This window comes from Manacus candei, unplaced genomic scaffold (genome assembly GCF_025592945.1).
Source record: "Manacus candei isolate 608988 ecotype Guabito, Panama unplaced genomic scaffold, ASM2559294v1 h1tg000076l, whole genome shotgun sequence".
NCBI lineage: Eukaryota > Metazoa > Chordata > Aves > Passeriformes > Pipridae > Manacus > Manacus candei.
The window spans coordinates 2259216-2320163 of record NW_026138124.1 but is presented as its reverse complement, the minus strand read 5'-3'; the positions used below and the strand labels follow the sequence as shown (position 1 = coordinate 2320163).

The following is a 60948-nucleotide window of genomic DNA, read 5'->3' as shown; positions in this document are numbered from 1 at the left end:
AGCCAGACACTTTCTAGTGACTGAGGTCACATGAAGACCCAAAAATAAAGGGAAAAATGAGAAAAGCATGTGAAAATATAAGTGAAAGGTTGAGAATTGCAGTTCTGGATCCTTCTCAGTCCTTCTCACCTGCTCCTCCTGGCCCTGTGTGTGGCACCTTTCTCCAGAGAATGGTCCTGTTACTGATGAACAGTCTCGGGGTGCTCAGAGTCTGCAGCTTCCTGGGCAGGGGCAGAGGAGGGGCAGGGACTGAGCTCTGCTCTGGGGGGACCAGGGACAGCAGCCAGGGAATGGCTGGAGCTGTGTCAGGGCAGGCTCAGGTTGGATCTCAGGCAAAGGTTCTTCCCCCAGAGGCTGGTTGGGCACTGCCCAGGCTCCCCAGGGCAGTGGGCACAGCCCAAGGCTGCCAGAGCTCAGGGAGGGTTTGGCTGATCCTCTGGGGCACAGGGGGTGACTCTTGGGGCTGGGCCTGTGCAGGGCTCAGGGTTGGACTGATGATCCTTGGGGGTCCCTTCCAACTTGACTGATTCTGGGGTTCTGGGACTCCCCAGGCCCGAGGGGCAGCTCTGTCTCACCCCCTGCTCCAGCCCAGACCTTCCTCACTCGGAGTCTCTCCTGAGAGTTCCTGGGAAGCAGCCAGTGCCTCAGTACATGGGATTCATGGACTCCAAGATGCCCTTGTGCAGAGATGAGTGTCACTGAGGTGTGCTCACCAAACTCCCCAGCTCCTTTGGGAGCCCTCCCTCAGCACCAACACCAGCCTGTCCCTCCAGAGGTCCAGAGGCCTCTCTCTGGCCCCTCACACAGGCCCCACTTCCCTCTCCTTTCCAGATCCAAGACCTTTGGCAGTCCAGTAGTCCCAGTCCAGAGCCAGTAGCCAATGTGGAGACAAGTATGGCCAATGCAAGCCCTGATGTCCCAGGAGCCCTCTCTGTCCTGACAAAGGTCTCTCTGATGAGCAGTGCCAGGCAAGACACCATCATATAAAATCACACCTATGATTTATATATTATCACATAAAGTAAGAAAGGCAGATTTATTACATTAAATTTATTAAATCCTTCATTCATCACCCACTTGTTAAATATTAGTTGCCCTTACAACCAGTCTATATTTTTGCCCTCCAATTTTTCCCAGGTTTCCCCTGTATTCCTGTACTTCTGTACCACATCATTACCCAGAGTGGCCACTTGCTGTTAAACAGATGCTGCTGTTTCCACCTGCAGGAGAACTGACCTCTAGATGTGGGTGTGCTTTGTTTTTAAAGCATTTCTTTCCTTTTGAACGAAAATCACCAAAGTAAAGCAAGGCATTTCTTACAACCCCTTTTCAGAGTATAATAGAACACAAAAACATAAATCAAAATATGTTTAAACACCTTTTCCAAATGAAGTAAAAACCCATCTATCTTACCAGCAACTGAGAGCTCTTCCTACACACTATGAACACAGCAGATGTTAAAAAGCTGTTTAATCTTCTTTAGAGCACTTTGGGTAAAAAGCTGTGGCTTTCAAATATGTACAAAGAGGGTCAGAAAACTAAAATGCCTTGAAAGAGTTTTGCTCAGGGCCAATGGGATCTGAAGTGACCTGTGTAATTTCTCAAGTTCCCAAACTTCATTATCATCAAGGCCTCTTTCCTTTTTGATGTTTTAACTACGCAGAAGGTGGGTGTTGCCTTCAGTGTCTCTAAAGCCTTTAAGCAGTTTGGATTTATCCTTGCAAGGTGAGTGTACCTGGGGCTGGAGTTCCTGACTGCAGATCCACTGCACTGCAGATTTCCCAGAAGCACTTTTCCAGCCCCATCACAAAGATGGTTTTACAGTTTCTCCCGGATGTTCAAGAAATGCTGCAACAAGTCAAACCACACAACTGTTTCAGAAAAGTTACTGTCCTTACAAAGTTTCCTCTTGCTTTGCAAAAGGATCTTGCACCTTTCCACTGGAGTGTTCCCGTGGACACTGCCAGGGGGCTGCACCAAGTCCTCCAGGAACTGATCCCTTTGGAAAGCAACACCGTTCTGCTGCTGCTCCTCAGGGGTCTCACAAACCCCAAAGGAGGTTTATAGCAGGGCCTACAAACCACAGCTGTTCTTTTCACAGGCCTGTCATCTCTCCCAGCAGGATGCAGGGCTTTCAGGATTTATTACTCTCATCCTGAATAACACTAGAACCATTTGCCATAAGCACATACACGATTTACTTCTAATTTATGGCACAGATGCATTCTTTGATGCAATTTAGTGCATCTCTGCCACACCAAAAAAAAAAAAATAAATAAAAATCAATGTTTCATCCAATTTCAATTCAGTCATTGATCCAAAGAAATGCAAACTTCCTGTGTTTATTCCTGCACTTACACTTCAAAACCACCATGACTTTTTCTGGGGTTTTTTTGAAAGGGAGGATTAACTCCCTGTCTGATCCTCTCTTACCTGATATTGTTGCTTCACTTGCAAGAATCAGATCAGAAAAATATTCTGCATAAGAGGTGAAACAAAGTAGTGGAGGATGACTGAGGTGTAGGAAGAGTTACTGGCAGTGGAGATGAGAGGCAGGGCTGCATTTCAACACCAGAGTGGCAGACAGTGCTTGGGAGGTGAACACCACCTTTAATTAGAGATTTATCAGCCCCCACTGCTGCAGTCTGGAGGCATTATTATTATTATCATTATTAGCTCTCACACTTTCTTCAATCAGCCCTTCACTGGCTGCCTCACTCAAGCCAAGTATCAGTGCCCTGCTCTCCCCAAAGTTACAATTCATTATTTTTAGCATTGAAAAGGGGAATCATGTGGTGCACTTGACAGCTTACTCATTTATGTCAGTTTAAATGATTTACTAGAACCAGGCCCAAAAGCTAAGTTTTGTGAAAAAACGTATTTGTTTCCCTACATCTGCTCAGGAAAGCACTAACACGGGGATTGTTGTTGCTGTCAGCTCCTGGAAGGAATATTTCAGGAGACATGAAAGCAGCTGCCTTTCAGGACCCATCTCCTATTCAGCTGGCTCCTCCTTGGGATCTGTCAGCACCTCACTAAAATTAATTCCAAAGAGTGCACAGAGATCCATTGCACTAATTGGCAATTAAACAGAGAAATAGGGTAGATTCTGCCAGACTATCAATTCCAGACCCACTCCAAAGCCAAGGCAGGTTAATAATGGCTCTTATTTCCAGCTCTTCCTTATGGTCTCCAGTTTGCAAGTTGAACAGGAAAACACTTCTCCCCACATCTTTACAATAAAAGAAACAATCCAGTCAATCTTTTATCCTCGCTTCTGCCCCAACTTCCAAAATCCACCAGGCAGCTCTGGGATTGTAGGGCAGTGCTCAGCAGCTGATGTCACACACCCAAAATAGCTCAACTCAAATTAAGAGAGCACAGAATGCTTTGAGCTGAAAAAGGCAGTCCATGTATAGCAGCGAGGGCTCTCCAGTGAAACCATGACAAACTGTACCTTTATTTACATTAAAAGGTGCCCCAGTGGTGCTCAGGTGATGCTTATTGGCACTGCTGGAGCTTTTTGAGCAGCAGAGCCCTCCCCAAGGCCGAGGAGGTAAAGAGGTTATTCCTGTAGTGCTGCACCATCTGCTTTGATGTGGGTTTGCACTGGCACTGAGAGCAGAGTTAAAAGTGTTGAACATTTCATAAATGTAACCAATGATGGGCTGCAGTGTCCTGGAGTTGGAGTATCCATGACAACTCTCCACCGTGCCAAGGGACTTTTAGTCAAATCCTGGGAAAGCCACTAAAAGCCTGCTTTTGTAAGATGCAGCAGGATCCTGGGGGGATTTTTCTCTCAGCCCCCTGAGACTTCACTGCCTCCAGATATAGTGGGAGACAACACCCACAGCTCTGGGGTTCCTCAGTCTCAGCTGCCCCCAAGAGTAGTTACAGCTTAAAGAAGATCTACCTGGGAAATTGTTCCCAGAAAGAAGCCCAAATAACCCACTTGGTTTCAAAAACAAACAAACAAACAAAGCAAAAAAAAACAAACCCAAAGCCACTTTGATCTGTTTCCGTTGTAACTAAAGAGTTCAACCAGAACAGAGCCCCAGGGAACATAAAAACTTGGATTATCCCCTGGCACATCCCACCTACGCCCACCCATCCACACCCCCCCAGTGCCTTTAGAAACCCTTATTGTCCCCGGCAGTGTGAGCCGAGGGGAGTGGCAGAGCTGCTGGTTTTCACTCCTCCTCTCCCTGAAGGATTCCTCTTCATTCTGTCTCATTAGAGGATGAGCATTTAGAGGCACATTTGAAAGCACTTCCCTTGCAAACGCTCGGTGACACAACCACAGGTCAGATCACAACTCCACAACTTTGATCCATTAATCCATTACTAATTCTGTTTTCCAGAGTGATCTCACAGCACAAGCCTCTGCCCCAGCCAGCTCCAGCTGCTGTTGCTGCTTGTTCCTCTCGAAGAAAGAAGTGGCCTCTTCCCCTCCTATTTCCCGAGAGGGAAGATGAAAGTGGAGCACACACAGCCCGATTCTCTTTCTGTGATTAACTGATTTGACCACATACATTATTCATGAGTGTTTCACTTTCTAATTGTACAAAAACAACCCTTCTGGGGTTTGGGATTGTCAGCTGTCTTGGGGGCTGTCTTGCTGTTCAAGATTCCCAGTTTCCAAGCCCCTAACTCATCACTGAAGTTCTAAATCCAACACCTACAAGTGCTGGTGAAGCCTGTGGGTGGAACCAAGTACTCATATCCCTAAATTTAGACATTGCTCAGGTGCTCTGAGACTGGGGCAGGCTATTCAGTGCATTAGAAATCCAGGTTTTCAAGGGTGTTTTTAAAAGGCAGCTCCAGGTGCCACTGGCCCAGCCCTCACTATGTGCCTTGCCCACAAAAGGCCACCCAGCTCTGAAGAGGGGACAGTTGGGAGAGTGTCCCAAGGGCAGGGACTGATCTCCAGATGATTTATTGCCTCTTTCATGTTTATTTTGCCAGTGAAGTTATCAGATTTGCAGTGTCCATGGCCAGTACAAAATCCAACCCAACCAACCCAAATCCATCCAACAAAGAAGTTTCCCAAAAGCTCCACAGTTGCCATTATTTGCAGTCCTGATGTTCTGCAGTTCAGCAACAGCTTTTGACAACAACAGAAATGCATTAGAGAATCTGGTTCACAGCTAGACAGCGCAGGAAAAAACCTGTATTCTTACCAGACATCATTTAATTAGCAGTTATATAAAGAGCTCTCAATATTTTGGACAAAATACTGCAAAAAATAAGTTGATAGGCTTTTCCCTGACTAAAAACCAAACTATAGGCTTGGGAATGTTTGAAAAGTTCTCTTTATTGAGAAAGAAGCTTTCCATACTTCTCAAGTTACAGATTCATAAAAAAGCAAACAAAAATTAATGAAGAACAGAAGCAAAAGTACTTTTAAAAACATTAATTCCTTCTGTGAAGTTGAAGATTATCTTGGAACAGTTTTTAACTAATAAGCTCTTAGAGCCCAAATGATATTTTTAAATAAACCTCCTAATTTGAAATTGTTACGACTTCAGGGAATTTTCTAACTGGGATCCAGGTGTTTTTAAACTGAAGTAAAGAGGCAAGGAAAACGATTGCAGAAATTAATTAATGGAATTAAACAGAGTCAATTGATTGCTTTCATGTTCAAAGTAATGCAAAGTCTGCATTCAACAAATGGGAAAGTAAATCAGAAAATTTCCTTTATGTACACTCCTTAAATCTGTACCTAATTGATTTCAGGCATTTTGCATCTTTATTAGCTTACAGTTAACAACATGTTAATATAAATAAAAGACATGACTCCAGTAATGGCTTCACTAGAAGTCAAATACAATGAGAGCACTGTGATTCTTTGTTGCTGACAATATTGAATTTATACTAAATCCTGGAGACAGTTCTATAGATCTACTGGGATGTGCTCCTGCCGAGGATTTTGGACAACTGAGAATCATTATAACATAAAGACACACCACATAGACATGAGTTTCTCCATTTCCATTTGACTGCACGGAATTAGCTCCGAGGAAGTGGCTGAAGGAGGGAAGAGCAGAGCTGTGGCTCTCCAGGAGCCTGGCTGGCTGGAGACCTTCCCCACCCAGGAGTGGAGAAGCCTGAAGAGAAGTTACACACTGCCAGGTAACTGTTGCAATCCTCCTGGTTTGCAGGTTGAGGTGCTTTGAGTGGCTTTAGGAAGGTGTTTTCCATTAAGTGTGCTGAGCAGTCAGCAAGTGGTTGTCAGTCCTACCCTGAGACCCACGAGCACAGGGTTCCTCCTACAACGTGGTTTGGGGACTTCTCACACACCTCTGACAGCCACAGCACTGTGAGCAACTGGGACAGTTCTGACACACACTCACAGCTAACACACAATTCCAAATCCATTTCATGTCACAAAAGCACATTTTTTAAATTCAAGATGAAATCAGCAGCTGTACTTTTCCCGAAATCTCAGGATTGGCAGTGTCCAGCTGTTCCCTTCCACAGGTTCTAAACTGCTCAACTCTCCTGTTCCCATTTGCACACCCACCTGATGCCTCAACTTCAGAACAGCAAAGCCATGTTATCAGTGCTGCATCCTGCCAGGAATGGCTAAGTCACTCCTCATCTCTTGCCTCCCCACAAAGGGTTGCCTGCTGGAGGTGTCACTCCTTGTCCCCTTGGTTCAGTTTTAAGATGTGCCACTGGCCAGGTGTCCCTCTGAGGTGCTGCACACACAGCCTGAAACATCTCACTGTCAGGAACCTGCCTCCTCCTTGCATTTATTTCATACATCTCTCTTTCACTTTGCTTCTGTCTTGAGTATTGTTCTTCAAATATTTATAGTGGATTATATTCCATCTCTCCCTCCATCACTCTCTGCACCTTCTAGTGATTTTCCTTATTAATCAAATCCTCCAAGTTCCTGAAAATTTCCTACCTGCCCTTCTCTGACCATCTTCTCAATTGCAATAACTTGAAGTGATCAGAATGTAATTTATTTTGAGTGAACTTCTGTAAATACTTTCTAGAGGAGCACAGCCAAGTGGAGCAAGTTGTGTTCAGGTCTGACACTCAGACACCTCCCACCAGGCACTAGAGGTTTGCACGTGATTTACCAACCAGCCACAGGGAAGCTTCTCTGGACAGAAGGTGATGGGGGTGGTTGTCTGATGAGCTCAACAACACAACCAGCTGACCCCTCCAGTTTGGGTTTGAACCCCATCACTCCCCTCTGGGTAACAAACACCCAGTGCAGGGTTTGCTTTGGCTGTCAGGTGACATCAGCTGCACGTGCAGGAGCTCCTGGAGACTTCAGGCATCGAGAGAAGAGAAAGGGTGAGTCAACAGGAAAGAAGTGAATTATGGGATCACAGAATATCCTGTGTTGGAAGGGACCCACAAGGATAGTGGGTCCAGCTCAGGCCCTGCACAGGCCCAGCCCCAAGAGTCACCCCCTGTGCCCCAGAGGATCAGCCAAACCCTCCTGCAGCTCTGGCAGCCTTGGGGCTGTGCCCACTGCCCTGGGGAGCCTGGGCAGTGCCCAACCAGCCTCTGGGGGAAGAACCTTTGGCTGAGATCCAACCTGAGCCTGCCCTGACACAACTCCAGCTGCTTCCTAGAGTCCTGTCACTGGTCAGAAGAGTGAAGAGATGGGTACCTGCCCCTCTGCTGCCCCTTGGGAGGATGTTGCAGACCCCAATGAGGTCTCCCCTGCTCCAGCTGAACACACCAAGTGCCCTCAGTGTCCTCACACACCTTCAAATCAAGGCCCTTCCCCATCCTCGTGGCCTCCTTTGGACACTCTCCAATGGCTCAATCCCTTCCCTACATTGTGTCCCCCCAAACTGCCCCAATGTTGAGGTGAGGCCGCCCCAGGGCAGAGCAGAGCAGGACAATCCCCTCCTGGTGCCCCCAGGACAGGGTTGGCCCTCCTGGCTGCCAGGGCACTGCTGACTCAGGGCCAACTGGCACCCACCAGGACCCTCGGGGCCCTTTCCTGGCACTGCTTTCCAGCCCCTCATTCCCAGTCCATAACACAGCCAGGGCTGCCCCAACCAGGCACAGAATCCACCCCTTGCCCTTGTTAAACTCACACACTTGGTGATGGCTCATCTCTCTGGTTTGTTGAGGTCTCTCTGCAGGGCCTCTCTGCCCTCCAGGGAATCAACAGCTCCTCCCAGTTTGGTGTTACCAGCAAACTCAGTATTCCTTTGAGTCCTGTGTCCAGGTCCTGGAAGTCATCCTGCCTGTTCTATCCCCTGCAGCTCCTCTGCAGATGGAAGGGAGCCTGGGGTTAAATAATAACAATTATATAACATAATTAAATATAAAATATATTACATATTTTATAATTATATAATTATATGTAATAATTATCTAATAATAACCAATGGAATCCTGTTCCTTTCTCTCTCAGAGTGGATTTGTGTCCCTGGGCTCACAGACTCCTCACATTCCATCTGCACTCCAGCTTCCAGCACCTTGTTTACACTTGCAATGGCTCCAGCCAGGATGTGTTTCAAAGGCAATAAGCTGGAATTCTGCATGCACAATAAAATCCAAATGCACTCACAGATCATGAACAAGAACAAATGAATGAGACACTGTCAGTAAGGAAAGCAAAAATCCAGGTGATAATGGAAGGGGAAAACAGCAGCAAACTCAAACTAAGGGAACTTTATGAATGTTTTTATGTTCAAACTAATGCAAAGCCTAAATTCAACGACTTCATAGGCAAATCTAATTTCATATATGTACATTTCTTTGTTTCATTGAAGCATCTTGCTTCAAGAAATAAATTCCTTTTAAAAAGAGATATTTCTCAGGATTACCATAAAAAGAGTTTTCCTCAAGTTTGTAGTATTTTTGGTAGATGCCTCTTGTTTTCAGTAAGACCAATCCTGCTTAGAAGAAGATTAGAACAGATAAGAGCCCTGTGTAGGAGCTCTCAGATGGGCCCAGACCAGGCTGCCCTGCTGTACCCTCAAAGCTTTGCTTTGGCTTTCCACTGCCTGAATCAGTTCTCTGCTTTCTCCCCTCTGTTTTCTCCTCAGTGTCCCTGCACACGTTTGGTTCTCTTGCACTGTGCACAGGACACGTGAAAAGCATCTTGTGGCACTAGGAAAGTATCTCCTCTATGCAGAAGTTCACCAAGTTCTCCTCTTGACCCACAGATCCTGGAGCTATTTCAATTGCCAGTTCTCATGAGCTGAAATTCTGCATTCTTCTTCATGTACTTTTCTTAAGCTGTTTAAAAAAAATAGCATGTCACATGCACCAAATACTCTCCCTTTCACATACCCATCCCACGACCTCTGGAATGCAGCTTTCTCCAGAACAGATGGGAAGAGCCTGCCAGATTTCTTTTACCATATGAATTCATTCAAAATGTTCTTGCTAAATGATAAAGAAAACAGTTCGACACTTGGAAAGTAAAGGTAAGTGAGAGATGGTGGCAAAAAGCAGGAGTGTGAAAAATCACATTCAGCAATGTCCTCAGGGGGTTTGGAAAGCAAATTTGGCAACGAGAGCAACATTGGAAGGACTATCATCACTCAATAGCTGACTGCAATAAATGTTGGTTTCTGCTACTCTGAACCAGCTGGGTTTATCCTTGTCAGGAATATCAGGCCCAGGGTGAGTTCCAGAGGGGTAATGAGTCAAACCAGGGATCTCAGGAGCCCATGCCATCTCTAAGTGTCATATAGAAAGGGTTGTTCTGCAGATGTGTAGTTAACATGAGAAATTAGTTTTCCAACAAAACACCACTGTTAAAACTTCTCTGGTTCTTTCTCCTGAAGTAAACAGGGAGTTCTGCTTTCAGTGCAACAGAATGTTCTCCTCCAAAGTCCATCTTCTCCCCTCCCTTCAGAAACAAATAGCTCAGCTCTCAATGTGTCTCCTTCCATCAGGATTTCAATTCCTCCTTTCCAGAGATACGAGGGGCAATTCCTTCCAGGTTTTATACTGAGCTCTCCTGACCAGGGGCCTCCTACAGCAGGGACTTGGCCTTGCCCTCCTTGTAATTGCCTTACAATACTGCCAAGCATAAACCCAACCTGGAAAACCCATTTTCACTGAAACTACCCCCCATGTCCCTGCCCCACCCTCTCCCAGGTTCGTGGTTTGGGCATCACCTCCAATCTGACCCTCCAGAAAGCAACCCCTTGCAATGCTTCCTGAGCCACATCCCAGAACATCACCATGGAGACAGACCAGGGAGGTTAAACTCTGGTCAAGCCACCAACCATCTCCATTACTGCAATTCCCATTTCCCAACCTTGCCCAAGGTTCCTGCACCCTTCCACAAAGCTGCTACAAGATCAGCCTTGTAGACACGTGGCAGGAGTGTCCACTCCCGTGGGAGATTTAACTGAAACAAGCACAAAGAGGAATAAATTCCAGGAACAGAGGTGATGTTTTACCAACCTGCAACAAACCAACCACCTGGAAACTGGGGTGTAGAAGAAAAGGAAAAATTCAGTGCAACCTTCCAAATTCCAAGTTTTTCCTCCCCAAAGTATTGTGGTATTTTGATCTCAACTGTTGTTTTGGATGAACAAATATTTTATTATTGTTATGGTTATTTTGCAATGTTTTCAGTATGGAAAAGTGGTTTCTCTTCCAATTCCTTTTTAAAGCCATGAAATGCCACCCTTCTGTTTACTGCATTTTTAGTGTTATTTTTTTTAAGTATGGAAGAACTAACAGCAAAGCAAGCAGTAACCAAGACACTTCTAAAATAAACACAGACCTACCACGAAGTACCTACAGTCACAAACACCGTGTCCTCTGCAACATTATTTCCACCTTCACAAAATCTACCAGACTTCATTTATTATTGTAGTTTCTTTTCCTCCTGGAAGAACCAAGTTTATACACAGTGAGTTGCCTAAAGTCAAAGAAACAGAAATAGGAAAAAGAAGGATGGCCAGGAGAAGTTAGATCAGTAGCTTTGAGTATTAAAAGGGCAAGAAATATGAAAGCAGAGAAAAAATTGATAGTGCTGACACTCTTTTCCAGATTAAGCATATCTGGTACATCTGACTCTTGTTGTCAACTGGAATAAGAAGATATACAAGGAAAGCAGATGTGATAGACATTTGTGTTACTGCACATACCGAGGGTGAGGTTTTATCTGCCTCTTGGGTGAAGACAGAAAACCCACTTCTTCAGATTACTGGGAGGATTTGGAGTTGCCTAAATCCACTGATAATATCAGAACCTGTTTGGGGGACTCAAATGCTTTACTTACAGGTGAGTAATTGGATCCAGGAGACAAGAGGAGCTAATCAGCCTGCAGTCCTTGGAACATGAGCTCAGGTATTGAAATCCCTTGTTTTTAACTGGCTTCTGACTGTCACATTCTATTGCTTCAAAAACAACCAGCCCACGCTTCAGACACACAGGAGGAGCTACAAGGGTTCCCTTACAGATCTCCTGAGTAAATTTAGGACCTATAAGAGAAATTCAACTTATAACAACGGATTTAGGAGGCTAAAAAAAATTAATAAAATAAAGCCACCCTAGATTTTTCCACTCCACACCCTTGCAAAGCAATAACCCTACTGAGACAATCATTTCCAGGCTGCCTGGCTTTCCCAAGGCACTCAGTACAGCTGCAAGAAAGCAAAAGGCTTGTGGTACAAAACCTGTCTTCCTCACTTTTTGGCCAGTCCAAAATAAATAAGGAAACTGGTGAAAAGCTGCAGAGCTGATGTGCTGCCTTGTGTTCCCTGTCACTGCACGGAGTGAGAAGAGCAGGAATGGCACCTGCTGTAAACACAGCAGCTCTCCAATGGTCTGTGATCCGGGGAACAGGCTGAGGTTCCAGCAACACCAGCTCAGTGCCAAACCCACATCCCAGTCAGGAGCTGCCTCTCCCCAGCCTGGCAAAGCCCCTGGCACCAGTGTTTCCCCAGACTGCCAGCCCAGCCCTCCAGTTCAAGCTCTAAGTCAGCTATTAGGTGACGACGGGCTAATGGGGAAAATTTATACCAATTTCTTTCTAAGTGCTTTTAGATTCACAGAGACGTAAAAGGTAAGAAATTACTATCACTAGAAGAGATGGATGATCTTTGAATTGCACTGCTTTCTGCCTCAGTCTGTGTCCTTATAAAACTTCCCATATGCTAAAAGAAAGTCTTGGCATTCCTGAGCTCAGAGAAGGCACAGTTTGCCTGCTCAGATGTCTGTGTCTTACCCTCCTCTTTAATTCTCCTTCCAAACTCGTCACTAAAACACTCCAGCCTCAACTCAGCAAATTTACTTAAGTAACTTCATCCTACATTTAAATTTTTAGCAAATGTTTTATTTTTCCTGTAAAAGAACTGCCATGGAACAGTAGCCTAGAGAGACACCAGACAGGCTTTGATAACCTCAGCTGCTCCAGTAAAGTAGCCACACTTCAGATCCTTACTTGTAGTCACCTTTGAGGAGGTGACTGAAAGATAAACAGGTTATCTTGAGCAGTAAGAAAAATAGTAATTAGATATTCTCGTCCTCCCCTTCTTTAGTTGTATCACACCCCAAAAAAATAGCAAACAGGTCATGTGTGTGATTCTCTGGGAGACAAATACAGCAAACAGGACATGTGTGTGATTCTCTGGGAGACAAATACAGCAAACAGGACATGTGTGTGATTCTCTGGGAGACCTGCTGGAAAACTACAAAGTAACTGAAATCAGGCAGCTCCTCATGCCCACCAAAGGCAGGGAAAGGAGGACACAGCAGGGAACAGAAGCCAGGTTTGTGCAGATCACTGGAACATTCCTGCAGCAGCAGAGGAGAACATTTGGAATGTTGGTGATACTAAAAGTGTTGGTTGCCATCTGCATCACATGTGTGGCACAGTGAGCTGGAGGAGGGAGGACTTCTGAGGCACATCCAGTGCTTCATCCTTTCAGTCTTAGTTAGAAAGATCTCTCTTCTTGAGGACATCCAGTATTTTGTGTGAACTCACTCTCAACATTGCTGGAGCTGGATGAAGAACAAGCTTCTGGGCGTGGGAAGTTCGAAATCCTCTGTGCACACCCTCTGCCTCATCGTGCAGACACTGCACAAGGAGCTGGGCAGAGCCTTGTCCCAGCTGCCTCTTCTCAGCACAAACTCTTGCACATACAACAGCACAACCATCTTCAAGCCTTGAAAAGAGAAATACAAGAAAACAGATTTATTTTACCAACTGCCTGTTGCTGCAGCAGCTGTGACTGGTGTGCTCAGAGAGGTTACAGAAACAGAGCATCAAAAATGCAGCTGGAAAGGGAGAATCCAATACCCTCATGTGTGTCAAGGAAATGTCATACTCAGGCACAGTGCCAAGACTAATTTTTCAACTGTTTATTAATTAGTTAATTAGGGAACCACAGGAAAAGCAACTCTTGACACAGCCCTGGCCAGCACTGAGGATCCAGGTCTTCATACAGATCCCCCTGGTGTTTAAATCCAAGGTCCATCTTGACTGGAAAAGCAAGAGACTTCTTGCAATCAAGAACAACTTGAACTAAGCTCAGAAAAAAACTCTGCACCTCAGAAGTGCAAAGAGCAAGATCCTTGCAGATGGCAGAGGGTGACACAAAGACACTACACTGAGGCTTTAAGAGGGTGAAGTTGTAACCCAGATACAAAGCACCTCGTACCACTCCAGCAGGGTGACTGTACAAACCACATCAAAATACTTCAGAGGAACAGCTTGCAAAAGCTGTAACATCTAATAATAAATCCTTTGTAACAAGTGGCCCAGGTAGTAGCCTGCTGGAGAGTCTGCAGGGCCCGTGGATGATCAAGGTAGAAAAGGATCTTTCACAGAAGATCAGGCCATAATAAAAAAGATTATTTTTTTTTCTTTTCAGTTGGAAGGTGTCAGTGCTCGAAGTCTTTTTTACTCCTCAAGACAGTGGGAGCCAGTGGCCCTGGAAGACCCTCCTGAATTTGAAGTGCCAGTGGAAGAGCTTCAGGGAAGGTAGAAAGCACTGAGTGCCAACTCATGAGCAGAATTTGATCAAGAGTTTAAAATTCACTCAAAGGAAAGAGCTGAATTTCTATCTTCTTACTATTTGTTTAATATCTGATTTTGACCCCCTGTTTAATCTTGCAAGGGTGTTTTTAAGCTGACCCTTTTGGTAGGGCATAAATATGACCTCCAAATGACTGTTCACAAGGAAACACCTCTCTAAAGCATTTTGCTCTGTGCACTAAGGGAAGCAATGCATGAAATGACAGAGGCACAGGACTTTCTCCATGTAATTTGCACAGGTCTTCATTATGGAATAGTTACAGCTACCAGGATTGTCAAAGGAGGCTAAAGAAGTCAGACAGGCAAATCCCTCCAGAAAGGTTAATTGGGTATCTGATAACTCCTTTGTGGGCACCTCTGAAAATCTAATGTTCCTTCAAAGTGTTTATCAGTTACAAATCTATCATTTTCTGTAACAAAACTGAAGAGGTTCACAGAGGTGCAGAGCTGGACATGGATAGATTGGATTTCTCTCTCTGACTCTCATTCGCCCACATTTTGGCACTTCCTAAAATAGTTTGGGTGAACCATCCCACTATAACTCTCCTCTCTCCACTAAGTACAGACTGGATTTAGTGACCTGGCTTAGAGCAGAGATTTAACTGGAGCTCTGAATGAGTTTGGTTGGGAGTTCTCTCATCCATGTCCCTCTCAACACCTTTGATCTCAGTAGAATAATGTGGCCTTAGAAGATTGTGTGTGAGCTGCTCCTTTGCTCCAGTTTTGTTCCTGCCCTCTTCAATTGCAGCCAAATCTTGGACCTGATTCTCTTTGTCAAGTGGTTGTAAAAGCACAAGTAACCATTTAACCAGCAAAAAGTTACAGCTACCACTGCCAGTGTAACATAAATTAACTACATTATCTCAGGCTGTATTATAAACAGCTACATACTGTGATACTCAGGTTGTATTAATAAGGAGATATTTAATTATCTTACTCAGAGCTGGGAAGATAAATTCCTGCCTGGAATTAACATCACACCACCTGACTGCAAACAGAGCCTGTCCCTCCCAGCACATCCCCCCAGGGAGGCTGAGAGGGGAGAGCAGAGAGGAACCAATTAACAAGGATCAGGAGTGCAGTCCATGGAATCATGGAATAGTTTGGTGGGGAGGGACCTAAAGATCCCCCAGGGATCTGCCATGGGCAGGGACACCTTCCACCAGCCCAGGCTGCTCCAACCTGGCCTTGGACACTTCCAGGGATGGGGCAGCCACAGCTTCTCTGGGCAACCTGTGCCAGGGCCTGCCCACCCTCACAGGGAACAATTCCTTCCCAATATCCCATCTAGCCCTGCCCTCTCAGTTTGATGCCACTCTCCTTGCCCCTTTACACCCTTTTTAAAAGTCCCCCTCCAGCTCCCTTAGAGCCCCTTCAGGTACTGAAAGGCCAGAATTAGGTCCCCCCAGAGCCTTCTCTTGTCCAGGAGTCCCTGTTCCCTCAGCCTGTCTCCAGAGCAGAGCTGCTCCAGCCTCTGATCATCTTCGTGGCCTCCTCTGGGATCACTCCAACTTGTGCACATTCCTTCTTGTTTTGAACTAAACCAGTTGCTTCTCAGTTCACATGAACTGGATACAAGTGAATTTACCCTCTCTTACATTTTGATATTAGTGTGCCCTGCAACCCTGGACATTTGAAGCAGCAAATCTGAATTTTGGGGACTAGACTTCTCTGATAAAACTTCCTTGAGCTACCTGTAACTTGAACCTAAGTTTTCAAATGATTTTCAGATGATACAGCTGAGAGCAAGAAACATTCATCCTGACCTGGTGTACTTGGAGATTGTCAAACAGAGCAGCACGGACACACTTCCCTTCCACGGACAAGGACTCTGCTCACAATTAGAATTCATTTCCCAGTAAAATACATAAAAGCAAAGTTACTTCAATAAAATGCTTTCAGATCTCTAAAAGGCTGGAAGGCAGTTGAAATTCTCATGATGCAAGTGCACTTGAACTCAGTCCTTCCCATCTGACTCTGATCTATTTGCCTTTTTGCATTTCCCACAGGACACCACTGTGATTTTCCCTTGATGTCTGCCAGTCCTGAAAGCCCAGAGGAAATTATAAGAATAGCCTCATACAGATGAAAAATGAAGCAATCAATAGGCACTAAAATGGAAAATTGCATACATGTATATTACATTAACTACACAGAAATACATCTTCCAGGAGACTTTACAGTAATTGTTGCACAAATAAATCACACCCAAAAAGGGCTTATTAATGTTATGGGAAATAATGTTGCTTTTAATGTAATTTTTACTGATGGGTTGCTAATTTATTTTTGAGTAGGCTATAATTAGTAGCCTCTGCAACAATTTAGGTTAAAAAAAGAAAACTTGGGGGCTATGTAGGTCAACACCAACATTGTTTATGATTTTAAGAAGGAAAACAAATCCTAAGGGATTCTAAAGGCTGCTTTCCCAACAATTGCAGACTCTCAGCTGTGCAAACCCTTAATTATGAGAGGAAGGCAGAACTGAAGATGCTAATTAATATTTCAGTGTGGTATTGGGAAAGAAGGCAGAAAACCCAAGGCAGCCTCAATGTTTACTGAAGGCATTTTGAGCACTTCTTAATTCAGGGTTTTTCTGTTGTTTTAACACCACCCCCAGAAGTGACAAATAACAGAGCACAAGACAGAGGTTGTGGCTGTCCCTGTTATTTGGTCATAGACAGAGGCATAAATCTGGCCATTCACCCTAATCTCACATCCTCAGTTTAGAGAAGGGAAAGCTGCTGTTGATCCATGAAGCCAAGGAGCCCCTCGTCCCTCATTAGCAAATGAACAGACACATCCTGCTTTTCCCATCCACAGCCTCAGAGCAGGAGCTGCACCTCGGGATGACTCTCAAAGACAGACAAATTCATACAACAGGCTTTATGAGCAATAGATGCAGCTGCCTTCAGTCAAAACCACAACTGCCTGATTGGTACTTTTAAGCAGGGCCCAAAGTGACAGTTTGAAGCATTGCAGCAAACATGCTCCTGCTCTTCACTAATGAAGTAACAGATTTTTAAGTTTCTATACAGGTATATTATGCTAATGGCAGATAGAAATGTATCATTATGACTAATATTACGCTCTATTCACTTGATATGCCCTCAAACAGGATATAATAATCTTTCAAGCTTCCCCTCATCTATATATCCTCTTAAGAAGGAGATTAATTTTCATGCTCATTCCTAAGCAAGTCACAGAGTCTGAGTAACAGACATTATCCAAACACAGCCTAAGAACAGCTCGTTTTTAACCCAGGAAACATCCTCTCCAGAGGCCAAGGAATCCCTTGTAGACAAGAAAAAACACGTTTAACTTCCTTAGCTATGCCTCCTAAAATATTTCTTCATCCAGACTCCAGAATATGAATATGATGTGTTATAGTAACTTATTATATGCACTGTGGATATGGATCATTGATGTTTCTCCCTGGGGAATAAGAGGAAGCAAAAGAAAGTGATACGAAGTTCTTACTCTTCAGTAGCACATAAACAGCAGTAGAATCATGGAATATCCAGAGCTGGAAGGGACCCACAGGGATCATCCAGTCCAACTCCTGGCCCTGCACAAACACCCCAACAATCCCACCCTGTCCCTGAGAGCGTTGTCCAAACCCTCCCTGAGCTCTGGCAGCCTTGGGGCTGTGCCCACTGCCCTGGGGAGCCTGGGCAGTGCCCAACCAGCCTCTGGGGGAAGAACCTTTGGCTGAGATCCAACCTGAGCCTGCCCTGACACAGCTCCAGCCATTCCCTGGCTGCTGTCCCTGGTCACAGAGAGCAGAGGTGGGGCTGCCCCTTGGCAGGAAGCTGCAGACCATAAATGGGCTCTGCTGTGTGTCTGTACACTACTGACATTTCAGTAAATTATTGAAGTCATTAGGGGCTCATCACACTTGCTCTGCCCCCCTTGCCTGACATAACTGTAGGTATCTCACCACAGAATGTGGTGCATTTTAGCCCACATTTGTCCTCCTCTCTCTGCCTACCTGTGTATGAGGATGTGGGTTCATGAGAAGCTCTAACACAAAGCACACAGAGCCCTCTGACATTACTCATCACAGTCTGCAATGTCCTGGAGAGGGGCAGAGGAGGGGCAGGGACTGAGCTCTGCTCTGGGGGACCAGGGACAGCAGCCAGGGAATGGCTGGAGCTGTGTCAGGGCAGGCTCAGGTTGGATCTCAGGGAAAGGTTCTTCCCCCAGAGGCTGGTTGGGCACTGCCCAGGCTCCCCAGGGCAGTGGGCACAGCCCCAAGGCTGCCAGAGCTCAGGGAGGGTTTGGCTGATCCTCTGGGGCACAGGGGGTGACTCTTGGGGTTGGGCCTGTTCAGGGCTGAGGGTTGGACTGATGATCCTTGGGGGTCCCCTCCAGCTCAGCACGTTCTTGGATTCTGTGATTCCTCTGAGCTTGTTTTCGGAGGTGCCGCTCAGGTCAGACCCAGATGCTGGTGCAGGCAGACCCACCCCCAGCAGCCCCCCAGCTTTTTCTACTTTCTGAACTCCACAGCCCCCACCCGTTTGCTCTGCCCTTCTCCCCAGGGTGCTGAGAGCAGCCCTATCTAAAGCAAACAGGGAGCTGAAGGCCGTGTGGAGGAGCCCTGAGCTCTATCGCAGCACCTCGATCCACCCCGCCCTGTGTGTGCCCTGGGGACAAAGAGAGCCACTGGTGCAAGCCAGAGGAATTGCCTGCAATCTGAAAGCAGATAAGAGAATACAGATGTTAGCCCCATTATTTAATTTACTACTGGGAACTGTTCAAAGTTACTGCAGTGGCTGTGGCACCACAAAATCCCATTCAGCAATTAAAGAATCCTATCTCCCTCTCTGCTCACAGCCATTGTGCTCTTTGTTCTATTCATTCTTGAACAGATGTTGGAGCTGGAGGCTCCCAGCCAGTTTCTGAGTTTTAACCAATATATTTTATATGCTTCAGCAAGGACTTCTAAAACCAGAAGCCTCTCTAATCCAGTGTGGAAAGCCCTCTTTGATTTTTAACAGAAAAATGAATACTTTGGCTTCCAAATAACAAGATGTCTCATTTAAAAAGGCAAGTGGAATTAGCAAAATGCTCTCTAGCATTTTTCCAACATTCTTTTATGAATACATAAATAACATTTTTAGGCTTGAAGATATTCTTTAGTTTCCCACATTTAGAAGGTTTTTAACAGGAAATAATTTTATCATCTAGTATTAAAACACTGTACCAGGCAATATGCTCATACCAATTGTCCATTTAAGACCCTGTCTAGAAACTAAAGCAATTTAATTGCCTAGTAACACCTCTCTTTCACTATCATGGCGAACTCAGTTTGTCAAGAGAGATTAAACTCATGAATCCTATTAAACTTATCACCCTATTAAACTTATCACCAGCTTGTTTTAATTTCAGAACACACCTCCTTGCTGGAATGCAGATTGCATTGGGTGCATGGCTGAATGGAAAGGGAAAGGTTCTGCTGCCCTGTGAGCACTCACTGGTCCCACTGTGGGTTATGGGTTTGGGGATTCAGCATCTGTATCCCCTTGGGGCAGCCCCACGTGCTCCCAGCCAGCACAGCAGGGACTCTGGGGGTTGCTTTACACAGGGCAGCACCAGCACCTTCAAGGCTCTAGGAGAGATCCTGCTACTGAGCACCAAGGTGGAAACCCAGCACAGATATTCAGGGTGTGGGAACAAGGAAAAGAGGGGAAAGAGCTGCATTCAGCAGCTTGAGAGCTGGTTTGGCAGCAGGGCTGGGGCCAAACTTGGAAGAAGAACAGAAAAACTCAAGAGCATTTCCAGTTTGCAGCCTCTCACTCTTCCTTTCTGTTAAGTGCAGTCTCAGGAGATGGGGATTAAAGGGCTCAGCACACCCTTCCCAACCTGCAGCCCTGCTGTCTGCAGAGCAGCACCCTCTCCTTACAAACCAGTGTGCACAAACCAGGTTGGGCCCCTTCATTTTAATCCACATCACCCACCCTGCAAAGAGCAAGGCAGAGCCGTGTTCCTTCTGAGCTACTGAGGAATCACAAGGTCAGGATTCTTCAAGCTCTTGGACTGGGTAAAAACCTGCTGCTGTCTGAGGTGCCACTGAGCAGGAATAATGCTCTTGCAAGAAGGGTCACTCACTTCTTTTCTGGTGGAACATCTTTGAAAGGGAGAAATTGCTGCAGATAAAAGCTTTGGAAGCTTTCCCACTGGAAAAGGCCAGTCTTCCATGGGTGGTGTTTACTAATAAAACCTGAAGTGAAACTACTTATCCCCACTTACAGAAACAAACCTGGAAAACATAATCCATAGAATCAGACCTCCAAGATCATCAGACTGATCCCCACCCTGTCCCCCAGCCCAGAGCACTGAGTGCCACATCCAGGCCTTCCTTGGACACCTCCAGGGCTGGGGACTCCACCACCTCCCTGGGCAGCCCCTTCCAGTGCCTGACCACCCTTTCAGTGAAGAAACTCTTCCTAATGTCCAACTTGAACCTCCCCTGGTGCATTTTGGGGCTATTTTCTCTTGTCCTGTCAATTCTGTTGGAAGATCAAAAATAGGAGTAAAGAAATGCCAAAGGAAGGATTTCTGATGTGAAGGGGAAATTGCAAAATCTGACAGCCCTGACAAGAGAATACTTAAAAAAACAGTCCTTTCAGAATAACCCTCTAAATAGCACCTTTTTTGCTGTATCACTCAGCACAGAGTCAGGACTCCTTTCTTGCTGAACAGATACAACCTGAGCCCCTTTGTACCAGGCATGAACAACTCTCCAGGTTCAATTCCCATAGAGCTGCCTTCATGTTACACTGCACTCAACACTCCTGGAGCACCAGGAGACAAGGAAAGGGAATTACTGCCCTAAACCTTTGTCCAACACACAGTGGCTATTCCTTTGCCTCTATTCACAAATCTACAGCCAACACCTTTCTTCATTTTATGCTGGAAACATTTAGTTTCTTTTATAACAAAGTCATTTTCTTTGGGCAAGTAACAACAGAACTGGTACCAGTTTTTCCAAACAGTAAAAAGCCATGTTTTGCAGGGATCTTACAAGCCTCTGAGAGGTGCAGGAGGAGGGAACAGTCTCTGTTTGAGCAGGTAGTTGTTGTCATTTCCCTGCTAGTTCCCCTGCTTACAGCCCTGCAAGAAAATGATCCTGCCAACTGCATTATTACCCTGCACAAACTAATCACCAAAGACCTCTCCAGTTCTTGATATTATTCTAGCTCACAACTCCAGTGTACTAGATGCCTCTTTCAGGCAGAGTTAGAAGAGTGAATACAGGTTTTACACTGGTAACAGTAATTACAATAAAGAATCTGTGCTTTGACATTATGACACAGCACTTGTACCTCAGAACCAAACCCAAGCCAAGGCAAAGGTTGGCAGTACTAATTCTGGAAAACCAAAAGCTGAACCATTCACTACAATTACTATATCAGCATTCCTACATATCCCAGAGTTTCACAGAACATCCTTTCATTTCCCCCCCAGTGTCTGCATTTCAGAAGAGGCACCAACATTTGGCTGTAACTGTGATTAGAAAAACCTTGAAAATGTTATCAGGTTCCTGCTCAGGGATTCAAATACAATTTGCAAACAGAATTCTGTTTCCATAATTTCCTCAGGCTCTGCATCTGAGCAGAGATGTGAGGTAGCTCCCTTCTACAGAAAGAGGGAAATTAAAGGGCCAGGGTAGTGAAACCATGTGCTCAGAAACAACACCGAGCAGGGATGAGTCGTTTGCAGCTTGTTTTGGTTTTGGGGCCCTGATCAGTAAAAAGTGACACTTTCTGAACCACAAGGTAAAGGGAGACTAAGGAGAGAGAGAGGAGAAGGAGGAAGGAATCCATTTCTATACCATGCATCTTCCCATAGTTTCCTTGAAGAAAAATATTAACAATTCATGTTTATCAACTTCCAATTTCCTCCTCCACTTGTCATACTAAGTGACAACTTGCTGTTTTACTTCAAATGTATGTTAATTGTTATGCATTATCAGCTGCCTTGATTCCATTTTGTCCTCCTCCTAAAGAAAAGAAAGGAATGCTGCAGGGAGGCAGAGCACTGTGTGTTTTGGGTGAGGGAAGAGGTGAGGAATTGCTACCTTTTAAATAACAATCTCAAACGAGCAAGTCAGAACCTCTCAGCAAACAGCCCTGCAGATGCTGAGCAGCTCTGTTGAAAATCATCTCTGTTGGTGAAGTTCTGGGCAGGTACCAAGTTTTCATTTTTCCACAGAACTGGTACACCTGCAGTTCTCATGAGTCATTTTGCAAAACGATCCCAAGGTCAGAGGAGTTGTGTGAGGTAACCCTCTGTTGCAGACAGATCCCTCCTTGAGCCCAAACAACAGGAACTGAGGGAAGGCTCTCATTAGTCTTCTCACTGCTTGTGGCAACAAACCTGCCCACAAACCCTGAAGGAGTTAAACAAGAGGCAGCTTTTCCAACACCAGGTGTTCTCCTTTGATGTGCAAGTCTCCCTCTCTCCTGACTGACCTCTACAAACTGACAGGACCCACATGAGGCACCAGAGTTTGAACCTTAACCCCAGTCTTGTCTTCTTCAAGCAGGATGACCCAGAGCTTTGCCCGGGTCAAAGATGCATCTGTAGAGCTTCTCATCTTTCCACGCAGGGAAGAGAAGCCACAAGATGAGAGAGACACGTTTCTTACCTGCTCCGTAGAATTTCTCACGTAGAAACCTCACCCTCCAGGGGTCTTTCAACATCAGATGCTCCCGCTTCCAAAAAGCTCTCAGCTTTGAGAGCAGAGCCTCAGCTCACAGGGCTGTTTTTCTCCTTACTCCTGTAGCCAGGCTCACTCTCTCTAAGTGGTAAATTATTCATTCTACATGTTCTCAATCTTAGGCCCTGATATCACATATAGTGTTTAATGTGGCAAAATCAATATATTCTGAAAGCCATGGTATTCTGTGGCAAGCTGTAGAATTTTGAATGCTTTCTCCAGTTATGTACCTTAGCCAGTTTTGTTCCATTTCAATTAGAAGTAATTTCTGAACGACACCCATAAGTGTTCAGTAAATTCTGAACACCACCACAATAGAACCTCCTGCACTAGATAGTGCCCTGCAGGAAGGACTGAAGGTATATTGTAGTAAGTCTACTTAACACTGTAAAGCCAAATACAAATGACTGTTTTATTTGCTAATGTTGTCTAGGTTTTATAGGGGTACACAAACCAAAACATCAAATCAACTATGTTTCCATCGTTTTGAGAAGAATTGGAAATGCTCAATAAAATGTTTAGCAACTGATTGGCATTAAACACTGGAAAGAGAATGAAAGCCTCTCTTTCTCAGAAATTAAGTTTTAGAAAAGTGAGTTGGCTTGTCCCAGCCATGGTGTGGCAGCAGGACCAGGGCAGGGACTGTCCCCCTGTGCTGGCACTGCTGAGGCACCTCCAGCCCTGGGGGCAGTTTTGGGCCCCTCAGGATAAGAAAGACATGAAGGGGCTGGAGGGTGTGCAGGGAAGGGAAGGGAGCTGGGAAGGGGCTGGAGCAGCAGGAGCAGCTGAGGGAGCTGGGGGGGCTCAGCCTGGAGAAAAGGAGGCTCAGGGGAGACCTTCTGGCTCTGCAACCCCCTGACAGGAGGGGGGAGCTGGGGGGGGTCGGGCTCTGCTCCCAGGGAACAAGGGACAGGAGGAGAGGGAACGGCCTCCAGCTGTGCCAGGTTGGATATGGGGGAAATTTCTTCCTGGAAAGGCTTGTCCAGCCCTGGCACAGCTGCCCAGGGCACTGGTGGAGTCCCCATCCCTGGAGGGGTTTAACAGACACTTGTGGCACTTGGGGACATGGTTAAGTGATGGCCTTGGCAGTGCTGGGGGAATGGTTGGACTTGATGAGCTTAAAGGTCTTTTCCAACCTAAGTGATTCTATTCTATGATTTCCCCTAATTTGACTGTGACTACACATGTACTGAGAGGTATTTGTGGAATGTGGACTTTGTACAGACAACTGAGCCCTTCAGCCTCTGGAAGGTGCTTTCTCCAAACAAGGGATAAAAAATGTCCATTTCTATCCATTTCTACATTCACATAGAAGATTTTTTTTTTGATAACCAGGTTATTAAACTCTATCAGGTTTTAAAATTTGGCAACAGAATATCCACACAATAGCCTGTCCAAGACCTCTAATCCTTCCCTTCTGGAAGTATTCTTTCTCTTAATTTAAAACAACTGTTGTTCCTGAACACTGAGCTAGGAGCAAGGACAAACCCAAATGCTAATAAACCAGCCTCCACCTCATCACCAGGAGAGCCCTGGGTTGCTTCACTGAATGTGAATTCTGTTCCCTTGCACAGGTCACTCACAGCACTGACTCTTCCCTGTGACCCACAGGAGCAGCTGTTCCCCTTCCAATCTGCAGCTCTATTATTTAAGGGAAGGAAAGGAATGAAATTATGTGTTAGTCAGTCCTGTGCTGTACTTCTGCCTGAGATTGATTAACACAAAATTCAATTTCATGCTAATCATCCCCAGTCCTTGCTACATGTGTAGGAACAGGTCCTACAGTGCACGGAGAGCTGCAAAAGCCACTCTCTTTTGGAAATTATTTTGGAATTATTCACTGCAAGACTCTGCTCATTCTCACCTGCACTGCTCTGCTCAGACACAGCTACTCTGACCTGGCTGGAGCCAGAGGAGAAAGTCAATCCCCCTCCCTGTAACAGATGTTGAACAGAGGATGGATAACACCACCAGGAACAGCCTGTCTTTCAACATACAGACAGACAGGTTGGATGCCTAAATTCTGGAAAAGCAAAATCCAGGGACATCCTCCTAGGTGACAAGCACAGCAGAGGCAGGCAGTGGGAAAGCCCTGTCAGCTAAAAGAGCTGGGAACTCCCAGGGGTTAGTTGAGTTTGGCAGGGGGGATGGCTGGGTTTAGTGCCAGACAAGCACTGTGTCAGCCGGGTGGCTGCAAACACTGCCAGGAACCGGGTCTGGAGGGGCAATGTCTGGGGAAGAAGAGATCTGAAGTTCAACAGGGCTGAAGGAGGTTGTCAAAAAGACTTTAAAAAGTAAGCACAGCACCCTCCAAGCCTGGTTACACTTGGGCCCAGGGACAGTTGTGAAGTTACTGGGAAGTTCAGAGGTGGGGAGGGAGTGTTGCTCTTCACAGGCCTGGCTGGGGGAGGAAAGGAGGGCACAGAGCACACAGCTCATGGCAGTTGTGGCTGCTGAGCACTGGCCAAGCAAAACCTGCCTCCCTGCAGCCCCTGGCTGCTCCCTGTTCTCCCTCCTCAGAGGTTCTTGCAGGTAGTTCACGCTTTTCCTTGCCTTGACTTCTCTTCTTCCAGCCAAGGGTTTGCAAGAGGGGACAGCACCATCCAGCTCCCAGCACCAAAACAACCTGGTCTGCCCAAGATCCTCCTCCTCCTCTCCCCTTTCAGCTGGAAAGGAACCTCCCACCCATCCCTGAAGGACACCAACCTCTGCCTGGGCATTCTGAGGAGGAGAAGCTGCCCTTCCATATCTGTTCTCTGGTCGGGCCCTGCTCCCAGGGAACAAGGGGCAGGATGAGAGGAAACGTCCTCCAGCTGTGCCAGGGGAGGTTTAAGTTGGATATCAAGAAAATTTCTTCATGGAAAGGGAAGAAGGACCATAGACAAAGTTCAGGACTCTTCCATGGCTGGCACTCAGCATTCCCTCAGCAAGCCTTGGAATTGTGGGACTTCAGCCTCAGCCAAGGAAAAACCCAGAATACCTCTAAAGCTTTCTGCAAGTTGTCTTTAACTAGAGGTACTTTTAAATTAGAGCCTGACAGATTATTCTAATCGTTCCTCTAGAAATACAAAATTAAACATGTGACACATTTTTGGACAGGCAAAAGCATTCAAGAAATTATGAGCATGAATTCATTTGAACATGATAATAAACAAAGAGATTTGCTTCACAGACAGCTGGTGAAAGCCAAATGCTCCTGAGAGGTCCCAGCAGCTGCTTTGTGCTGGGCCACCAGGATTCTTAGGAGAAGGCCTGACCATGGGAGTGTATAAATCCTGTTTGTCACACTGCACCAACAGCCATCCCGTGCTCTGCTTCTGCCCTGCCCGCCCCTGCACCCCAGTGAACAGTGAAGGATGATCCTTCAGTGATTTATTCAATAAGGATCACTCAATTAATCAGATAAATCATTTAAGATGTTGTTTACCAAGTTTTGCTGCTCACATCGCAAGAAAGGAGTCGAGCTGCTGAGAATGCTACAGACAAAAAGGTTGTGCTACAGAACAGCTTTGCCACATCTTAAGCAGACTATTATTTAGCAATTCCCACACCCAAACAGCTCCAACTGCCCAGAGAAAGGCCAATACCAGAGACAAAATAGAGGTTTGCTCTCCAGCATCAAAATGGGGAGAAAATACATATATTTATCTTAAAGGTCGGTTCAGTCATTGAGTAGTTGCTTAGCAACACTTCCTAGCAACACCACTGCAGGAAAACCACGGAGCACTCTCCTCCAAGTCAATTAGAAATGGTAATTTGGATGGGAAGATCCCACAGCCTTCCAATTACAAACAACAATTCTTTCCTCATCACTATCCTTTTTTTTATTAGAAGCTTCATAAATTCACCCCTTGCTCCATTTTGCTCTGCTTTCCTTTCCTTCTCCTTCCCAGGTGACAAAACTTTACATCAGCAGCAAGTCAAGGCTGACAGGATTAGGAGCAACACCTAAAAGGATAATACAACCCATTCATCTCCATCTCCAAATCAACGAGGGGCTTCTTCCCCTCTGCAAAAGAAGCTCAAGAGACACAGCTGGCTCTTCAGTCTCCTCAGCTGGGGGACACTGCCAAAGGAAGAGTCCTACAGCAACCTGGAGTTCTGGCACTGGGGGTGTCATTGGGCTTCCCAGGGCAGTAGCTGGGGAACTTCTCTTCATCTCTTGAAGCACAAAGCACTCAGGGAATGTGGTACTGCATCAGCAAACTACTCCACTTTCCTCCACAGTCTGTAAGCAACAGCAGTAGATAAGAATGGCTGGGTAAAAAAAAAAAAAAAAAGTAATTAAAGTGCTCGGTAATTTCGGGTAATTTAATGCAATGTGTTCCAAAATGAGATTTGAAAACTAAGAAGCCAGGCAAATCCTTGAGATGGGAATGATCACCTATTGAAAGCCTTTCATACTCGAATCTGTCAATCTCAGCAATGCAATGAAATGAAGAGAGAGAGCAAAGAAGAAAGAGCAAAGAAGAACGTGATCCTGCGTGGGCTGGTGACTGAGCAAGGCTTAACCAGTCTCATTCACTGATGCCTCCAATATACAGTAATGACAAAAAATAGACTTCCTGCTGTCAAATGACCATAATTTTCTAGTTGTTTACTCTCTCTAGAGCCAAAAAGCTATCTCCTACTGAACTGCTTGCAAAAACTATTACATGCTTTCATTAGGGTTTTTCCTACACACCCCCTCCTTTACATAACTTGCCACTAATTTGAGGGAGGCAATCATAGAATCCCAGAATGGTTTGGGATGAAAGGGACCTTAAAGCTCAATTCATTCCAACATCCCTGCCTGGGCAGAGACACCTGCCACTAGACCAGGTTCCTCAGGGATGTTTCCTTCAAAGTTTGAGGGGGATAAGGTTCCATACACCACACATGGACTTCTCCCATAACCTACCTGAAGTCCTAGCAAAGCCACAGACTGACAAGGTAAGGCAAGAGGGCAGGAGGAGAATAAGTTTTCCTCATCTGTGCCCCTGCCTTGGACAGGATCATCTGGAAGCCCCATCATTCCCAAAAGGTGTTTACCCAATGTGCCCTTAGCAGCCACCAGAGATGAAGATGCTGCTCCCTCTGAAGATGAATCACTTCAGTGCCTCATTAACAGAAAAGCTTTGTCATATTTTAAGTCACTTGACACTGCTCAAGACTCCCTTAAAAAAGTTAAAATCTAATTCTTTGAAAAGATTTTGCATGGCCCACAGGACACCTGCCAAAACTTAGTTTCTTCTCAAAAGGAATGCCTGCTTTTCACAGTTTCCAAATCCCAATGCATGTGTGCAATTGTGACCTGTCTCTTCCCCTGGGGGTACACGTCGGGCCAGTGCTCAGGGTTATTTTCTGGCCATCCTCCTCCAAAAGACACCCTCAGTTACCACCAACATGAAGGTAGGGCTGCTTAGCAGGGGCTAATTCAGGTGGGAAAACATGGCAGGCACATCTGGAAGGATCCCACTTCCAGTTGAGAAATAACATTACAACTCCAGCAGCATCAGCTTTATAGACACCATTAAGGGAAAGCTTATTAGCCTGTGAAGCTGCTGGGGTGGATGTGCAGCCCTCTGGCTGACTACAAGTAAACTGCTTATTTCATAAAGCCCACAGCAAAATTCTTCAACAGTAACACAAAGGGGGGAGCCACAACCATGTGGTTTGATGTACAGCTTGTCACAGGTATTTGAATGGTCTCCACAGCCTTCAGCAAGGAAAAGGTTCCCTCCACTTGCCTGAGAGCAACATATTTGGTAATAAGGTAGATAATCCAAAAGCAGACCTGCCTCCATAGCAGACATGTTTGGATGGCTGATTTATGTCACAGTATCCTGGGAGATGAGAGATGGATCTGCTTCTCCTGCCCTTTCAAGGAAGAATCCCAGGAGCACACTGAACCTCCAGAGCTGGCTTAGGAGAAACCAAACCAGAGCAGGTTAAATTCTGCAGCAGCAAAACCAGAAATGCCCCAGGTGTGACAGATCCAAATAAAAGGGTTGGAAACAACTACTGCCATTCCTGGGTGGACACACAAGGAGGGAGGCAGGGATAAAGCAAGGGGCTTCTCTCTCCTTATCCCCCTCTCAGCCTCTCCAGGATTCTGGGGCTGGGCTGTGGGTCTGCTCCCCACTCCTCCCTGGCTGCCCTGCACCTCAGTGTTTCCAGCTCTCCATGAAGGAAGCAGCCCTTTTCCACAGGATCAATCCAAGGATGAACTGACCCAGAGGGTTCCTTGCTCTATTTTGCCCAACCAAATATAAAGCAAACCTCATCATGAAGGGTGAACAAGCAAACCATGTCCCTCCTGAACCACCGACACTCCCCGGACATGGATCCCACTTCACCAGAATCCAGCCCAGTTCAGTTACTCTTCAATGCCATGATTTGGGATTATGCAAATTCTGTGTTAGGAGAGAAGGGAGCGATTTACAGCCTTTTAGCAACACACTGCACTACTGAAACTGTCTTTGCTCATCCCTCAAAAGGCCAGAGAAGACTTTTACAAAAGAAATGAAAAGGTAAGATTTGAAAGGCAATTTTAGAATTTAAATAAGAAAGTCGTGATTATGCCTTCAGCCCTTCAGGACAGAGAGAAAAGCTTTGGCATAAAGCTAGGCTGGAACCAGCCTAATTTAACTATCTGAAAAACATAGAAAGGAAAGAGGAAAAAACCGAAAACAAACAACTTCTCTGCATTAAAAGCATCACCATGTTAACAGCCCAAAAATCCAAGACACCCTCCCTCACTGGAACAGGAGGGCAAGTGAAAAGGTCACTGGAGAGCCTCTTTTAATCCTGAAAAATTTCAAAGCACCCGGAAAGGATCCTGTAGGGTAGAGCAGTGGCAAGATGAAAGACATCACAGGCTGTGCATCCCAAATTCCTTCATGCTCTTCAGACGCGCTCAGCCATGGCAGGAGCCAAATGCTCCTCTCCTCAGAGGAGTTCCTGCTCCAGCCCGACCCTGCTGCAGTCTCAGAGCAGCTTTATCCATGCTCATTTGACATGGATCAACAAGGAAAATGAGAGGACAGAGCCAGAGGCTCCCTGAAGCCACAGCTCAAGAGGGCTCCCAAAGTCCCCCCGGGCACCGCCTCAGCTCCCTCGGGAGAAAGCACTCGATCCTGTGTTGTTTTAGCTGAGGAATCCTCCCTGTGCCCAACAGGGAGAAGAGGCACTGCATAAAACACCAGCTCAAAGCCTGCCTTTGGTACGAAGGGAAAAAAAACGCGTGGGAAGAACACTGCGGGGGCAATTCTGAACTAAGCCCAGGCCAGGGACAAAACGTGGGAGCCTCCGGGCACAACCCGAGCTCTCCCGGAGACATCGATCCCGAGTATCGCCTCCAGTCTCCTTTTAAGTTCCTCGGCTGAGAAACCCGAGTGCCCGAAGGGGGATTAGTGGAGCAGCAGTGGCCGCAGCCTGCGATGGAAATGGAGCCGCGCTGCAGCACAAACCAGGCGGACAATCCCTGCTGAACTCAGAGGGCACGGATGGGATACGAGCTGCTAAATGTCAAACAGCAGAGCTGTGGCAACCCCCCAGCATTTTACCTGAGCACACTGCCACCGTGAAAAGGACCTTTGTAAACAACCTACAAATTCCCAGCTAAGCTCCCCAAAGCTCCCTCCTTCGACACGAGTTCACGGGTATGTCGCTGGTCGCATCTTTACTGGCAATAGAGATTTAGTATCATCACCTCGACACGGAGTCAAAGGAAAGAGGGGATGGGGAGAGAGGAAAAGAAACATCTTTGAAATCCTTTTTTTTTTTTTTTAAATATGTACTACTCAAAGCCCCTGAATCATCCAGTTACCTGGGGATGCAGGGGGTGGGTGGAATTTGTCCCTTCTGTAGATCAAAGACTTCAGTTTCTAAAAAGTTGCTTTGTTGAAGAGGGCTGCACTTTTGTCAGGTCCCCTCTTGCCAAAGGAACCAAAAGTTCTTGGCAGAAAACAGTCTGCCACGACGGTACATACAGAAAGATGGAAAATAGAGTTGTAAAAGGAACTCGTTCTCTTCAGCAGATGGCTCGTTCACCAGCAGGTATTTTGAGAAGCTGCTGCCTCGACATCTTCCTCGAGAGAGAAGGAACAGTTTAGCACTGGAGAGAGGGAAATCTAAATGCACTTGCAAGTTATTCTCTGACTCTTCAGTAGCTCACACTAAAGGAATGCAACTGTAATTGCTTGGGTTCCCAAACTACAGCAGGATTTTCTTTATGAGTGGAGTGTGTCCCTCTCTCACTTTCCCTGTCCGTTCCTTGTAAAGGATAAAAGAAATAAAAGCAGTGAGTGGGGACCTCCCAGCTCCAGGTGGAGCAGTACTCCCACTTGCTCTGAGTCCTTTCTCCAGGCAGCTTCCCCTCACACAAACTTCAGTGACAGAACACAACGTGCCAGGTGACGGGTCGTGCAGGGTTTGGGTGGATTCCCTGCCTGTGACACCACTCCCCAGCAAGCCCAGGGAGCTGGCCTGTCCTGCCCTATTCTCTCGGGAGGGGAGAGGCAGCAAAACCTTCCCCTGCTCTCAGATTCACCAATTCACACATTTTTCCATAGAGAAAGGAGAACAAAGGGAAGAAGTTTTGCAGAGTTTTTGCCTCCTCTGATTGCAGCCTCATTGTCCGTCAGGGTTCAGTGGCATTCAGTCGGTATCTTCCCAAAATAACTCCTGAGCACAAGGTAAGGTTAAGGCAAGCTAAAGTCCCCTCTAAAATTTCTCAACATTCAACTGCAGCATCATCCACAGGAACACAGCTCAGCTGAAACAGTGGCAAAGAGCCAGGATGTTCAGCAAGCCTGAAGCAGAGGGCACAGCCACCCAAAGATGAAAAGCACCTGGGAGGTGACATCCTGCAGATGACTCCAGGAAAGCACTGCAGCTCTAAAAGGCAGAGGAGAAACCACATTTCCAAACTGCAAACCTCGAGGTGTTCAAACCTATCCACACCACAACCATCCACTCCTCCCATGGAAGGGCTGGGGGAACACCAAGCTTGTTCACAGACACAATGTGCTGATTACACTGATCTGCACCACTTTGCACTGGCAGATGGGAGAGGAGACCCACGATCCAGCAGAGCATCCTGCACCACCAGCTCCCATTCCTGAGTGGAAAGTTTAGTGACTTTTCTTGAATCTTTCCCCACCCCCTCAGAAACCCCACAAACCCCAGGATTCAGCCTGTAGCACCCTTTCCTCCTGAAACCAGAGGCTTCAGCAGGAGTGCAGGGAGTTTGCCAGCAGTTATGCAAAACTTTTGCAGGTACTGGATCACCCAAATATTTGCCTAAAAGGCACGGGAAGAAAAAAGGTACATTGAGCTGTGATGTGCTGGCAAATGGTCTTAAGCAATAAAACAAACCACAGGTAGGTGCTTTCCTCACAAGAAGCCATTTCCATCTGCCCTACTTTGGATGTGGTAAATGTGCTGAAGGTGACTACAAACCCTTAGGCACCATTGCCACGGGCTGGGGTGCCCCAGCACTGGAACACCAGAGCCTTCACTGACAAGGACAGGGCACCTTATCTGCAGCTCTTGCCGTTGTGCAAGAGAAAAGGGAGTTAGTGACTGTAGGGAACATATTTCTTCCCTAAAGTATCTCCTTGGAACACCTGAGAGTGGCTTAAAGCACAGGTCAAGAAGTCCAAGTGGTTATTACCTTGAAGGGATGAGACCTGAAAGGCTCCAAGGATGAGAAATGCCAACTATTGTGATTACCACAAACTGATCTTAAAACAGATACCACGAGAGAGAGAAAAGGATGGGCACAGCCTTCAAAGGACAGTCATTTTTCACTGCCTATCAGCAACAGTTCAATTACAGCACTGTCTCCCTGTGTGCTATAATTACACTTTCAGCTGGGCTCACAGGCAAGTATTGCTCAAAACTAGTTTCCACTGGAGTGGAAGTGAGTGACTCCCACGCTGCCAGTCAGACGTGGCACTGGATGGGGACACCTGGGTCATGCTGTGGGGGCAGGGAGCTGCATGATCCTGAAGGTGCCTTCCAACCCAAACCATACTATGACCTTCTAAATCAAATGAATTAAAACCATAAAATTATACACTTGCATGCACATCTTGAACACTTCTTTTAGTGTCAGCCTTGATGCAAGGCCTGGATCCAGTGGCAATTACTTTACCAATCAGAGCACTCAGATTGCCCAGATACAAAATTATCCTTCACATTCAGGAATTAATAATGCACTTCTGAAGAAGCAGCAAGGGAAAGGCCTGGGGCAGAAGGCTGGCCAGCACACAGTGCACATATGTGGAGGTTGTGGGTCAGTCTGGTAAACAAACATGAAGCACCTCAGTGACATAGCAGAGGAAGGACCCCAACACCCATCCCAGCACACTTTGTTCTGCTGAACAGAAACAACCACAAACAGCTGCTGTTTCCTACCAAGATGGCCAGCAGATCTGCAGAGCCTTAAAAAGGCAACCCATGCTGTTAAACACCCCCTTACCACCCATCTGGCTGCAGGAGCTCCACAAGCGCCAACTCACTTCCCAAACAACCCAAACGCTCCAGAAAAGGAGACAATGTATTCACAGAAACGGGGCACCTGAAAAATGACAGGACATCTCTTTAACTCTGGTTATTGTATCAAAGTTCAGTGATTTTACCCAAGTCATCCCTAAACTACCATGTTTGCACCAGAACAAATGCTTGTTTCCCACTGTACTACTCTCTTCCCACAGACCCTTCCCCACACTGCTCCCCGCTGCCTCCCCATGCAATACTTGGCATTCCCTGACGTTTTTGGTGCTCTTTGAAGCTCAGGATTTCACTAATTCATTTCTATGCTTTATTTCTTCTAAGAATTCCTTTGTGAAGTCTGCTCAGCCTTGGGAAGTAACACTGCACTAGTGTGTGACTTTGAAGAGGGAGCTGAAGTGTGAAATGGGAGAAAGGTTGGCCACAGGTGTGGTCACCCCAGAGCAGAAAGGAGCTGGAGAACAGAGCTCAGAGAGAGAGCTAGAAGCTGGCCTAGAAGCTGCTTTCCATTCAGGAAGATGACAACTAATTTCTCCACTCTGGTTCAATTAATTACTATCACACTCCCCATGGGATTAAGTAGAGTTTAGACCAAGAGGTTTTCTGCCAAGAGTTCAGCAGTAGGTGGGGTGGGGGCTGCAGTGCCACAGCCAGGCTGTGTCCCTGGGCTCCATCATCCCTAGAGCCCATGTCACAGAATCCCAGGATGGGTCAGGCTGGAAGGGACCCCAGTGGGTCACTGGTGCCACCTCCCTGCTCAGGCAGGGCCAGCCCAGAGCACAGGGCACAGGATTGTGTCCAGAGGGCTCTGGAATCTCCCCAGGGAGGAGACTCCAGCCCCTCCCTGGGCAGCCTGTTCAGAGCTGGGGCACTGCCCAGGGAAGAAGTTCTTCCTCCTGTCCAGCTGGAGCTTCCTGGGCATCAGTTCCTGCCCGTTCCTGCTGTGCCATTGCTGGGCCCCCCGAGCAGAGCCTGGGCCATCCTCTGCCCCCTCCCTGCAGCCCCTGACACACAGTGGGAGGGCCCCTCTCAGGCTCTACTCTCTGACATTTTCCTCCATCTTCAAGGAACTCACCAACCCCTTCCACACCCATCCCCCCAGCAAGCCATCCTTCACCCAGGATGTCACATCCCAACGTGCCTGCTGCCCTGCCACCCCCTCTGGGACTCTTTTCCTTGCTCCTCCTAAAACCCAACTACAAACAGTTTTGAGCCTGGGATATCTTTATTATGCACTGTGACCACCATGCAAGTTCTCCAGAGCATCCTCTTCCAGTCCATGGGAGTCCATGGGGGCAAAGACAACAGTTCCTGTAGGTGCTTGGCACGACCTTGGGAACAGGCCAGGCCAGGCTGTGACTCAGCTCAATCAATCAAATATAAAAATAACATCTGCACCCATCCTCCATGGATTTTGTAACAGGGCTTCCAACCCTTGGATCCCAGACCACATCCCCTTCACATTCTTTAGCCAGGACACACACACATATTTCTGTTACAAGGAGCAGTCTCAGATTCTCAAAGCCAAGTATTCTATTAATTTGAATTGGGACTAGTTGAGTTAAATTGATTTTTTTAATGCGTTTATCCTCTACAGAGACTTTTTTTTTTTCTTCTTAAATGCTGATTTGCTGAAACTGTGCCTATCCAATACTCATTACTGAAATGCATGGAAAGCTGCCAAAAGAAGCGATGCCTTCTGGACTAAACAAGGGATTTATTACTGAGAAACCACAGCACAGGGTAAAAATCCATCACAAACTTATTGATTTAAACTGATTGTAAGTAATCACACACAATTTATATTAAGTGAAACATACTGCCATCTAATTCAGAGTAAGTGAATGGAATGTTACTGCTCTGAATTCTCTTTAAACCCAAACTCTAATTGATATCCAAATAGAAATAATTGAGACTTTCAGAAAACATGAATAAAATATTTAGTTATCTCGGTTTATTACGTATTGATAGGTCATTTTTACCTATTTAAGAACAGTTAGACAGTAATTATAGTATTATATTTCATCAGAGATTTACATGTAAGCCTGAGGGCAAGTTAAATGAAATTGGACAAGTACTGTGCCTACAACGTGGAGAAAAGGATTGGATGTGTGGGATGCAGTTTAAATAACTTTATCTTGCTCCTAATACAGAAGCCTCAAATTCTGCCTCCATTCCACCCCAAACATGATGAAATAAAGTTGTGCATTTCACTAAAACATGCTTGTCTCATCTCCAGAAGCAGCATTTTAAGATAAAAATTATCACTGTGGTATCAAATCTTCCCTCCCTCCCTTCCCATTCAGGGAATTGTCAGTCTCCTCTGGTATGGCACAGAATGGGATCCCAACCCTCAGCAGTGCTAGTCAGCCCTGTAGCCAATTTTATTTCTAAATAAATGTTTGAAGGTATTTGCTGTTCTTTTAAACTGTCCGTGTGTAAACACTGACAGGAATTGAAAAAGTAAAAATTCAATCTTGATCAGAATGTTCTCTGCTATACTCAGAAATTCAGCTATTAATATTTAAGGATGTTAAGAACATATTACTTTTTATTAATAAAAACAATTACTTGCAGGAGCACAGTGTGCCACCATTTCAGCAGCCCATTGGCTCCGTGAAGCTGTCAGAGAGCAGGAGGCCACCTCAAACCTCTCCCTGTGGAACCTCCTCTCAGGTCATTTTTAGTTACAGACTGCCACACCATTTCTCAACAGGAGCATTTCTGAGCCAGATCATAACATGATCAACATCCAGGACTGACTGGGAACATTTCTGGTGCAGGTTGGGTTCAGCCACCCATTTGCAGGAAGGTGCATTTCAAGGTAAAGTGATGTTAAAAAGCATAAATAAGGATTATTTATGCTTTATTTATTTATTGCTGATTTTTGTTGCTTTATTTCTGATGGCTTTCTGATACTGAAATGCTTTAAGCACTGCTCTAATCCACGTGGCACTCATGAGTTTGAATCCAGTCATGTAAAGAGCTGGTTTAAGTGAACAGTTGCCCATAACCAGCCTCATTACAACTCAATTAAGTCCATTTGCAGAGTGCATTGCAGAACTGGCCCCTCAGGAATTTCTTATGTTCCTGGAGCTTATTAAATTGCTGGATATCTTCAACAAGGCAACAGCTCTGCATCCAAACCATCATTTATTCCTATTTGCCTGGTTAGCACCAGCCACCTGTTAGCTCTTATTTTTGCACAACTGGACACTTCCATTGCTATAAAAGTTTCCCCACTTTCATAATAATCTGGCTTTTAACACCAATCCCCTGACCAAACAGTGCAAAACTCTGTTTTTCAGCTGCTCTGACATGAGGTAATAGCCCACTGTTCATGGACAATGCTAAGTTCTACCAGAGGACATTCATGCTCCTCAGGTAATTGCCAAGCATGACTTCAGTTCTACAGAAGCTATTATGAGAAATAAAACCTAATTTGCAAGCTCTGTTTTTTAAAACAAATTTATTCACTGCACAGCAACCTGTTTAGCAAAGCCTTTTTCCTGTCCTGTGATGTGGGTGCTGCCAGGCCTGTTTCTACACAGTTCATGAACACCTGCCTGACCTCTCCACCCAAAAGTAGATCCACTGGCTGCAGTGGCAGAGATGGTCTGATGTGCTTGCTTGTCTTGCAAAGCATTTACATCATAAAGTCAGAAGAATGGTATGTTACTGAATCACAGAATGCCTCCAGTTTTAAGGAACCCACAAGGATCAACAAGTCCCATTCCCCTCTCCTTGCAGGACTACCAAAAACTAAACCTTGTGACAAAGAGTGTCCTCGAGATGCTCCTTGAACTGTCTCGCTTGGTGCCATGAGCACTGCTCTGGGGAGCCTGTTCCAGGGACCAACCACCCTCCCAGAGAAGAGCCTTGTCCTAATGTCCAACCTGAACTTCCTCTGGCAGCTCCACTCCATTCCCTGGTGTCCTGTCCTGGTCAGAGGGAGGGGATCAGCACCTCCCCTCAAGGAAGGTGCAGCTGCCAGGAGACCCCCTCAGCCTCCTCTTGTCCAGGCTGAACGAGACAAGGCACCTCAGCCACTCCTTGTAAGTCTTGCCCTAAATTAACTTATACTCCCATTCCAGGAGCCTTGCTGCTGTTTGGAGACAGAATCCCAGACTGAACACACATTTGTTTGCAGTCCCAGGGCTGGGCCTCCCAAAAACTGCTGTCAGCTACTGCACTGTTCCTTCAGAGAAGTGAGAAGAATTAGCAAGTTAGAGTAGTGATAAGTAATTCTTTTCTCTGAGGGGGAAATGCATTTCTTTATTAATAAATAGAAGTAAAACTTCAGTCAGAGATAACCTGTCACAACAGAAAGAAGTGAAAAAGGTTTATTTTCTCAAGGAATAGCTAAGGTTGAGCAGGCACTATGTCAGAAAGATTTTAGGCATCGGCAAGGCACAACCAGCAATTTTTCTGCTGTGTTTCCCCCTCCCCTCTCAGCAGTGATTCTGAAGCACATAACCAAATTCTTAGTCAATGTAATGTCAAATAGCACAAAAAACCCCACTCCCTCACAATCACATCTTCCTTTGATATCCCTGTGACAGCATTCCCATTCCTCATGTTTACAGCCTGTTACTTCCTGATGGTTGTCCTCTCCTTGCCTTGGATCTCAGAAAAGTGAAATGTTGATATTGAAAGAGAAATTCATCTGTGTGATGAGTAGTTATCTGGCATATAAGCTGTCAAACCATGGAAGTGTCTTACAACTGCAATAGAATAATGAAAATATTCTTTAAAACTGTGACAACTGCAAAGTGAGACAGAAAACGAAGCTGCCTACACCTGGAGACTGCTCTCCCCTGTGTGAGCACATCAGCCTCTGCTCTGGACTGCACAGCAGGTTTCATGGAATCACAGAATCCTTGAGTTGGAAGGGACCCACGAGGATCATCGAGTCCAACTCTTCCATGACTGGCCTGGACAGGGATTAAACCCACAGCCTTGGTGTTATTATCACCGTGCTGTAACCAAGGGACAGACAGACCATTCTGCTTCCCGTTTCCCCTCTGCCAAAACAAGGCATTGTTGCAGTCCTGTTTTGGAGGAGATGGGAGATCTGCCAGGATCTCAAGGGCAAGCAGCTCCTTGCAAAGGATCAGCCTTGGTGTGGGGCAGGATGGCTGATGGAGCCTCACCATGGTCAGGGGCACCCATAGACAAGCAAAGGCAGCTCAGGCTGGAGGAAGTCTCAGCTCACTTGAGGAGAAGCTGAGGAAAACCCCTGGCCAGTGCAGAGCACAACTCCAGCCTTTCAGAGAATGCAGTCTACATAATGAATGTGGTTTTTCAGGAGTCAAAATAAAGATGGATATGAAGCTTCAAACTCTGCAGAGTCCATAGTACCTGAACCTGCACCCTGACTGTCACACAGCAAAGCACTTGCTTTACACAGAGGATCACAAAGATTCTGTTTGCCACAGTTCCTGAAAAGCTGCTCATTTCAGTGAATCAGACTTTGTCTCATTGAAAACATTTCTTGACTCTATGAAAAGCTGAAGATTTATATGCTTTAGACACTTAGGCAGAGATTTCCACAGGTCACCAGGGAACTGGGATGTTGAGCTCTTGCCAGAAGTCTGAACATTGAAGAGTGAGTACAGGCAAGCAAATATTCGAGGTATTTAACCTCCTCCAAAGGTACCAAGGCTAAGCACCCAGGTGACTAACCACCTGCAGAAACACAAGCTCCAGATTTTGGGAGGTCATTTCTGTCAGCATGGAGCAGCCATTAGGAGATGTGGGAGATCCAGCACCTTTGCCTCAGCCTTCAGTGCTCCTGAAGGGGCCTGCAGGGCAGAGCATCAGTGGCTTCAGGGCTGTTAATCACTGCTGTGGTTTTATATGAAGTCCAAGTGCAAAGGTGGGGCAGGGGGGACATTTAGCAGGGCTGCTTTGAGGGCAGAGAAATATGAGATTACAGTTGAGGGTGGAAGATTGGTATTATCAAATCAATACCCTACAATAAATATAATGTGTTGATCCAATTAGCTGAGTGGAGCAAGATGAATCTGGGGGCTATTGGTGAAACAGGAAAATTGCAAGAGGCTAAAATTAAATGCACCCAAAAGAGAGGGGCAATGGAAATAATACTCTAAAACAATGAGCTTGGGTGACTCTGTGCAGTTTGAAAATTCAAGCTGAGTACAGAGGTCATCATGGAATTTTTGGAGCTTTTATTCCAGAGGCTGAATAGAGACAAGTTCTTCCACAAGTGAAAACACAACAATGCCAAAATTCTGCAGATGAAGCTTGTTAAACTGTTTGCTAAATACCTTTGCACTGTAACACATTGAAAAGAAAGAGAAGTATCACTGTAATGATGTAGCTGCTTGCAGAGCTCGTTAACTCGTCCCACAGCCCCCTGTCCTCAGTGAACTCAGCAGCCAGATTTAGCAGGAGCTGGGGAAATAATGGGGAGGAGGCAGGAGCTATGGAAATATCAGGGAGGAGGCAGCAGTCAGGCTAAGAAAAGAACTGGCAGCCGAGGAAGGACAGGTATTTCAGACAGTTCCCAACACTTAAAGAACTCAGCTCTCAGTCTGTGGGTGTGTTTGCTCAGCATCTCGACTCAGTGGCCATTCCACACAACAGCAAAGCAACAATTCCAACTGAGCACACCAGGAAAACTTCTCTCCCTGAATGTTTAGGGAGCAGCTAATGAAGACTGACTTATGCATGCATTTATTAAAATTCTCTCAGCACCGAGCAGTGCAGCTTTTAAGTTTCATGTGCAGCTTGAAAGCCAGGCAGAAGCCAAACCGTTTGGAAGAACACCATCTCTTCAGAGGATTAGGAATTAAGTAAACTGCACATTAGAGATAAAATAGGGGAGTGCTTGTCTTTATTCTTAATAATAAACCACAAGGCATTGAGCTACACAGCATGATTAGCTCCTTTCAACTCCTCACTACTACTGCTGAGACAGCAATGTGGCAGTTTCACCGAAACATTAAAGAATACGGAGCGATTAAGTTAAAATTAAGTGAATTTAGGGCAGGCAGAAATGCTACATTGCAACCCAGAAGGGATAAGCCTTTTGTTTGGGTAAAGAGCAGCCTAAGCTCTAGTAGTGTTAGAATGGATTCCTGGAAAACAGGAGTTATTCATGGTTTGAAGCGACCAGCTCTGGGGCTGGACATGTTACTCTGCATCTCTCCTCTCCTTCCTGAGTCACCTGGGTACTTGGTCTCTAAAACATCAGCCCTGCAGTGGTGCCTGCCAGGCTGGGGAAAAGGATGAACTTGGGGAACCACAGCTGAGGGCTCATCCCCTCCTCCTTCAGCAGCTCCATACAGTCCTGAACTTCATGTTTCTGTGACTGGATTCCTCATTTATAAACTGCTCTTACAAATATGACAAAAATACAAAACAACCCCAGACAACCGAAGAACAGTTAAGTCTGTGAGATACAGAGATACTAAACAACCAGGGGCCATTTGGACCATTAAACAATCAGCTCAACACATACAAGACATCAGCAAAACCCATGACTGACCAGACTCCTGGGAATGAAAACATCCTCCACAAGATGGACAAAGGTCTGTCTTCACTGTGGACCTGCAAGTATTCAACTCCTCTCTGTGGTTTAGTGAGATACTAAATTTATCCTGCTGTACCCTGACCTTGTTTAGGATGACTGGGGTAAGAGAAGGAACAGATCAAACCTCCCAGCCCTGCTCCCTCCAGACTTCAGCTGTAACCTATGAACTCGCACACTTTGTCCCTTACTGTCACCTTCCACCTGTGGGAGAAGCTCACCTGAAAGCTGTTGGTTTGAGTATCTACCAAATCCTACCCTAAAGTGCTTCTTCACTGCCTGAAAAAACTGGGCAATACATAAACCACTAAAAACACTTTGGCACCAAAGCCCATCCCGTTAAGGCAAAGCTGTTTCCTTGTCTTTGCACAGTCTTGGTTGGACCATTCCTGGTTAGGGAGCCACCTTTTCCTGCCTTACAGAGCCTGGCACAGGTGACTCGGACCCAAAACTAAGCAAATCTAAACAAGCAAACACATGCCTTAGCCCAGTGAGCAGCTGGAGCTCTGTGGGGGCCTTTAGGCACTGCCCAAACCAGGGCTGAGTGCCACGAGCACACATTCAGTGTGCCACGATGGGCCCTGAGGTGGCTGCCACCAAAGCACATGAGGCAGAATTAGAGCTGCTGAAAGTCTTCCAGGAAAACACTGGAAAAAGGCAATGAATCAAAATGAAAATGCCTCCTGCAATGGACTCTCTTCCGACAACAGGGGCCAGTTCCCCACAGACTCTCTTAGGCTGCAGGGATTTCACAACATCTCAGGCAAAGCAGACACATAAATCACCTGAAAGGGCTTTTGGTTTAACTCTACAGCACCAGCAGTGTTTGGAAACTTGTGTCTACCAAAGTTGGCAGAGCTTCCAGATTTGTGGATTCTGCTCCCCTCAGGGAAAATATGAGAAGGGAGCCTTTGGTCAGATTTCAAAGGAAAATATCTTCAGTCTTTGGGTTCCTCTGGACTGATACGTGTCAGCATTTTGGGAACCTGAAAGTCTGATTACTGCAAAGACCCAGTTATTGGCTTGGCTTGCTCTGGAATATGCCCTGGGATTCACAGAGAGCCTGAACTCTGCTTCCTGAAGCTGGCATGGTCCCAGGTCCCTGTCTGCCCTGTGGCAAACCACCCCAGGCTGTGGCTGTGCTGGGGCATTAGAAACCATTACTTCATCCTGGGTAAACATTTTAAAATGACACTTCCTGTTTTGTCTTTTAAAGTTATCAGGAGAGTTTCATTCTCCACCCAGAAGAATGACTTCTCTTGTTTACTGTTTTCATAGATCTACAGGATGGAGATATAATACAATGGATAATATACACAGAGAAGTTTGGAATACTAGGCTCATTTTGATCCTGGGTAAACTATGTAAACCTGAGAGTCTCTTATTGAGCTGCAGAGGCAACAAGAGCTCCACAGCCCCAACCTGGTGGCTGTTTATCTTTACTAAACCAACCAAAATAGGTGATTTTGCCCCAACTCTTGCAGTAACATCTCTAATAAATGTTTTCATACCTGTGAGAAATTCAGGAACTCCTGGGATTCCTCTGATGCTCAGCAGTGAGAGAGTTTATTACCTTCAGCAGGTCTTCAGTTACCTACAGGAAGAAAAGATTCACAAGCATCATCAGCCTTTCAACACTTGCTGATTCAGAAATGCACAAAAAAACCCCTTTTTATTTTGCAACTGAGTTTCCATTAATTTCCATTTAGACCTCCTGTTTATCTCCCAGTTAGACCATCCTCTGTCCTTTGCTCCAAAGCAGAAATATCTCCACACAAGATCCTCCCCCAGGCTAATGTTCAGGCGCTGGTTTTATACCCACCAGATATTTCACCCACCAAATAACTCTGTATTTGCCTTCCAGATAATCCATCTGAACATCCTGAAGTCAACCACCTGCTAAAAAAACCACAAGATAATAGCAAGCCAATCTTCCTTTATAGAGCCAAAACTCTAATCTTGTATTCTAGACAAAAGAAAATCCTACTATTTTACACTTAATCATCACATTTTGTCTTTTGTCCCCCACAATATATATATTTGTGAGGGTCTTTTGCTGTCTTGATGAGTTAAGTGAGAGATTTCACTGATGGGATGCAATTTCACTGATGGGATGCATTTAAAAAGAAAATCAAAAGCAAGAATCACCAACAGGTGTGGTGTTGCAGAACTGTCTTCTTATTTTTCAGCTGGATTCCCAGGTTCAGCAAAGTGCTGTGTTCACACATCAACATGCAGCAGGTATTTTGGAAGTCAAATCCAAGGACATTCATGGTTTAGCCTTTTGGTGACAGGCAAATTCAGTCCTGTACATTTGGGGAGAAACTTGTCAAAGGTACAGGCACAAAAACAAGGTCCAGTTTGATCCCACAGTAGTCTAGATTCCAGAATTTCATAGAAATTCATGTAGATTATCAATTAGTCAGAGATCCACCCACTCTATGCTAGATTTGCTGCAAATAGACTGTTCCCTGTTTTATCAAGCAGTCATGGTGCCACTCAGAGCCATTCAGCCAAAGCTGTGGAGACAGGGAACAGGTTCATGGAGTTCAGAATTAGCAGTGATATAAAGCTATTGCAGTCATTACAGAACAATTCTTAAAATCCAATGCCCACATCGATTGTAGTCTGTCCAAATTCAAGCCAACCCAAAGATAAAACTAAATAATCTGCCAGAATAGACTTACTGCATTGCTAATGGGTATTAGAAAATGTAACTGCAGGAACAAAAAAGGAATAAAACAAAAAGACCACGATGAAACCTCTCTTATAGAATTCCTAATAACAAATATAAAAGTTCTTTACAAGAGACAAGGCAGGAGGGAAGGGCAGGGAGAAAAGCATCACTTATCACAGTGAAAAAACAAAGGCACGGATTCTTAATATTCATCTTAAGACTCCCCAGCAGGCTGGAACAGAAATCAAACCTGAAGCCTCAGTTCTTTGCTTTGAAATACAATTGTAAAACATGCAGTCGTCTGAAGAAACATGCTACAGAACAACACACACTTAATTTACCCCCACAAAACTGGAGTGAGAGCAAATTTTATGTCTAATTCCACACAGTCTGGCTTCATCCTCACATTACCAAACCCTGTCACACCAAACCTATACGATGCTGGTGTGAGCACAATTCAAAATCCTCGAGATCCTCGTTCTCACACCCAAAGTGGAGGACACAGCCCATCCTGTGTCCAGCTGTCTGCTCCCACCGTCCTGCTGTCCACCCATCCCAGCCAGGCTGTGCCAGGACGGTGTCCAGGGAAAACAACTTTTCCCACCCAAACTTGTCTAATGAAACTCAACTTTGGCAAAGAAAAGAAACTACTAAAGGGTTTCTCTTGCTCCCCAGCATCCTGCCTTCTTTTCAAGTTCAAAGTGAGAAATTACACAGGCTGCTGGAGAAGAGGCAACAAGGTGAATATGAGTGGCAAAAACCTGAAAAGAGAGGAGTTGTTGGGCGTTTCTTTCCCCTCTCTAAACGGGCTTTTATTTCCCTTTAATTCTTACTTTTAACCGGGTTTATGTGGAGCTGCAGGTCACCACAGTGACCTTCCCTGGCATTTCTGCTGCTGCTGCCAGTCTGTCCTCCCGAAGGCTGAGGGCACCAGGGACCACGTTCCGAGGAGCTGGCGGAGAAAGCAAAGCGTTTGCTGCCTGTTTTTATGACAAGTAAATGAACACATGCGAACCCCAGTCTGTCGCACCTGCTCCTTTTCCCACTTCATTTTTCCATCACCTCAGGCGACACATGAACTTACAGACAGTATGGGGTTTTTTTCCCTCAGCCTTTACTTCTAACTTGCTGCGTTCCTCAAGATGTTTCTCAAGATGCCTTTATCAAAATAACTCCCGACCAGACTCTCCCCCCAGCCCCTCACAGCTCTAAAATAAGAAGCGGGAGCCGCTGAGATCTGTGCAGAGCTCGAGGCGCGGCCGCCCGAGGGGCGCCGGCTGCCGCCTCTCTGCAGCCCGGCACAAGAGCTGCGGGCAGGGAGGGTCCATTTGGGGTTTAAAAACCCAAACAGCCCCCAAAAGTCGTATTTTTGGCTTTGTGAGAGCTGCTCGAGCCGCAGCCCGCCATCTCCCTCTAGCGCCCGAGCGCGCCGGCCCCGCCGCCATCTTGGCCGGGCTTTCCCTCTCCCACACTGCCCTCTGCAGCTCCATCCCGGGCCGTGCCTCCCGCTGAGGAGAGAAAACATAAAAAACCCATGATAAATATAATATAAAAAGTCCTTCCTTATCTTAGAGAGGGGGTCCTTCCAGTAAGGATGATCAGAGAAGACCCACGGCGTTCCCCGAGACGCCAACACCTCGCAGGCCCGGCCGCCTCAGCGCCAGCGCAGGGTCTCGTGCATCTTGACAAGAATCTCTCGTTTTTTTGCACTAGAACCAACAAATTGAGGCGTCATCAGATTGCACTAAAGATGCTCAATCAGTTTGCACAAACAGGTCACCATCAGCCGTGTTTCTGCCCCTTTCTGGTGCAGGACAGGTGCCCTGGAGAGCTGGGCCGGCCGGCACAGGCGCAGACACACCTGCCCGCCCCGGCTGCATTTTGCTAAAATAGATTCTTCAAAGCAATAGATTAGTACATTGCTGTAGCATTCAGTGAGGTATTTACTGCTGCAAAGCTCCAGATGCTCTGTAAGCCACAATAATACAGTTAAGTGGAAAATGAGTCATTTAAAACCATAATGACTGTCATAGCATGACTCCGCTGACAACAAGCCCCGGCGGTAACGCTGCGAGGTGGATGAGACCTCATCCAGACTGTCAGGGCTGTGGGGCACGTCAAGCTCTGCCTTCAGGGCAGGGCCTGCAGCCCCCCAGCCCTGGTGCTGCCAGGGGAGCACCCCTGATGTTGGGGTGGGGATGGCCGGGGTGCTGAGGTGCCCCTGTGAGCCCCCATCTCCTCAGCACCGCGCTCCACCTCACTGCCGGCATCGTGGAAACGCTGTTGTGGCTCCCAGGTGAGAAGAGCTGCGCACCCGGATTTCAGCTGTGAGGATGCAGAGCTCAGTTCTCCTCACCAGCATTCCCAGGTGCCCTGGGAGCAGGTGGCAAGCGGCTGCCACCCTTCCCAAAGGCTCCTGGTCAGACACCCCAGGCTGTGCCCATGGGGACGGATGCGTTTCCAGGTGCTTGCCATGGTTAGTCTGGGGACAGGCAATATGAGGAGGGACATGAAGGCTCCTCCAGCCCCGCTGTGGTCCTCAGCCGGGCTAGACAGCAGTGGGGCCATGTGGGGCCATGCCTTGCTGCTCCTCAGGCAGCCCCTTGGGTGAGTAAGGAGAGCGAGCGCAGCATCAGGGAAATCACAGGATCCCAGAATATGCCGAGCTAGGAAGGGACCCACATTGAGTCCAATCCTTAGCCCTGCACAGGCCCCTCTGTGCCCCACAGAGGATCATCCAAACAGTCCTTGAGCTCTGGCAGCCTTGGTGCTGTGCCCACTGCCCTGGGGAGCCCATTCCATGTTGGCTCTCCGCAAAGGCCAATAGGGTAGAAAAGGTAAAAGCAGGGCCAAGCTTTCTGCTGGTATTAAGCAGACAGCTCTGGTGATGGTAAATAAACCATTTTAATTTGTCTTCTTAGGAAATTTGGCATCAGTTTTTTCCCCCATCTCCAAAGGAAGAAATTTTCTTGCTTAGACCTTGGCAATTGTTTCAAAAGCCAGGTAATGGAAAAATCAGATGGATGTGCTCACTAAAGGCAGAGACTTTAAGGAGCTCGTAGAATGGAATCATAGTATATCCTGAGGGAAGGGACCCACAAGGATCACTGAGTCCAACACACACTAACTCACACTGTACATACAATTTGCTATAGAGAAGCATCTTTTATTCCCTTAACACAAGCAATGTGCTTTGTTGCTGGACTGTAGCACTGTGCAATTTAAGCCTAACTCTCCAAAATACAATTGCCTTTATCGAGCTGAATGCTCTGGGTATGGACCACTTCCAGTGCCTTGTATTAAATGTGATAAAGCAAGGTCACTCCTTAATCAACCTGACCAGTGCCTGTCACAGCACCGCTGGGATTACTCTCATTTATGCGGGGGACCAGGAGAGCTCCTCACAGATCAGACTCTCATAAAAATAATTTACTGCTACATTCACCTTGCCCAAAACAGCAGAGCCATCCCGTCACCCTGCACACATTTCAGGCTCTCTTGAACTACCCTCTTGTGGTACGGCTGCAGAACGACATCTTCTTCTAACAGCTTAAAATACATCCAGTTCTGCTTCACTTTCTAGGATTAACTGAGACAAAGCTTTCCTTTTGGAGTGCAATAACACCCTTTTTTTTTTATCAACGAACTCCAAATGCATCATGTTTCCACCAAATACACCGAGCTCCCCAAAATAGGGACAACTGAAAATCCCAGGAAGTTTATAGTTCCATTTTTAGTTGTCTGTAAAAGAAAAGAAAACAAATTTCCAAGCTTTTAATGCAGTTCCTGCTGCATAAAGCACCCCCCTGCCCCCTCAACAGTGATTCAACAGAAACTAGTTAAGGGCTTTGAAGATGCGAAGCAAAAGATACATTTCATAATCATATTGTATATTTGATAGGTAAAGGCTCTATGTAATGAGCTGATTAAGTTCTTGCTTAATTATTTTCTTGTATTGAAACAAAGATAATTGTACCAGGGGTGGGTGGTTCAGTTCCTAGGGCTAAATGCAAGCTTTTTGAGCAGAGAAACATATAAATTCAACCAAGAAAAATGCTGCACTCGAAGTGAGTTTCAATGTTGAGCAATAATGATGATTAAACAAGCCACATTATGTGCTAAAATACAGCATGTCTGCCCTCAGTAATCAGAATGACCACAGGCCTTATCAGCTTGGGTCAATACTCGAGGTACTTGAATTATCAATAAACAAGTAAACCCATTCTTTCCTGGATAAGTTTAACAAAGCTAGGGTGCCAGAAGTTGTTAACATGGGTGAGCGTTGAAAGTGCTTTCTAAAAAAAGAAATTCCTCGTCTCCTACCACCACTGACTCTGCAATTTACCTGATCCAGGCTCTTTTTTTTGTTCTCAAGTGGCCCGGACAGTAACCTCGTTGCCCTGGGTGACTCCTGGGCTGACTCAGGCACCTGGTATTCCACTGGTGACTCTGAGTTTTGTGTTCCCAGCAGCACTTTTCCCATGTATAAAACAGGGATTACCAGCCCAATAGAAGAAACACCAAATGGCAGCACAAAGGACGTGGGAGACTGTAGGGTGGCACTGTGATTTCATCCCCTGCTCCTGGCTGGATTGAGCTTCATCCCTGATATTGTGCCTGACAGCATGTGAGCACTTTGACAGCTATCAATACCTGTGTTTCCATATGCAGGCAGTGAAGGAATGAGAAGGGGGATATTCTTTATCACCAGGAAATACCTTTTGCTAACATGATTTCAGTTGCAAGATACCTGTGGAAAAGGAAAGGTGTGTGTCCCCAGCACACTGCCAGCTGGGAACTTCCACCTTGCCCACGGCCACAAGCAGTCCCAGCCCCTCCAGCTGGAGCAGGACACTGGGAGAACAGTGTGCCCTCACCTGCAGCTCTGGTTCTCCTCAGCTGGCACAAATCTGGACTCTTTTGTAGAGGTTACCATGGCTAATTCACTGAGGCCTTCAGTTTTAATACTACTGAGGGAGTTTTTTGTATTACAGCAGCACTGGGCAATGCTCACTTGCCCCAGCCAGGGCAGCAAGCACAGTGCAATCACAGTGAGAGACAGACTGTCCCCCAAAGAGCTTCACTTAAAGAATGGCCAGGATTGGTACTTACAGTGGGAACAAGGAAGCTCTGACAGACTGTAAACCAGCAGGGAAGGAGGAAGCCCCACCACTCCTTTGCACGCACTTCTCTCAACCAGCAAAGTTAGAGGTTTGTCTTCATCCAGAGTAAAGGCAGAGTCACCTTCAAAAGGCAATTCAGCCCGTTTCAGCTGGGATCCTGCTCCAAATCACCTTCTGAAGGTAAGTACAGGTATGCTCAAAGCTGGCAGATGGAGTCCAAAGAAAGAAATTGGTTTATCCAGGTGGGACTTAACCGAGTCACTGTGGGAGTAACAAAACCCCTGTGATCTGAGCCCTCGGCCACCGTTTGAACCACAGCTCACTCTTCTTCCTTGCCAGAACCAGAGCAGCAAGCCAAGGAGCTCCTCTGGAAAACAACATGACCACTGGTATGTTACCTTATTCCAGGGGGCTTTCAGCAGGGTCACCTGCACGTGTGAAGCAGCAGTGAAGAGTTCAAAGCAGCAAGAATTGTACTAAAGAATTACTTAACAAGGCACAGCCACAGCAAATGAAAATTTACTTTCAGTAAAGTCCTCCCCTATCTTCCAGTCCAGCAAGGACTACAGTTTTCATGAGCTCATACAGGCAAAGGTAAAAAGGAACAAAAATATAAGATGTCTGTGACATCTTGCTGCCTGTGATAGATTTAGCTGTCATAGGCCATGAGAGAGAAAAGGACTGCAAAGATTGCAGCAGTAAGGTCTGCATAGATGAAAACCAGGCTAGAGCAAGGTATTAGTAAGGAAAAACAAAGACAATATAGAAAGTTAAAAAAGAAGGGTCAAAGTATGGCATAAAATGAACATTGTATTGGGAAACAAATGTTAGGAGTGCTTTCAAAGATTCCTCTCCTGTACACTATGGTTGGCATCTCAACTGGTGATAGGAAGATGCTAAGTTAAGTGGAAAAATAGTTGGAGTGTGGGAAGGTGGGACTTTAAAGCCTAAAGCAAAGTCCTGGGTGCTGTAAGCACAGTAGCTGAGGGCTTTCTAGGATCTAAATCTCACACAACCTACAGAATTAATACCCTTACCACTCATTTCATTCCCACAGATGGTACTTGGTGTGGTCTTTAAATGAACTTCATTTCTTAAAAACTAGTGAATTCAAAAATAGAAGATTTAAGACAAATGTCCTGAAGAGAAAACCCTGCAAAAAAGATCAAATTGTCTATACCTGCAAGTTAACATCCCTGTATCAAACTTCTGAAAAACAAGGAAGGCACCTGAAAAAGTTTAAAAGCGTTAAAAAATCTGTTTTCATCTCTTTCTATACCTCTCAGGCATATTCCTCTGAGCATCACCAGCAGCAGAAGACTTGACACACGGATCTTAAATTGGATTGAAATCAAAGGGAGTGAAAGCCTCAGTGCTTCCTGGGACTCTGGGAGTGAGGGCTCATTGGCTTAATTGGGAATTAAGGACCAGCAGCAAGAGTTTGCTCAGCACCTGGGAGGGCAAAGATCATAGTCTGGACAATGAAGAGCACGTTTCTTCCCCCTGAAGACACCGGCAGAGCTGTCAGGGCTCTTCTGAGCCTGGAAGACGATGCTTTCATCAGAACCTCTCTCGTGGGGACCCTCACACTTGCTCCAGCAGTTCCATCCTTCTGTGGCCACCTAGAACTGGTTTCAGTCAGAAACCCAGAAGGCTTTTAATGATGTGATTCCAGAAGACTGAGATTATGGCCTAATTAAAATCTAATCCAAGTAGGGTAGTACTATATTTTAAAGAAGCCAAGGATGTGGTCTCCTTTTTGTTCCTTTTTCTCCGATTACTCTAATAATTTTAATAAGAAGGCTTAGAAAAGCTTGCCGTTTCCTTTCCATTTTTAACAGCTATTCCTTCTGAACAAAACCCCACTGTTGGGAAAAAGGATTTCTTCCCCATGGCAACGCTGGGGTACTCCACACAAAGAAGCACCTAGCAGTTTAGTTCACATTTTTTAATAACATGGCACAATTTACATTACACAAGTCTTCGCTGATGAGGAAACATGCTGAAGATTGAGAGCCGCTTCACTTTGCTTTTCACATAGGATCTAGAAAGGACTTTATTACATACAGGATAAACAGCAAAAAGGTTTGTATATAACAATCTCTTTACAATACTGAAAGCTACCACTACGGTTCCAGTGTACATATTCCTCAGGGTTGGGATTTTTTTTGGATTTTTCCTTTTGTTCTTAAAAAAAAAAAGAAAAAAAAGAAAAAAAAAGAGAAAAAAAAAAAAGAAAAGAAACCACCGCACAACATCTGGAGTTCACAAAATCTGAAGCTCACAACTAAACCTTCAGTTGACTACTAAAATAGATCTCTGATCATTAGAAACAACTGTCTGTAGTTAACTTTTTTCTTTTTTTTTTCTTTTTTTTTTGCCAAAACAGGGTAACAACTTCAGATAGCACTTTAATACACTAGAAGACCAATGGAACTAATTTTATTTCATACATATATTTTACAGTCCAGTAGACAAGATATTGAATTCTCTCTGATAAAGTCATATTCTCTCCAAATATTTAGACAAGAAACTTAATGCATTATAAAAAAGTGTGCTATGAAAAGACAAGATTTCAGAAGATTGATGCATATTTGTAAAAAGGACCATGTTCTTCATGTTATTTCATGGCTTCTGTGATTAGGGAACAACAAGGCTGGCCTGTTAACTCTTCACAGACTTTATTACCAACTGAAATACAATAAATTGCATTATGAAATCTGCAATGGAGTTCATTAATTAAACACTGATCCACAGTGAAAACATATCCATCATTTAGAAAAGTATTCTTGTAGGATTTGTTTCAAGGTAGCTAAAAATCCCATAACACAAAAAAAAGAAAAAGCGTGTGTACAGATAAAAATGACAGACTGGCAATAAAACCAGACATGAATGGCTATAAGCAGATGCTCTTCCAGAAAGAAATCTGACATGTTCAGTGACAAAAGTTCTGGAAAAGATCCAGCATTTGATTATTCCTGTTTAACCCAGATGAATGTGACTGAAAACCAACTGGCCATGACTCCAGTACCGGTGCTTACAGAGCACTGACCCTGACGCCGTGGAAGCGACACACGAGCTCCAGTGACCTCAGCAGCCTCATGCAGGGCTTCAGACAGAAAACTGCACCTCTAGTGGGCTGTTTCTTCATCAAAACAAGCAAGAGAAATAGGCTCCTATTAGAAATGAGCTTGTTCAGGGAAAATATGACTTTAATTATGTTGTGTGTTGAAAAGGCTCCTTTGAGTTATAAAGGCTTTTGTGAAAAGCCTTAAATTCATTGCATAGTTGAAGGGGTTTAGCTGTCTATAACAATATATGTAACACAGCATAAGCAGACTGTGTTGATCAATATTAAGTTTGCAAATAGCACAGTTTAAGAAGTATTAATGTATTATGTTACTTAATTTTATCTATTTACATTTGTACAAAGTAAAGCTTTCATCTTACCCTTTTTGCATATATGAACCATTAACCCATGAAGCAATCTTTTTACATAAATATCTACAATTGACTTCATTTCTGGTCTGAAAGAGCTTTGTAGGGTTGACATTGGTGGTGGCTTGTTTCTAGTCAAATCACTCAGATTGATGTCTTGTTCTTCAGTTCAAATATTGAAATTCTTAAACTAGAAATAAAATAGAGTAGGAGACACGAGAAACGTATGGACTTGGCTAAAAGATCTGGAAAATTTCAACATATAATATACAAAAAAAACCATTTCAAAATCTTTGCACTCGGGTCTATACATATTGTACAGTGGGTCACATCCCCAGTCTGTAGCAATGACTAGTAAGAAGGTCTTTATATTATGTTCATGTACAACGTTTTTGTCCTTCTTTCTGTGTTTTTTATTCAGTCTCACTCTGCTTATCGAGCTTCAATGTCCTTGAGGGTGTGAGAGGGGGGCCTCTCCCTCATCTCCGTGGACAGAGGAGTAGTCCTTCTGGGAGACCCGGGCCGAGGTCCCAGCGTGGAAATAAGAGGCGGGGGGGCACTGAGAGCTGCTGTGGGGGGAGTTTTGTTGAGGATGCCATTCTGGTGTGCCGTGGGGGGGCTGACTCGGGGGTAGTGCATGCTGGGGAGCCCCGGGGTGATGAGGCTGGGGTGGGGCAGGTGCCCGTCCAGGGCGGCCGGGTGCACCGAGTGCAGGCGCGCGTGCTCGTAGTCCTCCCGCAGCATGTGCAGCCGCTCCCGCTCGTCCAGGTGGGTGCCCCGCTCATGCTCACGCCGAGGGTCGACAGACAGAGGGTGGTGGTGATGGTGGTGGTGGTTGTAGTCGTGAGGCTCCCGATCCCTGAACGACCTGTCTGCTTCGTACAGTCTTGGCGTGGAAAGACGGTGAAGGGGGTCATTCCTTAGCAAAAAGTCTCTGCCCAGGGGGTCTCTCCGATGAATATCCAGCTCTCTGTACGGATCTCTCAAGGGATCCCTCATCGGGTCCCAGTGGAAAGAAGGATAGGGGAAACGTTCTCCACCAGGAATTGGGCTAATTCCCATAAAAGGCGTCATCATGCGAGTCCTATCCAGGCCACTGATGCTGTTCATGTGATGTATTCCAGTTACACCTACAGTCATGGGCATAGACACTAGAGGACTTGGATGGACGTTGGATGTAGATATAGGTGGTGGCTGATCAGATGACCGATGAGTCTGAGGTCCCTCAGGTTGAACATCATGGTCTTCCTTTCGCTCTTCCTTCACTTTGACTTCGTTGCTTTTCTTGGGATTCTCGTACGCCGGCTCGTTCTTCCTCTCGGCCTCGCGGTTTGAGGTGCTGTTGGGCCTGGTGCTCTCCACAACGGGGGGCCTGGCATAGGGGGAAGGAACCCTGGGCATCTGCTTAGACTCTTCCACCACTCGGCTTTCATGGCTCAGGCCTTCTTTCTCCGAAATATAGTTGTCCTTCACCTTGTGCTCTTCAACATTAATTTCCTTCCGGGATTCGGAGTGATCCCTCTCTCGTTCTTTGGGTTTCTCTTTCTCTCGGACCTCGGGGTTCAGATGGCTCCTGATCTGCTCGTTTGAGCTGCGGTTATGTCCGAGGGAATTTACTGGATGGATTGGTGCTGGCGAAGGATGGCTGGAGTGTCTTTTCTCAATGCTCTCCCTACAAGAAAGAGAAGTGTGAAAATGAAGGCATGAGAAGCTCTGCAGATAAAACAAAGCATCAGGTGTCTGGCTCTCTGCTCGTGGCTTTGCAGAGAGTTGGTAACATGCACCATTAATGCACTGTGCCTTTGGCACACCCAAAACACCAGAAGAACATCCCATCTCTAAACTTGGCCTGTTCTATTATCTCATCCCAGGAGAAGAAGATCCCAAAGCTGCTTTATGAATAATCTGATTGAGATCTCAAAGACTGAAGTCCACAGAAGGCTCCCATGGAAATCCAGGTCTAGGACACACATTTCTAAAACAACGGCCTTAAATGTTTGCAAAGAGAGAGAAAAGTAAAAACATACTAATTTCATCCAAAAAAGTGAGATAATTAAATCCAAATTATGTGTTAGTAGTATTTTACCTGCTTCTTCTATTAGGAATACGTTTGGGAAAACAGATGACTTTCAACTGACTTTTAAAAACATTTCTAGACCTGTATATGTTTACTCATTTCTCTCCTCTATTCTCTACAAATGTGTAGCTTTTCAATTTATTTCTGACAATTCAATTTATTTCTTCAAACTGAAAACAAAAGCCTCTCAAGAAACCAGTACTGCTGGTGACAACCCACCTCTCTGAACAGGTGGAGACTTCTCTAAGTGTGCAGTGGCCTCAGTGCAAGTGTTTTAACAGAGCTGGCACAGATTGTGTGACCACTTCCTCAGCAGGCAGGGACAGGGTCAATGCTAGGAAGTCTCAAAATACCGTGAATTCATCACTCTTTCAAAGCTATTTATAGTGTCCAAAAGATTAGAGAATTATTGCCTGGCAGTGGACAAAAACCTAAATATGGGAATGGGTTCTGTACCAATTATTTTCAGGAAGCGGTGTTGACCAGGAGTTGTTATGGGCAACACTAAGTGAAAAAGCTTTTCTATTTATAACTAATAAAATTCATAAGGTCAATCTAATCCCTCAGTTCCAAGGATTTTAACCTCCTACTAATTTCAGTTGATCTCTAAGTTAGAGTCTCTCTATGAAGACAGCTCCAGATGCTCAGTGTTGGACACATGCTGTTCGCTGAGCATGGAAACTCTGTTCCATGTGAGAAGGACAATGAGCTGTTAGAGGCAAAAAGTATTATGGCCATAAACTAAACCACAAGAAGTTCCACCTCAACATGAGAGAGACCTTCTCTCCATTGAGGGTGGCAGAGCACCTGGAACAGCTGCCCAGGGAAGTCTCTCAGGAGACAAAACCCACCGGGATGTGTCACCTGCTCCAGATGTCCCTGCTAAGGGGGTTGGACTGGATGATCTCTAGAGGTCCCTCCCAACCCTAATGATTCTGTGACTCTGGGAAAAGTGAGGGGTAAGCAGTGAGGCCCCTCAAGTCCCCACCAGCTCCAGTTTCCATGGTTGCTCTTTGGGTGCTGCTGAACGAGGTGTGCCCTGAACAGGCTGGGCTGAGGACACAGGGTGGCATCACTCTGCACAAGGTCAGCAGTACTGGCTGCCTGAAGGGCAGCTCAGAAGGAGAAGTGGACACTTGCTCCTTCACCTACACAATTTCTGCTGCCTACTTTTCTTGCTGAGCTGAACTGCCCAAGATTTCCATCTCTAAGTACTTCTGGATGGTGAAACTGCAGCAACTGCAGAAAAACTGTCTTTGAGGAGGAAACTCTCAGTATTATAATCTCAGCAGAGGCATTTTTTCCTGTGTCTGGGCTGAATTGTTGAGACTGTCATTTTATGGGCCATGTCTGAGAGACCTCCAAGAGTCCAGAATGTGACTGTTAGAAAACATTTGGAAGAGGGAGCATTTGGTACCAGAACTGCCAAGTCTGCACTGTCCAACAAATAACTCCTCGGTATCAGGTTCTGCCTTGACTGACTGTGACCTAAACAGTCTGGAAATCCCATCCTGGCCTAATTTCCCTCCTCTTGCTTTCCACTGAGAGCTGAGGTGTTTGATTTAACAGCTGCCAGATCTGGACACATGGAGACCAAGTCAAGGCACTCCAATGAGGGATTCTCAAGTTGATGACTCAATTCTTTTACTTTGCTGGGAAAGCACTGGCTTGTGGGCTCTGCAATACCTAATCTTTTATTTATTTTGCTCACAGGACTAGTTCAGAGGGCACCCTTAATTGTTTTATTTCACTAGAAAAGCCCATTGAGTCCTTTCACTGATATTTAATCAATTTTTCATGTAATTGATGTATTTTAAATGACACATAAAATTTAGAGAAAATAACAGGCATTTTCTGTAATTAAAGAAAAATATATGTGCAACCAAAATAACATATTCCTTTGCCAGTTGCATCCTACTTAATGATAGTTGTATCATCTCAAGAGCCTAATGATTAGACAGCTCATTTAAGTGAACTCCAAGTAATCCAGTGGTCAGAGAAGGAATTTTTTATCCTCAGATACATCAAGGGCTCCTTAGGTTAAAAATGTGGGAACAACTCTAAGCCACTGCCTCCACAGAGAAGAAACTTAAAATGGTGTTCTCCAATGAACTTATTAGTACATAAAAGAAGTTCTGAGGCTGCACTGAAAAACACTGAATTTCTTATGCTGAGGACTTTGCCTTATTTTATGTTGATAAAAAGATCAAGAGATTCTTGGTTGTTTTTTTTTTTAATGCTGTAGGTTTACATACACTTAACTGACATTATTAGACTGGAAGTGCTCAGTGACATCTTTTAAAGTACCACTGAGAAGGAACAAATCCTTTTTTTCACATTAGCTATTTTTATTGATTTTTTTTTTTCCTAATGCTGGGCTGGCATAAGAGTCCTTAAAACAAACAAACAAAAAACCCCTCCACAACTGCAGACAATCAGAGAATATCCCGAGCTGGAAGGGACCCACAATAACTCCTGACACTGACCTTAGTGGGGCAGAGCCAGGCCCAGAGAGACCTTTCCACTGAAGGCAGAAGGAATTGAGATCAATGCTTTTGGCTTCATGGACCATTTCAGGGCTGATAAAGTTAGACCCTTGACAGGATGATTTTGAGATTAAATCATCCCCCTGGGTGTGATTCCCAGTTCTTCCTGTTTGGGCAAATTAGCTTAAAAGGGGTAACAAAGACTGGGACCTCAACTCGACAGCAGAGCTCCACCTCCCCCTGCAGGTGCCACTGAATGTTACAGGGGTAGGAGAGGCTCACAAACCCTCCAGACTTTTTCTACACAGGGAACACGACTCCAGGAAGGGATTTCAGCATCGTCTCAAACAGGCAAAGGTAGAAACATGGTGCAAAGTCCAACTCTCCAACCCCCCCCAGCAAGGCAGCACTAGATGGGCAAAAACATCATTGCACTGGACTGGAAGCCAGAGTTGTGCACAGGTATGAGGTATGAATGATGCTTGCTGGGAAGCTCTCAAATTAGTGCAAAGAAACATGTTCTGGGCTATGATATGGAGTTCAGCAATGTCAAAGCAGCTCGCAAGGAATGTGTTTTGGAAAGGGATTTTCTTCAGCAGGAACATTTCATAAGAAAACGACAAAACAGCAACCAAAATAATAACATAACTCTACAGGTTACCCAAATCAGTAGTAACTAAAATGCTTTGCCATTCAAGCCAGTAAAGTTACTCACATGCTTAAGCATTTTGCAGGGCAGAATCCCCAATTTGTAACAGCAATTTCTTTTGAAGCATTAACACCAGACATGAAAATAATGAAGCTATGCTATCAAACAGAAAATATTCCAAATGGAAAATGTAGGTGAAAAGATCTGTAGTTTGTCTTGCTTTTACAACAACACAGAAAAGCTCTTACATGTATTTTTAGAATATCTAATGTGTTAGCATAACTTCTTTTAGAAAAGGCTACTAATGCTTATATTTGGGTTAGTGACAGAGAAGTCAGAAAAGCACATCTCCTAAATATTCTTTAATGTTAAAAAATTAGAAACAAATAGCCATTATGTATTAAAGTAATGTGCAAACTTAACAGGAAAGCCATCAAGCCACAACTGAAAAAAGCTGAAATCAGCCTCTCTACATTTTTCAAGGAAGGCATGACACTTGCTGAATGGCAAATTCTTATAATTTGGTACTTCATTGTTAAGAGGAATTAACTGTATAATGGGAACAGTCCTGACAAAAAATATATGACCAGGTTTTACTTTCCATTAACCCTTCCCAGCCTGGACATGTTAGTGTGCAAGTCCATGTCAAACGCTGAAGAGAAGCTGTGCTTGAAGGTGTGTAAAGGCAGTGCATGTGGGGGGCCTTTCGAGGGGATTAAGGTGCATTTCATGAAGTGCATGCTCTGACCCTTCCTGTGGCATTGGCACATGACATCCCCTGTGCCCTTCAGTGTTAGCATCTCACACCTTTCTCATTGGTCCCTCTGCTCAGGCTGCTTGGGAAGAGGGAGGGAGCGTTACTTGTTTTGCAGACAAAGTCCAATTGACAAAGTTATTGAAGCATTTGAAGGTGCAGATACGTGTCTGATGGACTTCAGAATCCTTTTTTTCCACCCTGTCAGGCACTATCTACACATTAAATCTTCAAGAGGCCTATGACAACGTGACCCACAAGGTGACAGACAGGGTGTGTGGGTGTGGTTCTATTCCCACTTGCCACTGCCTGAACTCTGCTCCAGCAGGGCTCCTCTGGATGAAGTGCAGGGCAGGTGGGAAGAGAAACAGAGGACATAGGAAACACCTGAGTTAGAACCTTCTTCCACGCTGTCACAGGCAGCTCCAGCTGTGCCTCTAGTGCAGCTCTGGGTTCCCAATGTGCCAGGCTGGGAAGGGTTAAAAGCGGAACGGAGCCCCAAGCTTCGAACTAGACAATTCTTGGAAGTTTTCTTTCGTACCTTTCTTTGTCATCTTTACTAACAGATGAGTCTCGTTTATCTACATCTCTATCTCTGTCATGAGCTGCAGCAGATGAACTGCGCTCCAGCTCTCCTGGCTTCAGCCAGGGCGGAGGGGTCGGGAACGAAGGAGGAGTTCGGTGCAGTCGGTTCCAGGGCTCGTGAGGGTTGCTAAAGCTCTGCATACTGGGGCCATCCTTGTGGCCGAACACTGAGTTGGGTGCTGAAATGGTGAAGTGGAAAACAAAAAGGTTTAAGAAAAAGGTATGCTCTAGTGAAGGTACTTACCAAAACAACTTTTACAGCACTCAGAGTTAAAATGAATACATATTATTGGGAGCTGGAAAAGGAAAGGAGATTAACAGAGATTCATTAGAGGGTCTCGTTCCTAAAAAATGGGCAGGCATCTGACAGCTCTTTTAATTGGAAAGGGGAATGCTGTGGATAAAATTGAGTGGGGATGAAGGAGGAAGATAAAAGTGGCAATGATCATTATTCCACATATTTTGGAGACATCAGGAAATGACCATTATGCAGACTATAAATAATGGAACTTGTTGCATTTGATCCTGAACCAAAACAAAATAACATGTGACCAAAACCATGCCAGATCTGAAGGATGGAGAAAGAGAGTGATTTTTACAAGGATGATCTTTTGTGACTGCCCAAATCTAGAGAAATGTTGATGATCCTGGACTAATAAATGCAGGTCAGTGATCTTTTCCAGGCACATGGCCTGGATTACTGGTGAGAAAGGGAAAAAATAAAATCTTTCCATCCCCAGCTGGGGATGCTGCACACATTAACTGCTTCTGAACATGCAACAAACCCCTGGGAAATTTCACAACCACTCACAGGTTCTCTATTTTTAAATTTTTTTTTTTAAATAAACAATGTAATGGTGACATTTAGCACTCCGTTGAACCCAAACCATTAAGTAATTAATGGAAAATTATTTACTGATGAGTGAAAAAGGTTGCTTTGCAAATTCCCACCTCTTAGTGGTACGTGGTCTAATCAACTGGTAAAACAGCCAGCAAACAGCCCCCATCACTCCATATTCTCCTGAGTTTCACAGCAAAAGAGGATCCAAAGCCAAAGGTACTCACTGACTGTGGGGTTCCCGAGCCCCCCGAAGGCGTTGCTGCCCACGGCGGTGAGGCCGCTGAAGGACGCCGGGCGGTTGAAGGGCTCTGCAAAGCAACACAAACAGCTCAGGCTCCCTGCACGCTGGGAATTCTGCAAAGCATTCCTGTGTCATCCCACTGCATCCCAGTGCTGTGCCCAGCACTGGTGGAACATGGTCCTCCCACGGCACAGCACTGATTGTGAGGGGCTGGCACAGGAACGATGGGGTTTGTTCCTGTGGTCCTGTCCCCTACTACAAAACCCTCCTCTTCAAAGAAAACCAAGAGGTTAAAACATACACAATACTGCATTTAAAACCTGCAAACATCTCCATTTTTACTTCCTTTTATTCCCTTCCAGTTCAATTCCGTGGTTTTCTTCAGGAAACCTCCCTGGCTAGTAAGACTATTATTAACTCTGGCAACTGTGCTCCAAACACCCTCAGGCCATGTCTCCTAAACCAGAGCCAGGATATAAATAAAATGTCCCATTACACTGATGTGTTCTGCTGACCTGACAACTGTAGAATTCTCCTGGTATTTATTGCTAATAGTATATGAAAAACTAGTGTGGACTGAAAAATGCAGGAACAATTCTTTTAGTAGTTAACACACACAGGCTATAGGAAAGCCATATAAGCAAATTCTCACTTTATTTTGGAGTAGTCTGACAATTTTGATGAAGCCACTTCTGATAAATAACAGCACAGAGAAAAGGAAGCCCAAACCCTTTTCTATAGGCAGCAGAGTGCAGAATGATAAACCTGCACTGTGTGTCTGCTTTGTCAATCTGTGACCCTCCCAAATTCTTCCCTATGCAAAATAAAATGCCAATTTAGTGTCTTGATCTCAGATGTTCCCATAAGGAGCAGAGCACCTTATTAAACAGCAGGGAGTTAGAAGGGAAATAACAACACCTGGTAACTTGGGTGGTTCTGGTTTTAAATGTGTATTAACCAATTCTGACTAACAGACACACCTGAGGCCAGATCACAAGATTTTAAGTATATATTTCCCGCTCACTTTAATGGAAAACCAGACATCTAAGTAGGAGACAGGAGAAGAAACACCTCTATGATCCAAAGCCTTGACCCTAAGGCATTTTTTTTGGCTGGTTATAACATAAATCCAGTGAAACCCAAGCAGCCCTGTCACTCTGCATCTCTAAGGTCCAGATGCTTTCAGAAGTATTTCAAAACATGCTGTCAGCAACACTAGTAGGTGTATTTTGAACTGCTACCTGGGTAAAGGCTAAAATTAAATGGCCAAAATGTGCAATTTGTAAAGGCTGAGCAGGATACTCCACACA

The 60948-nt window shown here is 45.5% G+C and overlaps 1 protein-coding gene and 1 long non-coding RNA gene across 7 annotated transcripts in view; both read right to left on the bottom strand.

Annotated features, from left to right (window-relative positions):
* Positions 1-5338: 5338 nt before the first annotated feature.
* On the bottom strand, positions 5339-40873 carry LOC127480930 (uncharacterized). Of its 2 annotated transcripts, XR_007908051.1 has the most exons (5): positions 40726-40873; positions 12938-13118; positions 10734-11432; positions 8070-8245; positions 5339-7285 (listed from the first exon to the last, which is right to left on the bottom strand). It is a non-coding gene; the product is annotated as an uncharacterized LOC127480930 (long non-coding RNA). The 2 variants fall into 2 exon arrangements; XR_007908050.1 differs by lacking the exons at positions 10734-11432; positions 12938-13118 and having other exon boundaries at positions 8070-8263.
* A 10358-nt stretch (positions 40874-51231) lies between these two features.
* Positions 51232-60948, bottom strand: part of AUTS2 (activator of transcription and developmental regulator AUTS2) — a 766509-nt gene continuing 756792 nt past the window's right edge. For all 5 annotated transcript variants that reach the window (XM_051809512.1, XM_051809510.1, XM_051809514.1 and 2 more), the window contains 3 exons: positions 59622-59705; positions 58513-58735; positions 51232-53677 (listed from right to left, as the gene is read on the bottom strand). In XM_051809512.1, coding sequence (XP_051665472.1) covers positions 52438-53677; positions 58513-58735; positions 59622-59705 — 1547 coding nt within the window. In that variant the 3' untranslated portion in view covers positions 51232-52437. The remainder of the gene's footprint in view (positions 53678-58512; positions 58736-59621; positions 59706-60948) is intronic.